Source organism: Phoenix dactylifera, chromosome 14, assembly GCF_009389715.1.
Source record: "Phoenix dactylifera cultivar Barhee BC4 chromosome 14, palm_55x_up_171113_PBpolish2nd_filt_p, whole genome shotgun sequence".
Taxonomy (NCBI): Eukaryota; Viridiplantae; Streptophyta; class Magnoliopsida; order Arecales; family Arecaceae; genus Phoenix; species Phoenix dactylifera.
This window is the reverse complement of record NC_052405.1, coordinates 24,034,598-24,106,686: the sequence shown is the minus strand read 5'-3', so window position 1 is coordinate 24,106,686 and position 72,089 is coordinate 24,034,598. Positions and strand designations below refer to the sequence as shown.

Sequence of the window (72,089 nt, the reverse complement as noted above, 5' to 3'; positions counted from 1 at the left end):
TCTTGCCATCTAATAACAAATTGTTGCAAATTCAAACTCAGTATGTGATAATATAGCATTTCAAATAACATGCAACTCTTTCACCAAAAAAAAAAATATCATGCATGTCTATGATGACCTTTCATTTGTGTTGTCTAATGTTTAGAAATACATATGTACAAATGTAAGCTCATATATAGTGTACAAAATAATATCTGCATATCTATGAAATTATCTATGCACTATTCATGTATGTATCATTCATAAAGCTACTTTTATATGTATAAATATTAAATTCAATCTACAGGAAACAATAAAGGACAGTAAACCAGCAGGGTTTTTTTTCTTTCTAGATGAAATCAAACCCAATATAAACAGCACGAAGAAAAAACAGCAACTTTTTGACTCAGGAAGCAAAGACTAAAAGCACTTACTAGCATACTCAGGCGCAAGATATCCAAAGGTTCCTGCCAATCGTGTCATCATAGACTTTTGCTTGTCTATACAATGCTTGACCAATCCAAAATCTGAAACCTTAGCCCTCATATCATTATCTAAGAGTATGTTTGAAGGCTTTAGATCCCTGTGAATGAAACTCTCCTGGGCCAAGCTATGTAGGTATTCTACTCCTCTAGCCATGTCCAGAGCTATTGTGAGCCTCTGCTTCCAAGTAAGAGGAGAACACCTGATTTTATTATAGTCAAACAGGTGCTGCTCCAGTGTTCCTCCTGGCATGTACTCATAGACCAAAAGCCTCTCATTGCCATCATCATAATATCCTAAAAGAGCAACCAAGTGCCGGTGCCTGACCTTACTAAGAACATCTATCTCTGCTTTGAACTCATCATTCCCTTTCGTACCTGTCAAATCAACCCGACTCCTCTTCACGGCAATCAAGGTGCCATTAAGCTCCCCTTTGTAGACCACTCCAAATCCACCCCTGCCCAAAATGTTTTCTTCATTAAAATTATTTGTGGCCCTGCGGAGTGATCGGATTGACATGTGCATGCCTTGAGGATCAACCATATAGGTATTAGCACTCCCGGTGCCACTTTGGCTGTTAAGTACACCCATTTCTGTGCCCATGACTCCTGTCTTAATCGACTCTGGCTCATTTGGAGGGCTTCCTGTAGGAACCCGGCCAAATCTCTGGGCATGCTTTTTTCTGTAAAGAGAATAAAAGAAAGCCAGGAAACAAGCAATAAGAATCAGAACAGCTACAAGTATTCCTGCAATCAGAGCTCCCGACGACTTTGACCCTGTAGGCTGGTCTCCAGCAGATGGAGACTCAGATGGCCCATCTGAAGGAGAAGAAGAAGAGGAGGAACCTCCTCCAGAACCTGAACTACTCCCAAGCAAATGGTTGCCTTTTAGCTTCAGTGTAACATGATTTGGGAAATCTGGTACAATTCCTGAAAGGTTGTTATTGGTAACATCAAGAAGCTGCAAATTAGGCAGCCCCTTCAAACTATCCGGGATCGGGCCACTGAGATTGTTGTTGCTCAGGATCAGCTTTGTCAGTGAGGTGAAATTAGCAATGTCAGGAGAGATGATGCCTTCAAAATGCTGGTTTGCAAAATTAAGGACTATGATGTTGTTTTGGTTATCACAGTTCACACCAAACCAATTACCACCACAGGGGTCATTCCCCATCCAGGAGTTCGCAAGATTCAATGGGTACTCAAAACCTTCAGCGACCGCAAGCAGCATTGTCACCTTCGCATTACAAGACCCGGGGGCCGAGTTACAGAAATTGTTGCCCTTGTCAATGTCGGCATCCACTCGAGCAGCAAACTTCGGGTACGGGCCCTGCAACTGATTATTCGACAATGAAACATTCTTGAGGGTTGGGCAGGAGGTGAGGGATGGCGGCACGAGTCCAGTCAGGGAATTGTCACGGACATTGAAAGAGGCCAATGAGCTGAGCTTGGAAAGATCTGGGATAGGTCCAGTGAAGCTGTTAGATTGCAGCCAAACCAAAGAAAGTTGGGTCATCGACCCTATCACATCAATCGACCCGGAAAACTTCGTAGGAGACTGCTGATTGTTGAGCCAAAGATTTTGAATGCTGGATCCACGAAACAAATCCGGTAGTCCGCCGGTCATATTGTTGTAAGAAATCCTCAAGCTTTGCAAACTCCCAAGCGTACCAAAGAACTCCGGGATCTCGCCATTAATACTGGTATTAGAAGCGGAGAACCTCACAAGGTTGATAGAGTCGGCTAGATCTGCCGGAATAACCCACGGTGCGAGCGGGTTATCGTCTAAAGAAACTGATTGAAGAGCGGAGAGTCCACTGAAGAAGTCATTAGGGATGGAGGAGAAGGCATTGCCGTCGAGGGTGATAATTTCGAGCTCAGAGAGTTTGGCGAGGGAAGGGAGCGGACCTGAGATCTGGTTCTGCTGGAGCTGGAGGTTGGTGAGGGAGGAAAGCTTGGAGATGGAGCTGGAGAGAGTGCCGGCGACGCCCTTCAGAGCAAGGTTGATGGTGGCGATACGGCCAGATCTGCAGTTGACCCCCGCCCACTGGCAGGGATCTGAGTCGGTCGTCCAGGAAGAGGGGAGGTTGGTGAGCTTCTCGGCAATGTCGACCATGGCCACGCGGTCTCCGTCGGAGGCGGCGGAGAGAGTGGGAGAAGGGAAGAGGGAGAAGAAGAAAAGGAGGAGGAGAGGGAGGAGAAGAAGAGGAGAAGAGCATTTTTTCTTCTTCATTGTGGTTTGTGAGTGAGAGAGAGAAAGGGAGAAAGAGAGTGGAGGAGGAAATGGTGAGCCCTTGAGAGGGTTGGCGTAGAAAAAGAGGGAAAAGGCGGCGAGACAAGCGCAGAGATGAGCGCTTCGGCCCCAAGGTTTGCGCTGGCCGAGCCGCGCCTGGAAGGCTTTGCCTATTCTTGGAATTTCGGTTAGGTACGTACATCCCATAATTTATGTTACTTGCTGTTTGGGTTGTCGCTTTTCTTAAGTACCTATAGAAAACAATACATAAAAAGAAGGTCATCATCCATTTTACGAAGAAGATGGATAGCTAGTAGAGTGTTTCATTATTACACTCACTAATAAGTAAACAAAGCTAAAAATAGCTATAATTAGTATTTCCAAGCTAAAATGTGCATGATATTAAATTTAATATAAGTATTAATTATTAAAGTCTAGCCTCTGGATTGATCATCATTTTTGTGCAATTTTAATCCTTGATTTTGATGGATATTTAATGCTAATCCACGATTCTATTTTAAAGGTTGGTAGGTACTGAGTTTGCAGATAATGAGGATAACTCTGTACCAAAACATACCTAACTTGTACGCAAAATGGAAGCTTAATTGTATGTTGGGATTAGATATAAAATATTAACTTTATAATGACTAAACCTTAAACAACAATTAAAGAGAAGATTGAGCATTAAGTTCTCTTAATATATTGATGATAGGTCTTATGCTTAAAATATTGAAAAGGAAACCCTGAATTTTTTTTTCAGACTCTCTATACATGTATGAACAAATAATGGTGAAAACTATGCATTTTTGTTAGCAATATATGACTAAAAGATCTATGGGAGAAATATATACTGAGTCATTAAATGACTTAGACCTCAAAAATACGTAGATAATCCAAAGAGTCCTTAATATATATATATATTACAATATGGTTAATGTTAAAATAATTACATGCTAAAATATTTGTAAAATGTTCATGAGAAAATCTACTAACACTTTAAAATTAGATTCATATTAACAACAATTATAATTAATATGTTTCATTTGTACCGTTAAACCATAAAAGATGAATAAAAGATATTATACTTAATCTATAATTATTTTGGATGCAATCCCCTAAAAAAGAAAGTCACTTATAGGCCACGGTAAGTGACAGCTAGATGGTTTAATTGTTGCACTATTTGATATGTAAACAAAATAAAAGTATAAATAACAAAGCTGTAATTAGTACTTTCAAGCGAAACGTGCAAAATATTAATTTCCATAGTTATTTTATGTCTTTAATGAAGACATCTTGCAGCCTTTGATGGTGTTTAGCTTTTGTGTTTTTAACATAATGGTGACTATGAAATGCAATAGAAGATATAAATCTATCATTGTCACTAGTGGTATCATTAGATCATCTATTACAAAATTATTTAAGCAAATATTCTTTGTTTAATATTAATTTTGAGTCCTTTTTATATACTAAATTTTGAGTTATTTTTCATGAATTTATATTTTAAATTTTTGATTCAAATTGAGATTTCTTGATTCACAAAAATTTCTTGATTCAAAAGAAGAAGTATGTCTTATCTATAGTTGGTGGCTATGAAGGTTCTTTCTAAGGCCACATTAACGACATTTTTTCTTAAATTAATTTTTCTTGTAGTATGTTTCAGCTTCTTTGTATTGGTTTTGTTCGCTCTTTATTCTTCGGATATCATGATTTTTATTATTTATTTTTGTTATATTATTAGTTATTACTATATTTATTATATTATTAGTTATTACTTGTCACTAAATATTTAGATATTTTAAAATGCATTAGATCATCAATGCAATTCATAATTAACCTTCACTATATGTTAGCTTTGAACGGTATGATTTTCACGTTTCTAAACATAAATTCATAAATTAAGAATATGGGATAACTTTAATTGCGGTGATATGAAATTTGTCATTCTACAATGTAAATTGTAAAGAATAACTAAATTATCATTATATTTTTTCAGATTTCCTCTATTTCTCTTTTATCTATAATTTTAGAAAAAATTTGACCCACTGTTAAAACACTAACCTAATAACCGGCAATCAAAATGAGATCTTGTATCTTAGTAGAATGTTACCTTAAAAAAAACTAGTAGACCTTCTTTTTCTTCTCCAACTTCTGTTCTTCAACTCAACGGCTAGAGTCTTCTTTGGCTTTGCATTACTTCACATACTCATGATACTTCCCCGCCGTCAAGTGTGACTTCACTTCCAACCATTCTAATGAAGTCAATGCACTAATGCTGTTGTAGGATCCAACGAGCATTAGGGATCCAATTGTGAATCTATATTGGATATAAAGTGGTTCCAGCTTGTTCTAGATCAGAAGTTGATGTACGTTGTCAACTTGTAAATTTTAAATCATATCACCACTTTGTGCAAACTACATTCCTAGACATAAATAGGAGGTTGTGGTAACCAAAAGGAAGAGATTAGTAGTGTCCTTGTTTTATATTAATAGAAAGTGATCCACAACCTTAAATCAAAAGAAAACAGAAAGGTTAACATAAACAAAAACAGGAGTTTTATATATATATATATATATATATATATATATATATATATATATATATATATATATATATATATATATATATATATATATATATATATATATATATATATAATTAAATTTTATTTTTTTATGTTTTATTTATTATGAGGTTTCGTATAAGTATGTGTTTAGTTCAACATTGGTTATTGGCCATACTGATCTTGAAAACTTATACAAAATTAAAAAATCAAAAAATGCCTTCCAACTAGTTTGTTTGGTTGAAGTCCCAATTTGTGACAAATGGCATCAGAATGAATTCAGTTCACAGCCTAAGTGAATTAGAGGATACTGCGGCATGAGTTCATTGAGGCTGACCACAAATCAATCATAGTGTTTGTGATTTAGAATTCATTAGATTTGGACTTTTAGCCTAGCAAGATGTGAGGATTTAGACGGTGTAGTATGTGAGGATCTGTGCAAATACGTATTTAATCTCAAATCGGCTATTCATCGAAAAGATTTTAGATACTTATATAATATAAAAATAAAAAAAAAATAATTTTTTTTTTGTAATGAGGTTCTGGATTGTGATATTTATCTATTTATTTTCTTAGTTCATTAAGTGCAAAGAATGCCTTGGATTGCCTCACACTTTGTGCGTGCTGACAATGTAGCATTAGCATGAAATTTCTTGATTCGACTTATTCACCGGGGATTACACTGTTCACCTGTTCATGCGTCGTACCCATACAATGATGCCAAGTGGGCATGGGGAATTGATGACGAGTGGGCAGTGTCCCATGCTCCCGTTATGCAGTAATTTCATTCACAAAAAATATCCCAAAACCAAAACTACTAAATAAATAAATAACTCATCTACCTTTCACATGCCACTTTGAGCATCATTATGTGGCATATTTCATATATAATACAAACTCAATGTAAGAAATAATATGACGGCACACCTGGATGATTTTTTTAAGTGATATTTTTGAATAACTATAACATTTTTGCTCATGTATGTTATTTTTGAATATGCTAGGCATATGCAATGTATGCCAGAAAAACATGACTGATTATCACTACCAGAAAACACGCGTATAGTGACGGAGATTTCCGTCACTATACCGTGTTTCCGGTTACTAATATGGAATTTGTGACCGGAGCTCCCGTCACTGACTTGGTTACAAAAACACGCGTCACTAAATTCTCAATGACGGCGGCGATTCCCGTCACTAACCTCTGTGACAGAACCGCCGTCACTAAGCCGTTACAAATTCAAGAATTAAATATTTAAGAAATTATGTATTTTCCGTTACTATCTAGTTGCGGAGTTAGTGACGAAGGTAACTTGGTCACTGATTTTGTCACAGAATGCAGTCACAAGTTTGGTCACTAATCTGTCACAACCTTTAGTGACAGATTTAGTCGTCACAGACATGGTCACACATTTTGTCACTACATTTGTCATTAATCCCGTCACTACATTTTGTCACTACATTTGCAATTTTGGTTATCATATTGCTGACAGATACCCCGTCACGATGATGGTCACTAAGTTCTGGCGCCCATCCTACCCGCGCATTCTGTGACCGGTCTGTCATTAATCAGTCGCTAAGTTAACACCACGGTGACCAAATTTCTGTCGGTCACTAATCCGTCACAAATAGTGACTGATAACGGTCCGTCACGAATTTTCCGTCACTGTACGCACGTTTTCTGGTAGTGTATGATCAAATAAGTGAAGATGTGATCTTTTGTTTAAGATAATCTATCCATTTTAGTTAGGGTATTCGTCAACTCTCCCAAACATTTATATTTTTATTAAAATAAAAATAATTTTTTAAGAAAAAAATAAAAGAAAAGAAAGATATATATGGAGTTGTTCATGCAATGAGAGATGATAGTATTTATAACCAACTATCAATATCCATGGATGAAAGCTCAGAGCAACTAAGTGGCAATGCTTAATCATTTAACTTATTTAACTTAATTCAACTGGCTGTAGGTTGTATTAAGTTAGTTGTTTAATAAAATAGTCAAGTTTGGATTTAAATTCTTGGCTAATTTAATAAATAAATCAGATTCAGATTGACAAATTTTTGATCTATTTTATATCGGATCCAACTCATATCCGATTCAATCCGATCAGATCTGATCTGATTGCCACCTTTATTCACCTATAGATGTATTTGTTCATCGGGCATTTAGTTTCATGTTCACTAGCCAAGAGCTACCAAAATTTTTGACCAATGTTTAATGTCCCAACTTCTCCCGTCTCTCTCATCACATGGGAGTTGGTGCCTCATGCTTTTCATTACTAAGGCTGACCTAGGTCTTCCCCCTTGCATTAATGAAGCCGTGTTTCCAAGACGCATGAAAGAAAGACCAGCACCGTTGCCTTCCATGAAAAAGAACCATGTGAAGGGCAACTTTTCCTTTCATTGCTCAAGCTGTTGTCATAATATTCCTCTCTATCCTTGTCATGGGCGCTCAGGCTCTATCAACCTAAACCCAATGATTGAACCCATATATAGTTTGTCAAAGTTGGGCCATTATATGACCTGCATTATGTTACACCAAAAAATATCAACATAATTTCAACTTATTCAAGTGCATAACTAATCTGAATTTCTATTGTAGGGCTCCTAATGCAAATCCACCCATAATTATATTTTAAATCTAGCTGGATCATAATCATCTCAATGAACTCCATCCAATGTGACTAAACCCACCAACCTGCTTTTCAGATTAATGTGGTCGGGCTTATCGCGGGTTCCAGAACCTGATTCACTTGCCCAGGTGTTCCTCCTTAATCCAAGATTACCAACTTAGGAGCTCACCAATTAGAACTTAGAAGGAAAAATAGCAGCATTAGTTTAAGTAAACAGCCCAAAAACCTGCATTAGTTCATCCAAGTCTGTTAATTAACCAATGCTTAATGTTTATTAATCCTTATTTTTAAACCCTAATTCAAGTTAGACGTAATCAAGAATTGCCGAACCGGGCCGTATCGCTCGGTTCGGGCCAAACCGAGCCGACCCGGTCTTTAACCGGATCGGTTTGCTTATGGAAAACGGTTCGTAGGGGCCGAAACTACAGTAACGCCGGCTGGAACTGAACGGAACTGGCTGGTACTAGACAGAATCGGACAAAACCAGACGGTTCCATTCGGTTCAAATCGGTACCAAACTGGACTGGGTGCCGACCGGTATGGCATTCGATATCGATTCGACAATCTTTGGTCAAACCACGAGCTTTCGCAATGTTTCTCTCATGGGGCTTTCATACCTTAAAATAATTCTCAGTCATCCATTTGCAGACAATTACAAGTAGTGGTTAAGAATGCAAGCAAAAAATGCATGCCTCTTCGACGTCTACAGTTTACAGGGGTTTTTAAAAAAGCTGGTCGGCTGTGGCTGATCCCACTTGCTCACATGCACAAGACGTAGATACTTTTCCTTGAAAACGACCGAAGACTTTTTTGTCTCGGTTAACATTGCTCTTGGGCGAGGGTAGCAGGTACTCTATAATGTTTTCGAGGTTTAATTAATCTTTATAGACAATTGGGATCCAAGAAGACTCACTTCTCTTCCTTATACAAAAAAGGTAAGTGGAAGGCTTGCAAGCATCCAAATCGACAGCTATTCATGGTTTGGACAGTCACTTATAAAATGATCTGTCCAGCTGTCAAACAATCCAAGCTAAACAAGCCGAAGCTTGCCCCAAGTTATCTATAGCCATTTTTGTAAGAATGTAATTGGCGATGTTTGCATGCGTGTGTGTACGTGTATGATGGTGTTTGAGAGGGTGGAGAGGGTTTTCAAAGCCAATTAATTGAAGGATAATGAAGCCGGCTGGGAGGCCTAATATGAGTTTCAGAGCGGCACATTGGATTCAAACTACTCTAAGAAGAAATTAAATTATGCCAGAAGTAATTAAAGAGAAATTGGAAGTGATGAAAGTACATAAAATTTTAATCTCTATAAAAAGATAACTAAGAAGAATTAAAAGCTAACTAAGATAGCTAGCAGCTTATCTTGCTATTAGACTTGTTCATGGACCGTGCTAGGCTGAGCTTTGCCCACAAGCCAACAATTTATGGCCCCATCTTCGGAATCCAATTGCTGATCCTAGGTTGCTTTGGAATCCATCGAAGCTTGTGAATCCACCATGCAATAAGACTTAAGATATACCATGAGTTAACCTATACTCGAGAAACAAGATTTTATTGACATGAATTTTGAGTATATGTGGGTGTATTTATAGGTTCTAAGGCTTGCACGCTAAACGAAAATTATGTCTTAGAATTTGACTCAAACTCGAATAACTTATGAAGCAAGACTTCAAAAAGAAATCTTGATTTAAGGAAATCAACAAGAACTCTGTCAATTATTTTAAGAAGGGAAAAAAGAAAAACTACCTAAGAATATTAGAAAAAAATTTCTTAAGTTAATAGAACATGGAATCCTATTTTTATAATTATTTTGAACTTTGTCAGCAATGCATCAGTATGACAAGTATTCAATAAATAGCCATAACTTTCTCAATGAAGCTCCAATTAAGGTAATTTAAGATGCAATGAAAAGATAACTTAATGTAGGAAAAAAAGGGGTCAATTTGTTCCAACTCAAATGCATCTATCTTTGAATTAATATGCATAGGACTGCTTCTACCTTCTTGATTCGATCTACTATTTCCAATTTTACAAAGTTTATGGTCACTAGAGATTTGTGAGTTAAATGGAAACTCATATACCTCCTTCAAATTTCAGACAGAGGTTTGGTGGCTATCTTCAAGTATTGTGACAATAGAGCATGGATTTGGCCATCAATCTTGTTCTAGTATAATTTTTGACACATCCATGGCATCTTCATCCAACTTGGTGATATTTGACCCATTCCTTTGTTTTAAAGAGATCTTAATTTGGTTACTAAGTTTGATTTAAGGGAGACCGACGTCATATTGTCATAGGGTAATGCATTTCTGACCTACATTTGATAGTGTCTACTGTCTAGTAATTAAGGAGACTTTCCTCTAAAGTGCTCAATGTATATAAAACCATCTCCATTTGGAGGTGCAAATTTTGAATTTCATTGCAATTCTCTTAGGATCTTAAACTTAAAAATAGCAAAGATGGTTATGATTGGGACTATAATTACTAGATAATCCTGAATGAGGACCTAGAAAAATCGTGCAAGGGGAATGAAAACCTTAAGCAATCGCAATGCCCATGGTGTATTTTCCATTTTGAATTTAATTTTTGAAGTCATGGCTAGTTGTTATTTATTTTTATTAATTGGTTGTTAGGTCTACACTTACTCAACCTAAAAAACATGGGATGACTTTGAAAGTTAGTTTTATTATCTCTTAGGATCATGAACTTGTATATAATGAAGCCACATAATGAAATGAATTAGCTTCTTTTTAGTCGCCAAAGGCTCTCTACCTTGAGTCTTAAGCAACAATTCTTTTTTCCCTCTCCCCTTCAATGGTAGAATTCATATGAGTTTTGAGAGCCTATCCATTATATACTTGTATTACATTTTATCTTCTTCATCTTCTAGCACCGAGATGGTACTTGAGCTGCTTTTCTCCTTTGAAGAAGTTGGTATCATTGCTTTGATTTATAATTATAACTATGTGGGTTCAATATATGAAGCTTTAGTTTGTAAAACACAACTTGGTAACTATAGAAATCGATGAGTTGAGAGTAACGGTACTCCATTTTATTTTTTGTAAGTAATATGTAATTTTTATTAAAAAACCTTTTTGTCTCTCTATTGGTGCTAGAATTTCCGCTAAGCAAAAGGATACATGCATCCCTTGCTAGATTATGCAAGTGCACAGATGTTCCACTATTGTCAAAAATCAAAAAGAGGATAAAAAGATTGATAGTATGGTCCTGATGCCTTGAGCTTCAAAAACTTTCACAACTGAGACATTGCTTACTCGGAGGAGGAAGAAGTAGATAGTAGCTAGGGGGCTACAAATCTACGCTAACAACTACGAGCTAAAGATAACTAGAATAAAGTAAGATAAATAAAGGTAAATGCAAGAAAAAGATAAGATAAACAAAATAATAGGTAAACAATCTACTCCTAGTGTTGATAACTGCTCAGTCTACACTTCTCTGATGGTTTAGTGGTTGGAGCCTACAATTCTCAACTATCCACATTCTGATAACTATTATACCCCATACCATATCACAATATCTCTGATAGGCCAATGGGGGTAATCCTTATGGGCCACCGTATCAGATTAATCTCAAGCTTGATATAATTAATCTTTACTTGGTTTGTCTTCGTTAGCTATTTGGCCTATCCTGGTCGACACCTTTTTTATTTGGCCTATGAGGTGTTATGTAGCTCTTCTATTGAACCTTTCTTATTTGTCTGTTTCTCCAATGGAATTTGAGTATGTCAGAATTCTAAGCTATCATCTCTTTGTCAATTCTAGGCACTTAGTTTGACATCCCTTCATCATTTCTTTGCCTTAGTACTACTACATGGCCGAGAACATGTTTATTCTTTGGATGCCATTATTAGTTAGGATGTAGTATAAATAATGTCCTCCATATCCTATCAGCAGTCGATAGAAGGATGATGAGATGTAACATCACGTCTGTACTTGTGTGAAATGTTGGTGTCAATAGGTATTTCAAATAAATTTATCTTTTGGGATTCTCACACTTTCTGTAGGTTTTTCTACTTCTATTTATGACACCAATCGATATGCTTTCTCTTTTCCCAATAATTGACCACATGTCTTCAAGAGGCAACTCATTCCCTTGATTGGGTTATTTTCTAAGATATTGCAATCCATTAGAATCCTTCCATATTACAATAGTATGGCATAAAGGTCCTTATAAAATGCTATAAAGCATCTCCTATCTTCTTTGTCCTCGATAGTTTCCATCCTCTGAGGTCTCCTCTATCTTTGGCAAGTTGTTCGTCAAAGACAAGCGTTGCTTGAGTATTTTGAGATTTTATGATTTGTGAATCCTTAGATATTGATTTGAGATTTCTCTAGTCTCTATATGCTTGGTCCTATTTTCAAGTCCAGTGTACCAAAATCTCTTTCTTCTATTTTTCCTCATTACCCTAAGAAGACTTTTCTCTATGAGAGGCCAAGTGTTAAAATGTCTATCTAGAAGAACCCCAACAATCACCATCCTTGGCCAGCCCAATGTGACATTTGGAACCATTAGTTCAATTGTGTTTCCTAACAAAAGTCGTCTATTTCGAAAAACAATGGTATCTCAGACATCTTGGCCTTTTTCAAGTTTCCTTCCATAGTTAACTAATCCTTGATTCATCCTGCCATGTATTTGTGATCGACTTCAACCAATGCTCTTCATCTAAAACCTCGGATGACCATCCCTAGTTTGCTAGATCTAGAGATTCTTCTCAATCTTAGACCCATAAGTGAAGTATTTAATGCCAATACTCCAGTTGAGAAAGCTAGTTGTAATACTTGTGTGCAAATCTTTTGCCAATGTAATGTGCAAATTTCTCATTAAGAATACGTTGTCTTTTTCTGGGTTCAGGTATGCAATTATTTCCTGTGCACTCAATCGGTCAAGATTGTGAAGGCATATCTTAGGTTGGCCACAACCCTTGCCAACAATTAGCATATAGCTTTAACTCTTCTTATACAACCCTAACTTTATCAGCATCTCAAGAAGATCAATTCATGAAGCAAAAATGTTAAAGTCTTTTGTGGATCTTCTAGCTCTAACTTTACATTTATTTATTAGAGATGACTACCTTTGACCGATGTCCCCAAGGTTACTCCCTTCAGTTTGTGACATGCTCGCTTGGAGGGCCTCTTTCTTACATTTACATATTACTTCAAGAAGTTGTGCAAAGGCCCAGATCATATAGATATATCTCTCCAATTTTCTTTTCTCTATTTCTCAAAACTTGCTTGGCTTGTATTTTCTCGAGCTAATACTGTTAGATGTATGCCCTAGAAGCTAATTTTGGCTGACACATTATTAATTCTAGGGACATAATTTTGTACTTGACTATTTATTATTGAATAAATAAAAGGCATCTTTTTCATTCATATTGTTATTGTGTCTATGAATCGTCCAAGAAATTAATAAGATGATGATGCATATTCTCAAGACTTGAGAATTTGAGCCATGTATCATTAGTGATTAATTTCTAAACGCTCATGATCGATGGATCATCACGAGGATGGTGATCGATCCGATGAGATCAGTGCACACATTGCTTTTCTTATGGATAGACGAGACTCGAATCCACAGTGTGGCGACACTGAAGTAATAGTGCAGGTGCTTGTTAGAGAACAAGGGTACTGAGCGTGACCAACACAAGAAGTCACTTGGATGTCTATCCACTCGTCAGTGACTTGCTTGATGTTGCAGTAGTGTGACTAGTCCTTTGACCTACAATGCTTCGGCTACTCACAGTGAGGTTATTGTAGTTTGACTACACAAATACATGGTCTCTAGCCATATGGGTCCATGCAGTGTAGATTGGTTGCAGTAGGTTCACTGTAGGAGTAGGGTATGCATCTACAAGGAATCTATCGACCTTGATAGAAAAGGAGAGATCTTATGTGATTTATAAGACCGAGTTCGTAAGACCTCGGCCGAGGCAGATTGCACAGTGGAGAAAGAGTTCTCCGCTCTCGAACTTAAGTTGAATAAATCTTGACATATGACAGACGAAGAGGTTTGATGAGTTATCCATGACCTCCGTCCTGTAGGGATCCACGATAGAAGGACTGTATCACATGATAACTGCACCTAGAGGTTCATCATTCTATTCTGTTGGGTAGCCACTACATGCTGCTAGATGTCACTAGTGGATGGTGGGACTCATAGGGATTATCTTGATGATCGATAAACCCTAATGAGTAGAGTTGGAATCGTTCTGACCCATTGAAAGGAGTTTTCAATGATATTGTGATAGAGATCACAATATATCTCACTACCAGTCAGAGTAGAACCTATGGGGTCACACACACTAGAGGCATTGACCGATCCGATGGTTAAATCGTGATTAGGAATCACAAGTAATCAATTCGATTGATAATAAGTTGAAGAAGGAACAAAGGAAATTGATTAATTGGACTTAAAACAAGAGTCCTACTTGGAGTAGGATTCGTAGAGTCCTAATTGTATTAGGATTAGAAATCCTACTTGGACTGGGATTCCTACTTGAACTGAGAATCCTATTTGGAGTAGGACTAGGATTCCTACTTGGAATAGGATTTCTATAATCCTAATTAGATTAGGAGTTTTGAATTAAATTTGAATTCCTACTTGGAGTAGGATTCCTAGAGTCCTAATCGGATTAGGACTTCGAATTCAAATTAGAGTCCTAATTGGATTAGGACTATAATTAAACAAGTCCTAATTGGATTAGAATTTCTTAAGTCCCAATTAATTATTAATCCAATGAATCAAGATGACTCCTAATTAGATTAGGATTGAAGAGTTCAATTGAGTCATGGTTCATTCAAGTTCTAATTGGATTAGGACTAGCATAGATTGAACCCAATTGATTCATGATTTGGACTAAACCAAATAGGAGCCCTAGATGCCTCTAAAAGGTTTTGAAAGGAGGTGCCCTAATGATATGTGGAAGCCCTCCTCCCCTCCAACTCGTGGCCACCCTTCTCCCCTCTTGGTTTCAGCCGCCATCAGCAAAAAGGTGAGAAGAAGAAAGCTTGGCGGCGGCCTCCTCCCTCCTCCTTTGCTTCATCCAACGCAGGGGAAAGAAAAGGGCTGCAAGGTGCTTTGATTCTTCTTCAAGATCCCTCCTTCTTCTTCCTCCTCCCAAGCACAATCAAGAGTTGATTGAAAGAGAGGTGATCAGCCATCAAAAACATATCTCTGCAATGGAGCTAGCACCCCGGGGAGATTGGAACGTTTGGATCGGTTTCTGCTTCGTGTGGATATCTATAGAGGCCGGGCACTTGAACGGCTTCAAGCAAACCTTCATCCAAAACCACGATCATCAGTTTGCGGTGATCATCAACCCGCATAAGGTGAAGATCTGATCTTCTAATGTTATTTAAAAGTTTTTAATCCTTATCTATCTACGAACGGTTTTTAAACAACGTTCATGCGATGAATGGTTGATCCCGCGCATGCCTCTTCCGCTGCATCTGAATTTTTTTTAAATTTTCTGTAGCATGGGCGGGTTCCCAACAATTGGTATCAAAGCCATAGGTCTCGAGTTCAAAACCCAGGCATCACGTTGGGGGGGGGGGATTGTTGGCGGAGGCCTGAGGGGCCGAGTCAACGTTGGCGGAGGCCTGGAGGGCCGAGTCAGTCCTGCCGCCTGCCAACGTGGATGCGCTGGAGGAGTAGGGTGGGTTATACCACTAGGGGGTCCCTGAACCCAATGGCGAGGCCCTGTCAGAGTCCGAAGTTGGGCGAGGCTTGGTCGGAGTCGACTCGTGGCGCTATGGGCCCCTGTGCTAGTTTAAGAAAATAAAGTTGCGCCTTCACTAACACCTGCTGGTTTCGGTGTAATGGTAGCGCTTGATCCTGACAATTGGATGATGCGATTATAACTGCCTGTGATGTGCCGTTTGCATGTGATGTGAATGAGAGCAGGGTAGATAGGTTTACATGTGATGTAACAAATCCAATAAGACCTAAATTAAAACCTCCTCAATCAAGTCGAGAGTGAACCAACATGAGCAAGTCATATTAGATTAATTGATCTAATTGGTGTCTAGGAAAGCATGAAAGGTGGTTACTTAATTAGGACCTTACTCTCTGAGTAAGGGGAGCCTCCCACCTGCTTACTTGGCCAATTGTTCGATTACCTCTTATGAAGAGCTCAAGTTGCAAACACTAAGACCTGATTAACCGATATTAAGTCCAAAGGTCTTCCACCGTAGTAGAGCTGCTAAGGTCTTTCTGATGTTGATTTGTCTCGGTTGGATACAGTGGTCAAGTTGCATCGGAGGGCTGGACCTCTCTATAGACATGAGATGTTGTTGGGTAAAGGTGGGGTTGGACACCAATAACTGTTAGGTGAGGACCCAATGACGACTTTATTTCTATGGTTATACGGTGGGTCTGACTTAACTAAGAAATGGGACCAATAACTGTTAGGTGAGGTCTTCATGGCTTAGAGACCAAGTTGCACTGCAACATGCTTGAGAAGCATTGTACAAGAGTTGTACACTCATCCATCTATGTGTTACCAATAACTGTTAGGTGAGGTGCCATGTAGATTGGTGAGACCGCAGTACCTACTAGAAATTCTAGTCGTGTAGGATTTCCATTTTCCTACTAGGAGAGTGTGAGGAATTCGAAAAAATAGTGGGAGGTACATTTGTTCTAAAAGTCCTTAGAACAGATTAAGGATCAAGTACAAAAGTCTAACTAGAATCTTTACTCTCTGCAGATCATAATGTCAGCCTCAAACCCTTTGACCCGTATTCTTGAGACCAACCGATTGACTAGTACCAATTACAGAGACTGGCTTAGAAATCTCAAAATTGTTCTGAGTTGCAAGAAAATTGGCTATGTGCTCGACAATGACATCCCCACATTACCGGCACGTCCGACTACTGATCAGCGTGCGACGCATGAAAAGTGGACAGACGATGACATTAGGGTCAAGTGCTATATCATGGCATCCATGTCCAATGAACTCCAATGCCAGCATGAGAATATGAAGACTGCTAAGGACATACTAGCACACCTGCAAGAGTTGTATGGTGAGCAGAGTCGCACAGCTCGTTTTGAAGTGTCCAAGAGGCTCTTTAAAGCAAAGATGCGCGAGGGGCAATCTGTCCATGATCACGGTCTGACTATGATCAAGGACCTAGAGGAGCTTGAGAAGCTCGGTATGAACATGCACAAGGAATTGCAAGTAGATCTGATTCTTCAATCCCTACCTGATTCATTTGGACAGTTTATAGTAAACTACCACATGAATAAGATTGAATGCACTAAGACTGAACTGATAAATATGTTGGTAACTGCTGAGGGAGCCTTGAAAGTTTCAAGGGACAATGTCCTTGCTGCTGAGTTGACTTCTGGTTCCAAGAGAAGGTCTACTTGGAAGAAAAAGAAGCCTGCTAAGAAGCAGAAGAAAGACAAGAAGCCAAAAAAGAAAGTTCAAAAGAAAAAGGCTAATGACAAAGGAAAATATTTCGACTGCAATGTCGACGGCCACTGGAAGAGAAACTGTCCTTCATACCTCGAGAGCCTGAAGAACAAGAAAGGTGACACACCTTCAGAAGGTATAGACTTGCTCATAATTGAAACCAATTTAACGATTTCTTCTACTTCTAGTTGGGTTATAGATTCTGGTTCTAGTGCTCATTTGTGCACTACCATGCAGGGTCTAAAGAAAAGTAGAAGGCTGGCGGAAGGTGCGGTAACCCTTCGGGTTGGCAACGGGGCAAAAGTTGCTGCTGTGGCTGTGGGCACCTACCATCTGCGACTACCGTCTGATTTTAGTTTATTACTTAGAGACTGCTATTATGTACCTACTGCTAGCAGAAATTTGATTTCTGTTTCATGTCTAGCACAAGAAGGTCATGTTTTTGCATTTGACAAAGACTGCTGTTCTATTTATTTCAGAAATAAAATAGTAGCATGTGGTTTTATGATTGACAGTCTCTATCATTTGCATATGGATGTATCTATAAATGTGTCTGAGCAAGAAGTGAGTGCCAAAGGATCCAAGAGATCCAGGGATGAGATAAAACAAAAATATTTGTGGCACCTCAGGCTTGGCCATATTGGAGAGGATAGAATGAAAAAAAGGGATAAAGATGGGCTTCTCGGCTCATTGATTTCCGAGTCATATCCAGTTTGCGAGTCCTGTCTTCAAGAAAAAATGGCTAGATTGCCCTTTGTAGGACATGGGGAGAGGACCACTGAAATACTTATCCTAGTACATACAGATGTATGTGGCCTATTCGATGTGCTAGCCAGGGGACGTTATTCGTACTTCATTACCTTTACCGATGATTATTCACGGTATGGGTATGTGTATCTTATGAGACACAAATCTGAATCTTTTGAAAAGTTCAAAGAGTTCAGAAATGAAGTAGAAAAACAAACTGGAAAACCTCTTAAGGCTCTTCGATCAGATCGAGGAGGAGAATACCTTAGTGGGGAATTCCGGAACTATCTCAAGGAAAACGGCATAGTCTCACAGTGGACACCTCCAGATACACCTCAACTCAACGGGGTGTCAGAGAGGAGAAATCGGACTCTATTGGATATGGTCCGGTCCATGATGAGCTTCACTGATCTACTAATATTTCTTTGGGGAGATGCCTTACTTACCGCAGTATATCTACTAAATAGAGTCCCTCTAAATTCGTTCCTACCACACTGTATGAGATATGGCATGGTAAGAAACTAAGTCTTGGTCATCTCAAGATTTGGGGATGTCCGGCCCACGTCAAAGGACTACAGACAGACAAACTAGAGGCTAGGACCATAAGTGCTCGTTTTATAGGATATCCTAAAGAGTCATTAGGATACAATTTTTACTTCTCAGAGAATCACAATGTGTTTGTGAGCCGTCACGCCATCTTCTTGGAAAACCAGTTTATCCTTGATAGAGGCAGTGGGAGGAAAATTGAGCTTGAAGAGAAAGTCTCTGAAAAGCAACGAGTCATGGATCCTATCGAACCCATTCATACAGAGCCAGTACACGATGTCCCTCAACCACCTCGCAGATCTAGTAGGGTCTTCCATCCTTCCGATAGATACTTAGGTATACTAGAAGAGGATACCGAGAAAATGTTCCTAGTGGGAGATAGGGATCACATACAGGATCCCAAAACCTACAATGAGGCGATATCTGATATCGATTCCGAAAAATGGCTGGAAGCTATGAAATCAGAGTTAGACTCCATGCATTCCAACTAAGTCTGGACCTTAGTAGATCCACCAGAAGGTATTGTACCTATTGGATGCAAATGAATCTACAAAAGGAAGATAGGTTCGGATGGAGAGGTAGAGACCTATAAAGCAAGGCTAGTGGCGAAAGGGTACAGTCAACGCGAAGGCATTGACTATCAAGAGACCTTTTCAGCTGTAGCCATGCTAAAATCCATCCGAACATTGCTTGCCATTGCAGCATTTCATGATTATGAAATCTGGCAGATGGATGTGAAAACTGCTTTCCTGAATGGATATCTTGATGAAGATATCTATATGGAACAGCCTTTGGGTTTCACTTCCAGTGATGGAGATCACAAGGTCTGCAAGCTGCAAAAGTCCATCTATGGACTAAAGCAAGCATCTCAGAGTTGGAACACTCGTTTCGATGACACAATCAAAAAGTTTGATTTCATCAAAAATGAAGAGGAACCGTGTGTTTACAAAAAGGTTAGTGGGAGTGCTGTCGTTTTTCTCGTACTGTACGTGGACGACATCCTCTTGATAGGAAATGATATTCCTATGCTAACCTCGGTCAAGGTCTGGTTGTCAAAAGAGTTCTCCATGAAAGACCTTGGGGAAGCATCCTATATTTTAGGAATAAAGGTCTATAGAGATAGATCTAAAAGGATGCTTGGCCTATCACAGAAGATGTACATAGAGGAAGTGCTGAAAATGTTCAGCATGGAAAACTCTAAAAGGGGTCTCTTACCCCTAAGGCATGGAATTCATCTCTCCAAGAAGATGTGCCCCAACACATCTGAAGAGATTCAACGCATGAGCAAGATCCCCGATGCATCAGCAATAGGGAGCCTCATGTATGCCATGCTATGTACACGACCTGATATAGCCCTTGCTGTGAGTGTCACAAGCAGATATAAGTCGAATCCAGGTGAAGAACACTGGACAGCTGTGAAGAATATTCTTAAGTACTTGAGAAGAACTAAAGATTTATTCTTGGTTTTTGGAGGATCATCAGAGTTAAAGGTAGAAAGGTACACAGATTCAGACTTCATGACTGATGTCGATGATAGGAAGTCAACATCTGGATATATGTTCTTGTGCAATGGTGGTACGGTGAATTGGAAGAGTTCTAAACAACTGATCATTGCTGACTGTACTATGGAAGCTGAATACATCGCCGCCTCTGAAGCTGCTAAGGAAGGCTTCTGGTTCAAGAAATTCATTGCAGAATTGGATGTAATGACATCAGATGCCATAACACTCTACTGCGATAATAATGGTGCCATAGCTCTTGCTAAGAAACCAAGGTCTCATCAGAAGTCCAAGCATATAGAGCGGCGCTTCCACCTCATACGCGACTATGTTGAGAAGAAGTATGTCGAGGTGCAGAGAGTAGACTCCGCGGACAACATGGCAGATCCATTCACTAAGCAGTTAAGTCAACAAAAGACTGAAGCCCATCTTGAGAAGATGGGACTCAGATATATGACTAATTGGCTTTAGTGCAAGTGGGAGATTGTTAGATGTATGCCGTAGAAGCCAATTTTGGGTGACACATTATTAATTCTAGGGACATAATTTTGTACTTGACTATTTATTATTGAATAAATGAAAGGCATCTTTTTCATTCATATTGTTATTGTGTCTATGAATCGTCCAAGAAATTAATAAGATGATGATGCATATTCTCAAGAGTTGAGAATTTGAGCCATGTATCATTAGTGATTAATTTCTAAACGCTCATGATCGATGGATCATCACGAGGACGGTGATCGATCCGATGAGATCAGTGCACACATTGCTTTTCTTATGGATGGACGAGACTCGAGTCCACAGTGTGGCGACACTGAAGTAATAGTGCAGGTGCTTGTTAGAGAACAAGGGTACTGAGCGTGACCAACACAAGAAGTCACTTGGATGTCTATCCACTCGTCAATGACTTGCTTGATGTTGCAGTAGTATGACTAGTCCTTTGACCTGCGATGCTTCGGCTACTCACAGTGAGGTTATTGTAGTTTGACTGCACAAATACATGGTCTCTAGCCATATGGGTCCATGCAGTGTAGATTGGTTGCAGTAGGTTCACTGTAGGAGTAGGGTATGCATCTACTAGGAATCTATCGACCTTGATAGAAAAGGAGAGATCCTATGTGATTTATAAAACCGAGTTCGTAAGACCTCAGCCGAGGCAGATTGCACAGTGGAAAAAGAGTTCTCCGCTCTCGAACTTAAGTTGAATAAATCTTGACATATGACAGACGAAGAGGTTTGACGAGTTATCTATGACCTCCGTCCTGTAGGGATCCACGACAGAAGGACTGTATCACATGATAACTGCACCTAGAGGTTCATCATTCTATTCTGCTGGGTAGCCACTACATGCTGCTAGGTGTCACTAGTGGATGGTGGGACTCATAGGGATTATCTTGATGATCGATAAATCCTAATGAGTAGAGTTGGAATCGTTCTGACCCATTGAAAGGAGTTTTCAATGATATTGTGATAGAGATCACAATATATCTCACTACCAGTCAGAGTAGAACCTATGGGGTCACACACACTAGAGGCATTGACCGATCCGATGGTTGAATCGTGATTAGGAATCACAAGTAATCAATTCGATTGATAATAAGTTGAAGAAGGAACAAAGGAAATTGATTAATTGGACTTAAAACAAGAGTCCTACTTGGAGTAGGATTCGTAGAGTCCTAATTGTATTAGGACTAGGAATCCTACTTGGACTGGGATTCCTACTTGAACTGAGAATCCTATTTGGAGTAGGACTAGGATTCCTACTTGGAATAGGATTTCTATAATCCTAATTAGATTAGGAGTTTTGAATTAAATTTGAATTCCTACTTGGAGTAGAATTCCTAGAGTCCTAATCGGATTAGGACTTCGAATTCAAATTAGAGTCCTAATTGGATTAGGACTATAATTAAACAAGTCCTAATTGGATTAGGATTTCTTAAGTCCCAATTAATTAATAATCCAATGAATCAAGATGACTCCTAATTAGATTAGGATTAAAGAGTTCAATTGAGTCATGGTTCATTCAAGTTCTAATTGGGTTAGGACTAGCATAGATTGAACCCAATTGATTCATGATTTGGACTAAACCAAATAGGAGCCCTAGATGCCTTTAAAAGGTTTTGAAAAGAGGTGCCCTAATGATATGTGGAAGCCCTCCTCCCCTCCAACTCGTGGCCACCCTTCTCCCCTCTTGGTTTCAGCCGCCATCAGCAAAAAGGTGAGAAGAAGAAAGCTTGGCGGCAGCCTCCTCCCTCCTCCTTTGTTTCATCCAACGCAGGGGAAAGAAAAGGGCTGCAAGGTGCTTTGATTCTTCTTCAAGATCCCTCCTTCTTCTTCCTCCTCCCAAGCACAATCAAGAGTTGATTGAAAGGGAGGTGATCAGCCATCAAAAACATATCTCTGCAAGGGAGCTAGCACCCCGGGGAGATTGGAACGTTTGGATCGGTTTCTGCTTCGTGTGGATATCTATAGAGGCCGGGCACTTGAACGGCTTCAAGCGAACCTTCATCCAAAACCACGATCATCAGTTTGCGGTGATCATCTACCCGCACAAGGTAAAGATCTGATCTTCTAATGTTATTTAAAAGTTTTTAATCCTTATCTATCTACGAACGGTTTTTAAACAACGTTAATGCGATGAACGGTTGATCCCGCGCATGCCTCTTCCGCTGCATCTGAATTGTTTTTAAATTTTCTGCGGCATGGGCGGGTTCCCAACAAATACGTCCCCTAAAGAGACCAAGACAACTGGAGCTCTTTGGAGATATTCTTGTTCTTTAGAGACCTTTACATAGGATTAGTCATAGAGAGGTTGGAAGATAATAAATGCTTGGTTGAGCACTATTCTCCTGACTTCTTTGCCCCTTAGCACGGTCTTGCCCTATGAATTCTTGTTCACCTCTTTATTCTGATGCCGCCTGAAGCTGGATCACGAAGTGATAGAAAATCCACAACAACGTATTTTATGCTCCTTGTAGGAAATTTGTTCACCTGTAAATTAAAGCAAGAAATGATCTATTGTTACCCGAAACTTTTTAGTTGTTGTATGGTTAAAAAATTTATCACAGAAGATTAGCATTATTGTTCCACATCCTGTATCCATGTATTATGATAATCAAGCAGCTATCATATCTCTAACAACCTAGTATTTCATGAGCGAACCAAACATATTAAAATGGATTGCCATTATGTGAGAGAAAATATTCTCTCAAAAGTGATATGTTTGATATATATAAGAAGTGTAGATCATATAAGGAGCAAGTTATGTATCTGCAATATTGACACAATAACCTGAGAGGGAGTTTTAGCAATGAGGGATGGTCTTCATCTTTTATTTTTGGGTTTAACTCCAAGATGGTTAGATTGTAATTTTCTATTACCATATGCCCTTTTTTATTTGTAATGGAATTGGCTATCCAGGGTTCTAACACCACCCAACTTTGAGAAAAAAAAAAAGAATAAAAGAAATTCCTAGTTTCTCTCCTTCTTCCTCTTTGTTTCCTTTTATTGCTCTATTATCATGAAGTGCAACATTCCTAACGTTATAATATCTTCGGATCACCAATCACACTCGAAATATTCATTCCACAACTTATGCAAGCATCCAAACAGTACAAAATTTATGCTCTTCTATGGCCTACCCAATTTAATTAAATCTGAAGGATAACTTAGCTAAGCATCAACTTAATGGCACATTATACACTGTAAAATATTTTACATTATTGGGCAAATCAGGTTGGGCCAGGCCATTCTTCAGTGAGATTCATGACCGGTCCAAAAACTTTTCAGGCCCAGAAAAACGTACCCAGCTTGCCCCGTTGGGCTAATCCATGGTCTAATCTGCGTCTCAACACACACAGGTACGCCCTCTTCCCCTCCAAAAGCATTTACCGCCAAAAATCCCCAATCGCTTTCCCTCCATCTCCTCTTTCCCGCCACCTCCCCCCCATATATATATAACATATACCCTCAAACTCTCTCTCTCTCTCTCTCTCTCTCTCACCCCATCCCGAGGTGAAGCCATGCCGGGGAGGCGAGCGCAACCCTCATCCGCCATGAGAGGCATCTCCAACCGAAGCCGATTCGAGAGCTTCCTCCACCACACACTTTCCGGCCGCGCCCGCCCCGATCCCAGTCGCCGCCGCCACCTCCTTGCCTCCATCCCCCGGCAACCGTTCCCCCTCCCCGCCTCCGCCGCCGCCACCGACGACGCCCTTCTCGCCTCCGTCAAGGATCTCCGGACCAGAAGGGTCTTCTCCCCCGCCTCCATCCCCATCGAGACCCCCCCTGATTCGATGGCCAGGAACAAGCCTGACGACGATCGGAAGGATGGGATTGACCAGTCGGAGAAGGCGGTGACTGAAGATGAGAGGAATGGAGAAGCTGACGAGACCTCGACGGGATCCGGTGGGCCTGATGATAATTTAGTCCAGAGTACACCACCTGATGGAATCATCTCCTTGGGTGTTGATACGGCTCCTGGAGAACGAGAAACGGAGGCTTCTCCTAACGATCAACAGACCGATAACTTGGGGTCAGATATAGGTTCTGGAGATCGATCAATTGGGATTTCTCCCAACGATCAAAGGGCCGATGTGAAGTTGGATTCGGGTAACCCTCCAAAGAGGAGAGAAGTAAGTGTCAATTTGATCTCTAGGGCCAGGATTCTTTCCTTGTAGCTTGTTTGATTGCTTTGGGTTTCATGCAATTAAGCTTCAAGTGCTAAATTAGGGTTATAGTTTCATGGTTATCGTCATTTTTATTCTCTAATCTTTCAAAACTGGGGACTAGGACGAGGTTGGGGGGGAGCGGGTTTGTTTCCATAAAGTTTCCTTACTCGCCGTCTCTGGTAATTGGAGCAAAATTGCTTCTTTTCCTTGTCCTGACCTGTTATGTAATATTTGTGCTACTTATAGAAGTAACGCGTTAATCTATTTCAGGGACTTGCTCCTTGCTCACGTTCGAAGCTGTTTAGGAATCCAAGTTCTTTTAGCTACAGAAGATTGCTGCCATTTCTTATGGATCTAGAGAAAGAGAATTCAAGTAATTAACTTTTTGTGTTGGTTTGTTTTCTTTTTTGTATAGAGTTCTGTTATTTCTTTTCATCTTCGTATATGCCTTGGATAATTGACTTTTCTCAAACACTTTGATATATGCAGGTGGTTTAAAAATCCTTCCTTGCCAGAATGCTGCGGAAAAACTAGTGGAAGAAGAGCCAAAACCACTACATGTGGATACTTTGTCCAAACAACAGATTCAGTTGGGAAGCTCTGAGGGTTCCTTGACTGAAAAATTGAGCGACACTTGGAATTTTGTTGAAAATCCAGTCAGTGAAAGTCCTTCTTTGAAACCTACTGGAGATGATGTTTATGATACAACAAGAATGGTATCACCACTGCCAGATTCATTCAATGGAAGAGCAATGCAGGTTGATGAGGTTAAGTCAGAAACATATTTTGCCGATCCTATTCTTGAATCAGAGATGTTACATAAGTCATATCTGTCTTCTCCCATCATTCATGAAGATCTATCAGTTGATGAGTTGACTGGTAATGTGCAAGCCCTTCCATACCTGCCAGCAAAAGTTGATGTGGACTGCAGAATGATGCTGCCTATGTTGAATATGGATCAGAAGCCTCTTCAAAGAGAATCTCAGCTGGAGGTCGTCCATTCTGTGGCAAGGCATGCCCTTGCTCCAAAAAGAGGGATTTTAAAGAGATATGGGAGAGGATGCAAAGGTATCTGCATGTGTTTGGAATGTGCCACTTTTCGTGTCCATGCAGATAGGGCATATGAGTTCTCCAGGAAGCAGATGGACGAGGCAGATGAAATCATAGTAGGACTAATAAAGGAGCTGGCAAATCTCAGAAATCTGGTGGATATATATGCTGTACCAACAGTTGGTGGGGGAAGCTCCACAATTCTTCAACTCAATCAGGTAATGACACATCTTGCGCACAACCGCATATGTGTCCTGTATCTTATTTTCCTTTAGCATATTTCTGTTCTTCTGTTTGAGTGTGAAACTTTCTACCTATAGCTGCCTTTTCAGTCATTAGGAGGATAAAACCTTAAACTGATACTCGTTGCATTTGTAATTGCTTTAAATTCTCCATACTTTATGCAAGGAGAATTGTTATAATTATAATTTGCTTAAGAAGATCATCAGTTAATGATCTTTAAACTTTGGATGTAATCAGTATACTCTCAGCATACAACAAAATAAGAGCTGGAAGATACCTTAAGAATTGATTTTGTTGTTCATGACCAGGATTGGATAGATAGTATTCTACTGGTAAAAATAAGAATGTTGGTAATTCTTAAGGTTTCCATTTGAGAGGATACACCTGACAATTTCATATCTCAATGATGTTCATTTTTGGATTATTCTTAAGCAAATATTCTTGGATAATTATAACATCAGGGAAAAATTGAAAGAGCTATTGGTTGGGGGAATATTGAGGCTTTTAGAAAAACAAATTGTGTAAATAAGTTTTGATGACTGAGTCTAGACTAATTGGATATTTCTTGTTAGTGTTAAAGACTACAACTAGCACCTGCATGGAGAATCTACTATCTGAATTCTGAAGTCTTCTTGAATAGTTGAGCTGGTTGTTTGAAGGTGGCTTGAAAAGTAGTTTGAAGTTTGTTTTCTGTTTGTTATCTCATACATGTAGACTGAATGGTGCGGGACAGGAGATTTAGGGAAGAAGATATGAATAGAAAGGGGAGGAGAGAGAAGATCTGGAATCCACCAGATGCCAAGACAATTTTTTCATTCCAAAAATACTCTGACTAAACAATAGACATGGGGTTCCATATATAGCCCCCTACGCAACTACCCATGATCCCACAAGTGATTATGTAACTACCTATGATCCAACAAACATCATGGTTCACTACAACAGCTAAACACAGTCATAACAAGCTAGCAACTAACATAAGAACGAAAATACATAATAAATAAATGAAAATACATAAGAAAATAACACTAGGGCCAAAGTGCTATGCACGCCGGTGACGCCTATAAACATGCTGGAAACGGTGGTCTGTGTCCCCACCAACTCTCTTTAGCTGAGAAGAGTTCGCCTCTGGCGAAATGGAACTCTGGTAATGCTCCAACAGGTCTGAAGCAAGTTGTTGAAGCTCATCTCTGGTAATCTAGGTATCATCTGATGGAGGTCGACCATGCCATCTGACAAGATATCGCTGATAACCACCGCTCTGCGTACTAACAATCTGATCGTCCAAAATCTGTTCCACTGTGTCTGTGATCTGCAGAGAAAAAGGTACAGGAGGCAAGGCAGGAGCAGGAGCAGGAGATATGTTTTCAAAATTAGATGTAAGGTCAGTGTCAGGCTCATTGAATGGGTTTTTAGGAATAGCTGTCGGACCTCTGTAGGCAACTAAGTCTTCTACATTAAAAACTGGATTAATTCCAAAATTACTTGGAATATCCACCACACATGCATTAGATCCAACCCGTTTCAGAATTTTGTATGGACCCATACTTCGGGCGTGCAATTTCCTAACGGCTCCTGGTGGAAATCGTTCAGGTCTGATTTTGATCATTACATCATCACCCACTCGAAATTCTTGATAACGTCAACGCAAGTCAATGGCCATTTTATATCTCGCATTATTGATTTCAATTTTCTTATTAATCTCTTTATGTAAGTTTTGCATGTGTTGCACGAAGGACTCAACAGTCTCAGAGATTCTATTGTTAGGTGCTACTGGGATAAGATCAACAGGTTTTCGCGGAACATAGCCTAAAACAATTTTGAAAGGACTCAAGCCAGAGATTCTGTTCACAGAGCTATTGTTGGCGAATTCAGTTGTGGATAGAAAAAGATCCCAATTACCCGGGTGGTCACCTACTAAACATCTTAGAAGGTTTCTTAGGCTACGGTTGACCACCTCAGTCTGATCATCTGTCTGAGGGTGATATGCTGTAGAATATTTAAGTTTCGTGCCCATAAAATTCTAGAGGATCTTCCAAAAATAACTAACAAATTTGACATCTCTATCAGTCACTATCGATTTTGGAAGCCCGTGGAGCCTAACGACCTCGTCAAAGATTATCCTCGCAACTTTGGAGGCGTCAGAAGTCTTGGAAGTGGGCAGAAAATTTGCCATCTTAGAGAACCGATCCACTACCATGAGAATGGAATCATGCTTTCTTCTAATCTTTGGCAATCCTAGCACGAAATTCATACTAATGTCCTGCCAAGGACGATCTGGGATAGGAAGGGGGGTATATAAGCCAGTGTTTTGTTTGCGCTATTTGGATAAGTGACAAGTACGACACTAACTAACAATTTTCGCAACATTCCGTTTTAAACTAGGCTAATAAAATCTTTGTTCAACCATATCAATGATCTTATTTCTATCAAAATGGCCAGCTATTCCTCCCGCATGAAGTTCCCAAACAAGAAAGTCTCTAAGGGATGTTTGAGGAATACACAGCTTGTTTCCTCGGAACAGGAAAGCATCAACCACAAGGTAGTCACTATTGTCTCTGGTGTGACCTTCTAACACGCTAGCATAGATCTCAGCGAAGTCTGGGTAAGTTGCATAATTGTCAATCATACGATCAAATCCAGTAACCTTTATGTTTACTGAAAAAAGTAATGCTACACGTCGGCTTAAGGCATCAGCTGCCTTGTTGTCAGTTTCTGCTTTATGACATAACACGAAAGTGTATTCTTGAAGAAATTCAGCCCACTTTCCGTGTCGTGAACTCAATTGTTTCTGGAAATTCAAGTACCTCAAAGCTTCATGATCGGAATATAATACGAACTCTTGAGGTAACAAATAGTGACGCCAGTGACGCAGCGCTTGCACAACTGCGCAAAATTCTTTGTCATAGGTAGAATATTTCCATTTGGCATCATTCAGCTTCTCACTGAAGTAAGCGATATGATGTTTTTCTTGGCTTAAGACTCCACCTATATATATGCCAGATGCATCACAAGAGACTTCAAAAACTTTAGTAAAATTTGGGAGGCGCATGATCGGGGCTTTTGTCATTCTAGTCTTGATCTCTTGGAATGCCTTTGAGGCTGCAGCGGTCCAATGAAATTCACCTTTCTGAATACAATCCGTAATCGGTGCAGTGATCGTACTAAAATTCTTGATGAACCTCCTATAAAAGGTGGCTAAGCCGTGGAAGCTTTGCACCTCAAAAAACGTAGTGGGTTCGGGCCATTTAAGAATAGCTTGGACCTTTTGTGGGTCTGCTGAAACACCCTCAGAAGACACAACAAATCCTAAGAAGATTACACAATCAGTCATAAATGAACACTTTTTAAGGTTCACATATAGGCTTTCTTTCCTTAGTGAATTGCAGACCAAACGTAGGTGCTCAAGGTGTTGTTCCTTGTTTTTGCTATAAATTAAGATATCGTCAAAATAAACTACAAGCAATTTTCCCATGAAAGGTCTTAGCACTTGGGTCATAATTCGCATAAATGTGCTAGGTGCATTTGTCAACCCAAAGGGCATGACTAGCCACTTGTATAATCCATCCTTGGTTTTGAAAGCTGTTTTCCATTCATCTCCAAGGCGGATACGGATTTGGTGGTAACCACTCTTAAGGTCAATTTTGGAGAAGATAGTAGCACCTGCCATCATGTCATCCAATCGTGGTATTGGAAATCGATACTTAACCGTTATCTTATTAATTGCTCTGCTATCCACACACATTCTCCAAGTGCCATTTTTTTTAGGCGTTAGAAGTGCAAGCACCGCACACAGGCTAAGACTCTCTCGGATGAACCCTTTTTGGAGTAGTTCATCAACTTGCCGTTTCAATTCAGCGTGTTTAATCAGATTGAGTCTATAATGAGGCAAGTTTGGGAGAGTCACCCTTGGGACCAAATCTATGGCGTGCTGAATGTCACGCATAGGAGAGAGCTTATCAGGAAGGTCCTCAGAAAAGATATTCTTAAATTCTTTCAGAACACGATGAACTTTCTTTCTCAAACTCCTTAGGACTAATAATTTGAAGGCGTTTTTCAACTTTCACATCCTTCTTTCCAGCAATAGAGGGCCTAGGAGGCAAAGGGTTCAGACGAATTTTCTTTCCTTGGTAAATAAAAGAACAGGAATTGGATTTACCATAAATGGTCACATCCAAATCATAAAGCCACGGTATACCAAGGATGATGTGCCCAACATCCATGGGAATAACATCACACCAGATCTTATCATTATATTCAGAAAAGTTGATTTGGACTAGGCAATGCTCAGTGACTGGTATAGCGGTTTTGTCCACCCAAGACACATTATAAGGATTTGGATGAGGCAATATCTTTAACTGTAACTTCTTGACGGTTCTTGTGGATACAACATTGACGCTACTCCCACTGTCGATGATAACTTTACAGCCATGTTCGCCATATTTGATATAGGTGTAAAATATGGATCGGCGTCTCCAGTCATCATCTTCTTACTTAGGTTGTGTAAGGACACACCTAACTACACCTAAAGGAGTAGAACCCTCAAGTAAGCCGGGTCCTCACCTTCATCTGAATCTTCAGGGTCTACCTCAGGCTCATTGACCAGCTCATCTTCTTCATCATTTCGTTCTTCTTCGATGACCAGTGTTTTCTTAGTAGGACATTGACCAGCTCTATGCCCAAAATCAAAACATCTGTAACACTGATCTCGAGAAACTCTGGGGGGCTCACTTAAAATTCTCTTATTTTTTTGATCATTAATTTTCTGAGACTCCGTCACTTGATTTCTAATATTGGGCGTACCCCAAGTGTCAGGTTGACTTTCATGGGTGAACTTGTGGTTGGACTCCTTTAAATCAAAACGCCTGAAGGTTGGTTTATTATTGTAACGCTCGATGTCTTGGACAAGTTGATAGGCATGTTCTAAAGAATTGATCTCGCGTAGAAAAAGCTCTTTTTGTAGGTCATCTCGCAATCCGGACCTAAACCTAGAAAGGGTCAACTCCACACTCTCGTGTGCATCGCATCGCATGAAGAACTCATCAAAGCGAGCGATGTACTCAGACACAGGTTTGTTTCCTTGAGTCAGTCGTTGCCACTGATCTAACAGGCAACTCTTATAGGATGTAGGGAGAAATTTTTCTTTTAACTTCTCCTTCATTTCATCCCATTGTACTACAGGGGATCGTCTAGCTCTAGCGAGCATATTTTCTATTGTATTCCAATGCAACTTTGCGGGACCAGTGAGCTTCATTTTTGCAAAACGAACTCTGCGATCTTCAGATAGGTTATACTATTCAAAGTAATGGTCCATATTAGCGATCCAGTCAATGAAGACTTTTGGGTCGAGACGACCATCATAACTTGGTGCATCGATCTTAATACTGCGCATTACATGCTCATCCGGTGTTTCATGCACTCTTAGATAGTCCCTCTGGTATTGTTGCCCAAGGCCTCGGGGGCGGGGCGGTTCAAACTCACCAAGTTCAGACTCTCCATCGTTGTGAGTAACTTGGAGATTGGTGATTGAATTTTCAGCCAAAATCAAGCGGTGTTAGCCTAGTTTCAAGGTCAGTAATCCTTGCCCCTAATTTAGTTTCTAATGCTGCAATGGCATCTAACACTTGTTGGTTTGGGTTGGTAGATATCTCATGTGAGTAGGATGTACCGCTGTGAGTTGTCATACTTTAGAATATGAAAATCCTAGATATAAAAATAACATTCAGATTAAAATCAACAATCTTGAATAAAAGACTTATGACAGAGTCTCGGTTACTTTCGAATTAGCACAGGTGATAACTAAATATCAGGACCTTAGATACTGCTAACCTTGGCCTGGGTCATGCAAAATCTTCGCAGGTTAATCTAATGAAAGTGGGGTCCTTCAAATTGATTAGGGCTTCACCAGATTTAAGTAAAATTTCCTAGTTCCTTTTGAAGATTTGAAAAAAATAACTTGCAAGGCTTATTATGTGTTTCCAAGGGGCACAGGCTCTTATAAAATTAGGTCCTATCTCAAACCGACAACATGAAGTAAAAGCAATAACAATCTAAAAATAAACTAGTTTATAGGGAAAGGCTGAAAAATTATTTAAAGGAAAGATACGATCTTTTCTTATAGATCTAAGTCAGTGGAAGAGTTTGGATGTCAGAGTGTAGGACGCAGAACCGGAATCCAACGATTTGTGGAGGATGTTGCTGGAAGACGGCTGAACTCCTGATTTTTTTTATTTGTGGAAGCCCAATATGTTGCAGGTGCTGGATTGAAGTGTAGAGGCCCGAAGGACGGGCCCGCAAGACAGCAGGCCAAGGAGATGATTGGGCCCGCCTGACAATAGGCCAAAGCTGGAAGAGGGAAGTTGGATTCAGCCCGCTCGGCTGAGATGGAACAAATAGAAGGGACCGAAGCTTCTGAACTGGCTTCGAGTTCCTTCTTGCCAACGGAAAAAAGGGCACTCGTCTGAGGGGGACACTGGGGGGAAGAGAGATTTGAGGGAGAGATCTGAGAGTTGGGAAGTGATGGAAGCGGCGAGACGGCGTGGGCGGAGGCGGCGACGGAAGTCGGAGGTAGCGGCACGGAGGAAGAGGGGTCTCGGTGAGATGGGAGGGAGAAGAAGAAAGGGGATTAGGGTTTGAGGGATGAGATATGGGAGGGAGAGTGGTCTCGGTGAGCTGGGAGGGAGAAGAGGCAAGGTGAACTCGAGGGTTGGTGGAGGGTGGAGGCAGCGGAGAAGATGAAGGAGGTGGCGGCGTGATCGAGGCAGTGGCGTGTGCGGTCGCAGAGGAGAGCGGCGATGGCAGACGAGGGTGGCCTGGCGGCGACGAGGAGAGGCGGAACGGCGGCAGCGAAAGGCGGCGCAGTGACCTGCCGACGGCGGCTTTGCGGGCGGCCGGTCGTGAGGAAGAAGAAGAGGTATTCTTTTTTTTTGACTAGCTTGTGCAACTCACATGCGATGGAGCACGTGTGCCTCACGTGGGTTGGGGCATGTGCAACTCTTCTTTTTTTGTTTCTTTTCTTCTTTTTTTTTCTTTTTTTTCTTTTTTTTTTGGGGCGGATCCGGGCTAATGAACTGGTGACGGGTGAGGGACTTACCCATTAACCGGTGCTTCCTCAACCTCCCGACGGTTTCGGGAGGTGGTTTCAAACTCTGTGGCTACTGCTGCAGAGTGGATCCGGTGGCCTGCGGTGGTGGAAGGCAGCCGGTCACGAGCTCCTGACTGGTTGATAAGATTAGAGGAGAAGCAGCCTCCCCTTGTTGGTTCTGGTGAGAACTGATTGAGAGGGAGGGGAACAAGGATGAAAGAAGGTAGGCGATGCTCCTTCCCTTTTTGGCAACGCGAACTGCGCGTGGCCCTTCAACACGCTCTGGTGTCCGTGGCGCTCGGGGTACAACGTAGATCTCGTGCGCCCACCTGAATCCTAGAATCCGACGCTGCTCCGCCATACACCAGGGTGGAGCTTCTGTGGGAGTTTTCGGGAACAAAAGGAAACAACAGAAGGGTTTTGAGTTTTTTTTTTTTTGTAGTCTGTCCCACTGCAGCCCAGAAAGGAAAAGGTTTTGGCAACAGTGGCAAAACCGGGGCTCTGATACCAAACTGGCGCGGGACAGGAGATTTAGGGAAGAAGATATGAATAGAAAGGGGAGGGGAGAGATGATCTGGAATCCAGCAGATGCCAAGACAATGTTTTCATTCCAAAAATACTCTGACTAAACAATAGATATGGGGTTCCATATATAGCCCCCTATGCAACTATTCATGATCCCACAAGTGATCATGTAACTACCTATGATCCAACAAACATCATGGTTCACTACAATAGCTAAACACAGTCATAACAAGCCAGCAACTAACATAAGGACGAAAATACATAATAAATAAACGAAAATACATAAGAAAATAACACTAGGGCCAAAGTGCTATGCACGCCGGCGACACCTATAAACATGCTGGAAACGGTGGTCTGTGTCTCCACCGCTGAAGTATCTTGACTCTTTCTCATCATCTATAGTAATATTTATGTAAATTGGATCTTTTTTTTTTCTTTTACATAGATTAGATAGCCATCTTCCTGGAAAATGAGTTTAAGATTCTTCCATGATTAGTCTCAGGAGGGGTTCATTCTGATCCTTGCTTGCTGGCCCAAGACTTTTGGTTTGAGTTCACATGGTTTGAATTTCATTTACTTTCTTTAGAATCATGTCATTTGGAAGTGCAAGCCTCCTGAAAAATTAAAGTGTAATTGGTTTTGTTTGAACATGACTTGCTAAGGTTAAACACTGAAGTCTTTTGCCAAGTGAAGGAAGAGGATCCTCAGAATAGTAGGAGATAGACCACATAACAAAGAATAAGGGCTTGACATAGTCTGGAAAGATTACATGCTCTGGAGTTGCAAGTAGAAAGCTCTTGCTCCATTAGCCCTTTTTTTATTCTAAGTTTGAGATTTCCTTATGATAAAATCACTAAATTTTCCTTGTAATAGTTTCCATCCAAAAAAAGGTGATAGAGATACAATGTCATAAGTCAGATGCCCGTGAGACGTTCCACTAATTTTAATATTTCTTCCACGAAGAAATCATGAACCTAATTATTATATCAGCAGAGTTGAAGTCCAAGCTCTTGGAAATGGTTCTTAAAGATTATGATAATAGAGAAAGCCATTTTAATCATCAATGCCAATGAAGTTTGAGTAGAAGAAGTTTCCATCATGTAATACGGATGTTTCACTGTCATGGCAAATGGTTGGACCCATTTTTTGGATCATTGATTGATGAAGATTTAAAGTTGGTATTGATATGCGCTCATCATATGCACCAAACCTGTCATTGCCAACCATGCTGTTCATGGCCTCATTAATTGAGATGCTTGGGTTCACTGCTGCTGATGCGCCTTGGAGGGATTAGAATGCACATTCCTTTCCAAGAACAGGGCTGGCCCCTCCCAATTTATATGTGAGACGGTTACTCTCACAAGACAGAAGAACAAAACAAGAGTGGGTATCATGATAAATGCAGTGTCTTCTTAAAAGAAAGGAGTACCTGTGGGTATAATTCTGTTGTTCTCTGCATAAATCAGCTTCTAATGAATATATGTTTGAGTTTTTTAAGTTTGTCAGAATGCCATATTAGATAAGAAGTTACAACAGTAGATAGGAGTAAGTTGGAACTACAGACTTCTAGTGTAGACAGAACAATAGAATTGGTTGTCGCTGACTTATTGCTTTCGATGCTTATTCCTTGCTTGATAATTTGTCACTAGTCTTATCACTCCCCTCAAATATATGGGTGGTTGAGGGATGAAATTTGTGAATACGGGCAGTGAGATGCTCTAGTGATGATTCCAGCTGATAAATTCTAAGGAGCAAAGTGCAATGATAGCTTTAACAGCAACAAATTCACTTACAAAATGATAATCCACCTCTATGTTTTTTGTAGATGCATGAAATAATGCATTCCCAACCATGCAGGTGGCACTAATGTCGTAACAATACCAGCAACTGTTGTTGCACATCAATATGCAAGTCTTGTAAGAGGTAGGATAGCCAAAGGTAGTAATTGCTAGAGTCAGTGCTAGACCGTGCGACCATCCATCATGACTCAGCAATCTATCATTAAGCTCAGTGAAAATGAGCACTTCAGATGAGTGTTTATTTCATTCATGGTTGATAGTAATCTAGTCTCAAAAAGAGGAAAGAAAACTAAGCTAGATTACTATTAAAAAGAGGAAAGAAAACTAAGTCTGAGTCAGAAAATTTTGACCAATGACAGCTGGTGAATCAGCGATGTTTGTGATATTTCTGCAATGGGTTTAGAGCCTTTTTCAATGATATAAAGCTCATTATAAAGATGCAATTTTCTAGCTGAAGATCATCGAAGAAATAGTTCATGCAATATTTTCTAAACTTTTTCTGATGTGGATAGACCTAGAACTTGCTACTGACACATCAATAAGAGCAACATTATTGCATGATTTTACAAAATGATCATTTTTCCTCCATGTAATGCATTAGATATCCAAGGAGATTTTGTAAGTCTTGCTTAAGTTCTTTTTATTTTGATCTAGGATTCTTGAAAGTTGTTGAATTAAGCCATCAACATAGCCAATTACATCAGTACAAGTGACTAGACTTTATGATTTGATTTCTTCTTGGACCATTCAATTTGATATATGCAAAGCTGTTTAGGTTTGTGATAGGCAAAGATAAAAAAGAAGTATATGCCATGATTCAATAAATTGGATGCTGATTGAAGAAGAAATGCTAGCATGTAAGATATTGATGTTAAAAAAGTAGGAGTAAAGAACCATATAATTTGATATATGAAACCTACTTAGGTTTGTAATAGGCAAAGATGAAAAAGATGTTGCCACTGAGGTGGTAGCTCAGTGGTACCATGGCTTTACTTCCACCCTCGTGGTTCCGAGTTCGAAACGCGCGGGCGTCGATTAAATTGTAGAGACCGGATGCTCCCTGCTCGGACATGTGGACTGGGAGGGCTTATTGGTCTGCTGATAGCCTCGGTGGTGCCGGGTGTGACGTATTCATACGGAGGATTCATGCCGGAGCCAGAGGGGTAATCGAGCCGAGCCTACGGGTGGGGAGGGTATGAGTAAAACCGGCCGGGGTGCCCAACACATGGTCATTTCTGCCCGCATCAAACATTCTCCTGGCGAGGTGGGGGCCCAGTAGGGGCTGCTACGCGGGGGTGGGCTTGTCCCTTCCTCCCCCCTTCCCCTTTTTTTAGCGAAAAAAAGAAAGATGAAAAAGATGTTGATGCCATGATTCAATAAATTGGATTCCAATAGTGCATAAGATATTGGAGTTAGAAAATAGGAGAACAAAGAAGAAAAATTTTGTTAACACTTTGGCAATGGAAAGCTGCTCTAATACCATAGAACAAGTAATATGTTTGGTTAAGGCTATGTGATTCTCCACATAAATGGTAAACAAATGGTATATGTGGTGAACTTCTGTGATTCTCCTTGTAAATGGTTCATAATGAATACATGTATCTGTGTTTGTTTTAGTTGTTTACAGAAGTCCATGCAGATAAGATAAATAACAATTCTGACCCAAGTGTAGATTACGACTACAGATTTCTGGTATATATAGAATGATAGTGTTGGTTGTTGTTGTTGGAGGTGCGTATACTTGCTTGATGATCTGTCATTTTTATCTCTTGGATCAATGTTATCATGCTAAGCATCTGCAGGTAAAGGTGTTAAGCAGGGGAGGAAAGGGATCTTGGAAAGAATGAGGTCTCTGTTCTTCCTGATTAGCTTCTAAAAGATATTAAAGTTATGGTGGGAATAATGCTGAAGCATGGTTGTATGATGGAAAATAAAGTAACTAACATTTTTGGAAATGAAAATAGATGACAGGAGGAAAGCTTCTGTATTTAATTGCTTAATGTTGGCATGCCCTCCATTCTTTAGACCTCCAGTGGTTGATTTTTCTTCAAGAAACAACCCTAGAGTCTCCTCATCCTCGAGCAGCTGGCTTAAGTGTTCGCTGAGAAGGATGAAGGGTTGAATAATAAGCAAAAGGTGAAAAGATGGTGGAGCATGTCTGAGTATGCAGGACTAGTGGAAATAGCTTGGTATCAGGTTGGGTTAATTAGCTAGGAAAAATTGGCTTAGGAGCACTAGCTGCAGAATTAACTACTGCTAAAATGAACTGAGTTCTATCTATAGACTGGCAGACATTTGATAGACTCCTGTAAAAACCTATGTACTAGCCAACTGAACTATCCAGGTTTTGTTTGATGCAATTCTTAGTTCTTACAAATTCCTTTTTTGTAGGGGTTCATATTTCAGATGGGCCTGAGATTTTGGTTGTGTTTTAGTTTATAAATGGGTTAAAGCTGAATGCTGGAGGTGATTGAACCTTTATTTGATGCTAAATGGCACTAGAATGTAATCCTTGGAGCTTTGCAGTTTAGTTAAAGAATGCTTAGAGATGGTCAGAAATGAGAAGCACTTGGAATCATCACGTTAGGAAGCCAACTTGCTGGTGAATAAGCTAGTTCACATGATTGATGAATAGAGCTAAGTTCAGATGCTTTAGAGCTCCCATACTAAAATTTTCAATTTGCTGCGATCTCTCATTTTCCAGAAATTCGGCTACCTTTTTCTATTTTATCTTTCTTGTTTTCTTGTTATACCTCATATTTGTTGCAATGTTTAGTTTGCTAACTGTTAAAGTAAAAAAATGTGCACAAGATTGACAATAGGAACTGATGGTTGAATATATTTCTTGATGGTATATTATTAGCTGATGGACATATTTGAACGTTCCACGGGTATGACTCATTTCCTCTACTTTTTTCTTGGCCACAATCATGTCATAAGCTGCAGTCACTCAATTTCCTTGTATTATCTGTACTTTTAGTTCACCTGACGTCTTTGTTATCCCATTTCTCCATTACCAGTACGTTCTGACCCGAAGATACGATATGACACACCCTGATAGGATGCTATAAAATGATCAATTTTTGCTCTTGCGACCATTTATCTTCAATAGGATACAGATGATATGCATGTGTTTTACTTTCTGGGCTTGTATTTTCAGTTATCAAGACTGCTTTATTATTTTCGCTTGACCAAAATCATATCTTCATCAATTGTCTATCTTTTGAACAACCATGGCTTTATGCTTGTACCAGGACCTGCTAAAAGGAGCTTGCCAAAGAGCTTTCAGAGCAGAGGAAGTAGCAAATAACCATCGCAGAAAAATGTTTAATGACCTCAACATACACTGCAAAATCCCTGTAATTTCTCTGTGCTTTGAAATGAATAATATTAATGAAATTGTTTCCCCCTTATAAAGGCATGCGGTATGAGTTATATCAAATTGATTTTTCTGAAATTGCTTACAGGGGCCAGGGGCGACTTTTACAGAATGTGTTGAAGAAAGGATCACTCCATTATGTGACAGCAGCAATAGTAGGTAACAGGGGAAAATGTTATCTTTATGCCGTGTTTTCCTTCTCTAAGTTTCTGCAATGACTGAAGGATACCTTTGTGTGTATTGCCATGGAAAACTCGATGCAAAACCAGAGTTACAAAACTGTACCAGCATTGAGATCAGCTACCATAAAATGGGCTTTTGGGGTTTCCTCTTATACGATGCTATAAATTTGAACATGATCTACATTGCATTTGCATGGCATCACTTTGCACAAAAAATTGCTATAAAGAATGCCCCTACATAAGTATCAAAGATCTACCCAGCAAATAATAAATATGGGACTCACTCTGTCTAATTTCCAGCGTTCTCATCAGGTTAAGGGTTTAACTCCATTCAAATCTAATCACAAGCACTACGATCAGCCTGTGGTTCAGTCCTAATGGATTCATGCTGCAGTATCTCCTTGTCCACATAGGTTATGGACTGAGTCCGCTTTGATATTATTTGTAGCAATTTAGGATCTCACCCAAAATCTATCCAGCGAATAACCGATGTGGGACTAAACACACGCCCGCACGGATCTCACAATGCAAATATATAGATTGCTAATAAATTAAATTAAAATATGCATTGTTAAGGTTTATAGGGAACGAACCATGACTTTCAAATGGTAAGTAGCAAGTAGGGTCGCAAATGGGCCAAATGCATTGAACTTATGGGCTGTCGAGACTTGGACTAGCAACATGCCCTGGTTGCTCAAGTTCTCTCAGCTTGGGTGGAACTCAGCCATAGTTATTCAAGCTTCTCTCACACGAAAAGTTTGTAAGGACTGGAGATATATCCAACTACTTCCTGCAAGTTAAGCGATCCTCCCTTGCCCCGTGGAGAAATTTTCGATGTGAATAAAAAATGTAAGTTCATGGCATTACTCTATCAAAAATAAATAATTAAAAAAAGAAACAATACAGGGTGGAGCCTTTGTTTTTTTTTTGAGATGAGGAAGGGAAGTCCTGCTCGTCTGGGCAAAGGAGGTGGCCCCGAACATCTACTTCAGTTCTGGAAAATTCGATCTTGTTCATAACTCGGGGCAGAAGTGGTTGACTTGGTGGGCACATGGTTAAGTACATAGCTTCAATGAGATACGAGAATGTTAGCTTATGCCATCATTGACCTAACCATGTTCGATAGAGTTTTATTTCTTCTTTCTGCAATATCATTTTGCTGCAGACTATTAGAAATAGTCAGCTATCTAGCTATGCCTTTTTCATCATCGAGCTTCTAAAAATGCTCAGATAGATACTTGTGCTTTCGGTCTGCTCTTAATACTTCAATTCCTTAGTTTAACTGAAGCTCAATCAAACTCATGTATCATATAATGCAGTCCAATGCTTCTAACTTATGGGAGACCAGACAAACATGATCATGGCGCATGTAGTCATCTATGAATGTGATGGAAATATGAAGCTTCACGTCTCGTTCTAACATTCATCAAGCTATATATATCAGATGGATCAATTGCAATAGAGTATTAGCCTTGGTTCCTCTGTCAAATGGTGTCTAGTTTTTTTTCCTTGCTATGCAATATATACAAGTGGATAGATCAACTATAGCAAGTGGGCCCTATAGGCCTTCTTTAGCTAATCTGCTCATTTTATCTTACCCAACATGGCTTAGTTTAGCATTGCCAAACATTTATACCAACATTCAAATTGCAAGAAGATGTAATTAAAGAAAAACAATAACCAAATGAATCAGAATCAATGTGCAAGACCACAAAGCCATCGGTTAAAGAACCAGAACCATAGAAGTTAGTTATCAAATACAAATCAACCCTATCGTCATGGAAATTGATGCTGAGGCCTAAAAGGACAGGCACAGGGACCAATTTACGCAGGACATCAAGCATATACTAGACTTCATGAAGGAACAAGGTGCAACCACCATGCAAGTTCAGTTTGCAGGTGCCAATGTCCATCACTTCCACTTTGGTATTGTTCTCATGCATATCCATCTTGTCCCAGATCTAACCTAGCAGTACTCCACAAATGCTCCTCGGTCTCGAGCTATATGGTCTGTTGCTCCTAAATCTACCATCCACATATGAGCTAAAATGGAGTACGGTAATACCTTCTTCCGCTCAATACATTAACAAGCGAAGTGACCCAGCTTACCGCAATGGTAGCAGCTTATCTTGATCTTCTCCCCTTTACCATTGCACTTCACCCTTTTGTGTTGAGTGGTTTTGGCCTTCTTAAGCGCCTATCTAGTCCCTCTATGTTTTTTTGGGAGGTCTCTTAGCCCCCTTGTGCTTAAAGCCTAGAGCCTTGGACGAGCTGGACTCCACAACATAAGCTCTACGAGAGGACCTAGCTGCTCCAGGCGCTCATCCTCTAGCTCTAAATGGCACACTGTGTCATCAAATGTTTTGATATTTTTATTGTGCACTATTTTAACTTTCATATGCTTCTAGCTATTAAGAAGGGACTGCATCGCAGCTTGAACTTATTGCTCATCAATTACAGTGTGACCAGCCACCTTCAGCTCTCTAAAAAGCCAATGTCGTGGGTGGCCAAGAGAGCCCACTTGGAGACCAAGGATCTCAGTGGAAAATAAAGAGGTTGCTTAAAACCGGCCGGCCAGTAGGTGAAAGAGAAGGAAAAAAAAAAAGTTCTAACCTGAGTGGGCTCAACATAGGAAATACTTTAATCTTGGAAACCGAGGCCTGGCCATCCCATCCTGACCAATGTTCTAGCAAAGTTTGTTCATCAACAGCTGAATGTTTCGACCTAACTTAGCAAAAATACTCAAGAATCCCTTCCTTATATCCTTCAAGGCAATCCATATCCCGCGAGTAGCAGGTATTCCTCAAACTCACATGAGATTATCTTGCACACTGCTCAGCAACATGATGCGAGCTATAGTGTTTTTATTTTTTAATTTTAGTAAGTTTCAAGATCTCTTCTATATTGAGCAATAGTCTAGTTGATGGTCTGTAGAACCTCTTGCTCTTCAAGAAATTATTAAACTTTTTAGTACCATATATCAAAATTATCGCTGTTCAGCAAGTCATGTTAAACCATACCAAATTGGCCAGTCTGGGATGTACTAAACTAGACCAATTAGGGACCGACATAATACCACCTATTAAATAAGTTCACCCCACTTACATTTAACCCCTGGCTCGGATCAATTAAAACCTGCCCCCCCTCCCCGACTCGGTTTATAGCCCCCCTCACCCCTTTCATCTTCATGACTTTTTGAGACCCCCTCTATCGCTATTTCGATAGTTTAAGACCCCCTCCCCCTGGCACTCACGACCGCTTGGAGCATTCCTTTGCTCGCCCTCATCTCTAGCATCACTCATCTCTCCCTCTCCCTGGCCCTCTCTCTCTCTTCCTCTCTCCTTTTCTCCCTCTCCCCCCCCTCTCTCTCCAGCCATCTCCATTTTGGAACATTGAAGAGTGGAACAAGAGAGAACTCTTTTTATTTTTCATTTTGAACTCTTTTTTTATTTTTAAATTTTGAACTGAAATTAGAAAAGTATATGTTGACTTTAGTTCAAAATTTGGAAGTAAAAAAGGATCTAAAACGGATTGGAACGACACTCTACCGGTATTGTTCTTTACCGTGCCATTGAGCAACTAGTACCCATATGTCAAATTTTGCTGTTCAGTTTTTCACTCTCGTTCAGCTTAGTTAGAATAGTTTTAGTAACCATGGACAAAGATAATTATATAGAGGCATAAAAATGCAGGATTAACACTAGCCCGACATAACGAACACTTTTTGCTATAGAACAAAATTAAAAAGATAATAATCTAGTACAAAGCATAGAATCAAAAATTTGCTATGCTGCTAATCATCTTCTATGTCGCAAATGTTTAATTATCCTAAATCTTGTTATTTGTGCAAAAATTAAGTTTTGGGTATGTATTTCCTTGAGTCTTACCAATCCAAGAATTCCTACTCAAATCAAAATTTTTATTGAAGTATACAACAAATTAGCCAATCAAACATGTATGAATTATTTTAATCATGATTGCCAACCATATTCCATGAACATTTACAATCAAATATGAATTTGTTTCATGCTCCATCCATCTCATGAAAATTAGACTTTATAATAATCAGACATGCATATAGTTATTCTTAGTATTATCATGCTACATTAATCCATTTTTTATATTTAGAATTAATATGCACAATTAAGTATGCCATATAAATAAAAAAAAATTCATATGCAGCACTCCAACCAGGTTCATTTGCATGGAACCCGCAGAAAATAGGACAGAATTTAGGAGAACACAGAATCAAAAATCATAATTTTTTAAAATATTTATTCTAATTTCTTTATTTTTTGTTTCTTATTATAAAAGGAAAAAGGATTAAAATTGGGAAAAAGGTGGTAGGGGTTGCATGTTCCCATGCATGCACCCCCTTTTCCTCCTTTGGCTTGTGTTCTCTTGAGGGACCTGATACCCTGATTCACAAGAGAAAGAAAGGTGGTGGTGGGATGGTGGCTTTCGTCGCTTCTGTGATGGCGGTCCTTGCCACCACCAATTCCTCCAATGCGTCCTCCATCTGGCGAATGAAGAAGAACAGGAGGAGGAAGAGGGAGATGCACGGCCTGGCGAGCATAAGCACTGCTCCCCTTCTTCTCCATCAATGATAAAGACCCATCCATCATCCTCGAGCTCCTCTATTGCCATATCTGCACTCTCTAAGGTGAGATCTCAGCTAACTAGGTTCAATGCGGCCCATTCTCGCTGGATTTCTACAAGGGAAGCACCCATTACTAGCCTTTGGCTGCTCGTGGTGCCTCCCACTAGCTACCAGTACCCCACCACCAGTCCCTATGGTGCAGTTGACACATTTGCGAAGTGCCAGTGACCTACTAGACCCGTTGATGATCATATATCTGAGGGTCGTAGTGGAGGGTGGAAGGGGTTTTGATCTGTTATCAAGCATGAAGTGGGTGCCTAGGCGCTACCACTAGCTCCTACTAGGCAAAAAAAAAAAGATCAAGTATACACAACAATATAACCACGAATGTAGGAATTTAAGGATAGATACATAACAAGGAAATAGCCCTGGCACTCTGATACCTGTTGACTTGGAGATGGAGAATAAACCTTTATGTGATTGTCGTTAGATTGGTGATCACACAAGATGATTGGAAATACAAACTTTCTTGAAAATAAGTAAAGGGGAAGAAGAGAAGAGACTAGTAGTATGAATACTGGTTGTGGTGATAGAAAGAAGTGAGTAACTCGTGATCTAATTTTGTGTATCTATAGCCTATTAATAGTCACTCATGAAGAAGTGTATCCTTTCACCATCATGTCCTATTAAGAGGTCTATCCCTTCACCATCATGTCTCTATATCAATAGTCACTTATGAAGAGGTGCTCATTGGTTCAAATATCTTTATTTCAATTTCTAATCCAACGATCCATGTGGAAAGTCTCGCATATAGGTTTCGCATCTCATATACATAATTTTACAATGTTTGGATACAATCATCTAAATTACATACTAATTATAGTATGATCTTGCATCGTTTAACTAAATGATATATAATTAATACGTGTCTTCAATACGAATATCAATCGTAATATGGCTCAAAAAAAATATTAATAAATTTGGATGATCATATCTTGCAGAAGCATGAAGACAACATATCAAGGATCTCAGGTTGGATCACTTGCTCGATCCCACCATCAGGAGTGCAATCATGTAGTGGAAAGCACCCACTTGCTACATCGCAAGTGTCTTATAGCTCCCTAGAGAAATGATGGAGAACCTCTTAGATTTTTACATATAGCTACTCACTTAGCATGGCTCTTGGATCTTTGTCCGATTCCTCACATGCCATCAAAGGTATAATCTCTATTAGTAGAGGTGAGAACTCTAATTTCCTCAGGCAAATGAGTTGAAGTCAAACTCTGTTTACACCACTTCCTAACATTCAAGGATCATCATACATGTGGTGGCTCTAAAGGAGAATCAAATACGACTACTTAGAATATTGAGTCAAGGCATGCACAATTGCCTAGATAATTGGTAGGATGAATAGTTTGGGCTAGATGAATACATTTTGAAGGTTTTCCCAAATACAAAAGATTATATTGTAGGTTGGATATAGAGAGATGGCTAATGAGAGTCATATCAGAACTAACCAAAGCCGAAAGAATTTATTATCGACCTGACAATTGGTGCAGAGAAACTATGCCACTTAATACACACAATGAAAGGACTACTGGCCTCGATTATTGGAACTACTACGAGTGGAGGCCAAATGTGGTAGTAACTATTAAAGTAGGTAATAATTATTTGTTAATATAAATAAGTAAAAATTATACTTTTTGACAGTCCAAATTAATATATTTGATCTTATCTTAGTTCTAAATCTACCAGTAGTTTTTAACCTAGTAGTAGTTGTAACTTAAAATCTACTACCGTAGCCCAATGCTACACCTCTATTTCTATCCAAATGCATTTTCTTTAAATAGTAGTGTACTAGTGGCAAAAATCTTTGAAGGTTAAGGTACCTAGACCTATGCTACTCTCTATTCTTCCTTCGATCACCATCTTTCTGATTGATCCGACGCGAGTGGTATGCCCCCTCACACATCATACTCTTACCACCTGACTTGTGCTAACAAGTTCTCTAGTGTGCTCGTTCCCTTACATGGTGCAAGAGAGTCTCCACAGTGGTAAACAAGTGTCGTGGCATGCTCGGTAGGACTAGCATAGCTACCACAATACTACCAAGAAGATAATGGATGCTAGTTGGATAATGTTGACCCATCTGGTAGATCTTATTCAGGAAGTGATTATGCAACTTCAGTCTTGTTTAAAGGAATGTAAGCGCAACATGTTGGAGATATTCTCATGCTGAGCAACTATCATGGTGAAGTCGTTGGCAAAGCCTAATAGGGTATCTCTAAATATAATAATAGAACAAGTAGAGAAGATTTATTCTATTAATAAAAATCAAAGTTTCCAACCACAGCATGTTGTGACACAGATTGTGGTCATCTCGGCTGATTAGAAAACTGAGGCAGGTAAATCGATCTATAAATTCGTGGACTTGAATGCCAAAATCTTTACACCTGATGACTTAATCTCAACAAGTCAAGAAATCATGGCCAAAAATTGTATGATGTTCTCAGAAATCTTTAGTCGAAAATATAAAATCATGTACAAGAGGTCATGTTAGACTGGGGTGTACACTTTGGTCAAGGGCATCAACCATCTATTTGTAGAATGGTGGCAACGTGGTGGCTTTATGGTCGAAAGGGCTGAGAAGCAACCATATCAAAGGAAGAAGCTACATCTCACTCGGTTCTTGTGCGTACTGAAGTTTTATGTCTGGGTTATTACTGTCCTAGTTATGCATGGAGATCCAACAAGATATAGAGCCTAATCATTTGATGGTCAAAGCTCCTTATGTGGACTATGGGTAGCATAGACTTCAATGCCTCACATAAAGCCATTGAAAGGTTAAAGGAGTAATGAATTCAATCTAAAAGCAGAAAGTGGTATTATATATATATGTATGTATGTATGTATGTATGTATGTATGCATGCATGTATGTATGTATGTATGTATGTATGAATGTATGTATATATGTATGTATGTATGTATGTATGTATATACTTGTAAAAAGATATTCACTTAGTACAGTCAGGAGGCGGATACAAATAATAATGCTCTATTTTGATATAAAGGTCTTTCAAAATTTTTTAAGTCTATCCTGCTCCTCCTGGGGAACCTAGGACATTAGGTCGAAGGCAACCATCTTGCCAAAGAGATCTGAAAGCAAAGATTTGTCGGCTTTTAGTTATTCTTAGCTTACATCCAAGGCCAAAAATTTCTCCTTGTTCTGCTCCAACTCTCCCTTTTCTTTTTCTAGAAGTTATATCTCTCAACCAATGTCGATTAACTGTACCTCAAAGGATGCGAGTTTGTCCTTCTAGGTGCGTAGTTTATCTTGGACTAACACATATGCGTCTAGGGCAAACTTAACTTCTTCCTTCAAGGAAGATACCTTTACTTCTAGCTCATTTGTGTGGGTGGTTATGGCATCTACTTTTTTGGTCATGTCGGCCAATAGGTGGTGAATATCAGAAAAGTCAACCAATGTATGATAAAGATCATTAGCTTGAGCTACCTAGGCCTAATGCTCAAGGATTGAGATTGCATTTAAAAATTTGGCCATATTCTTTGGAGAAATTGGTTCATCAATTGGGGTGGTGAGAATGCACTGCAGCGACTTCTTGACTATCTTCACTACTGCAATGGTGCTAGATGATGAGTGACTGATTTGAGTATTAGCTGATCGGGCTAATAACCTGGCTCTGGCACTTGCTAAGGATTGGAGGATAGAGAGACTGCCAAAGTCCTATGAGAAAGATTCAGTCAAGGAGCTGGACAATGGTACTTTCAAAGATTCAGATGGAGTTGGAGTAACAAGAGGCCCAAATCAATTAGGCTGAAGAGTATCGACAATTTTGGTCATGGGGAGCGAGGGTTGTCCTGGCATTTGTAGCTCTAGGAGATAGGTAGAAGGTGGAGTTTGAGAAGGAGTCAACTCGGTCGAAGGAGTTAATTCTCTTTGAAGGTTCAACCAAGGGTAGATCTACCGAATCAGTAGAAACATCCAATGACCACTCTCCAGAGTCCTTGGTGATGTCCAGTACCATAGTTGGCTTAGAAGATTCAAACTCACTTACCACTATTAGGCATCTTATTCTACCGCTGCATCGAAGAGAGGTAAGTTTGGGCTTGTGAACCACCGCCTTTATCCTCTTTGGAGCTACAGAGACGAATGTTGGTTAGAAATGATTATGCAGAAATAAATCTATGTAGTTCAGTTGAACAGATGATACTTTAGCCTTTGATCAAGATTGGAGCCTCGCTTACAGGTGCTGGAAACTTATCATCAGTCAGCTATGAACCAGAGGGTGTAGCAGGTGTTGAGTCAAGAGAAGTGTTGATGTTGTTATGGCCTAGGATGGTAGAGATATGCACATTCCAACTATTGGCTATGTGAGCATCCCACCAATTTAGAAATTCTTCGGTCATGCTAGGTTGGAGATTAAAAGGAATGAAGTGGTAATCCATGCATAACTGCTCATAGAGAAAGTCTGCTAGTGAAATCTAATGTAGCTTGAAAAAAAAGAAGATATGCATTAAGAAAGTAAAGGGGCGGATAAGGGATATCTTAGATCAAACCGTATTGGCGAGAAAAAAGGTTGGGAGAACTAAGAAATCTCTCCATGAAAGTCATACGGCCCTGGTCTCTGTTGGGGACATATGGGGCTCTAAGAATACCAACCAAGTAGGTTTCGAGGAGTAAAGGAAAGGAGACAGAAGGTGAATGACTCTACGAGAAGGACCATCATAGAAGAAACTGAAATATTTTGATAAGAAAAGGATAGAGCTCTCTAAATAAATACATTCATGACTAATGGAAATGATATTAGTCTCATCAGGCATGGATAGATAGATCTCGGAAAAGTAGACGTACAACTAGATCTGGAGAGTCTAAAGTGGTCTTCCATATCCCCATGCCTGAAAGTGATTCCTCTAAGCCTTGGTAGAGATAGGCTAAAACAAGAAGAGTAAGGGTTGTGGGATGGTTTTTAGCAAGGGCAATGGCCAACCTACATTATACCTTGACCATTATGCCCATACCAAGAAGAAGGCAACGTACTTCCGATGTGAGATTGGCCTATTGCGATGGCAATGAACTTAAACATAGTAATTATAACTGACATGTTTGTTCAAAGAAAGGATGAAATCATCATTAATAATGTTAATGGGAGTGTTGACATTAAATGGTCCGCCAACTAATTTGAGCTAAAAAAGAAAACTTAAAACTTAGATCTGAAAGACTCAGGCTAGTCATGTCGTGGTTGAGAAGAAAGGTGTTGGTTGAAGAAGATGAAAAACATAGAGCAGCAAGAAGTAGTGGTCGATCGGCTCTAGAAAGAGAATGGGACAAGGCCAAGATGTTGGGAAGACCATTCTTTTTCCAAACAGATAATTTTTGATGAGAAACACGGTTAAGTCATCAGTTCCAAAGGTTACACCAAAGAGGCCATGATTGCTGGTAATTGGAGTTTTTCCAGATCGAGGTTTTAAATTCCATCTTTTCAGAAAGAAAAGTCTCCTTTGGGTGGTGCAGAAAAATGGAAGAAATAGATTGAGGGAGCGAAGATCTGAAGTAGACAATGATTGAAAGGTTGTTGGATCAATACCTGAGAATCTACTGTTTGTAGAACCCTAAAGCACTATAATTTCTTTTGTTTTACATGAGCAACGGCATGAAGAGAGGCAGTATCTTGTCTCATTTTGTTGTGGAGGTCAAGAAGATTAAGAGCTACTAGAAACAATGATAGGAGACAAACCCCTCGAGCTCTTTAAAAAGGTTCTAGCATTGCATATCATTGTATTCTAAGAGGATTCTAATTGACATTATTTTTTTAGGAAGTGGTTTACTTTGAAGGGTGAGCTATCTTTTTCAGCTACATAGACATTCTTTAAAGGGCAGGGGCACGTATCGATAGGAGTTATGATGAAAGAATGGAAATTCTAAAAGGCATATGTGTTTCAAACTTTTGAATACTGTACCCATGTCAACAGATGTGGTCACTAGTACATTCTATTACCTACCTGATCGATGACTAATAGGATGTGGGGGCATTGTTGTTTACACTAGATCCTAACATCGAAGGGTCATCGTATATGTGATATCTCTTAAGAAGAATCAGATAAAGGTGCATAGAATTTTGAGTCATGGCACATGCAATTGCCTAGATAGCTGGTAGGATGAATATGTCGGGGTGAACAAATCAGTCTCGAAAGTGTTCCCAAATATAGAAGACCGTATTATAGGCCCAAGAATATGAGATGGCCAACAAGAGTTATGCCGGGACAAACTAGGGCCAAAAAGATATTGTGAGGATTCGTGCGGGCGTGTGTTTAGTCCCACATCGGTTATTCGCTGGGTAGATCTTGGGTACTTATACAGGATCAAGGAATCCAAACAATAACTTCCGGCTAGCCATTTTGGGTGAGGTTCTGGGTTGTTATAAATGGTATCAGAGCGGACCCGGCCCATAACTTATGTGGACTAGGGGACACTGCAGCACAGATCCATTAGGGTTGACCACGGACCGATCGTGGTGTTTGTGATTAGATTTGAATGGATTTGAACCCTTAGCCTGACGAGGACGTCAGGGCTTGAACGAGGGGAGTATGTGAGGATTCGTGCGGGCGTGTGTTTAGTCCCACATCGGTTATTCGCTGGGTAGATCTTGGGTACTTATACAGGATCAAGAAATCCAAACAATAACTTCCGGCTAGCCATTTTGGGTGAGGTTCTGGGTTGTTATAAATGCTATCAGGTCTGCAAGAAGAAGAGGAGGAGGAGGAGCTCGGGATGCCCTAGGGGAAGGAGTAGATGGGGCTTTATAGCCCCATCGTAACGGTTCTCCGCCGCGAAAATCGCGGCGGTGGGGCGAAATCCACGGCCGCTCGTGCGGCCGTGGGGTGGCCGCGGAATGACCGCGTGGCTACCGCGTAACGCCCGCGGCGCCCCGCCCTCACTGCACCCGAAGAAGCCGGAGGGAATCGCATCTCCGATCCCCTGCTCTGGCCCCTTCCAAAAGAGGAAGACGGGGCTGAAGTCGGCCGGGGCTGCCGACTTCAGCCCGTATCTCACATTCTCTCCCCCTTAAAAAAAATTCGTCCTCGAAATTTAAGAGATCTATGCCTTTCAAATTTAGAAATACTCAGCCTATTGAGTAATATAAATCCAAGATCTCATTCTCCTCGATCAAAATCAGTGTGATAGATAGCTTTGGATCAACTATCATAAATTTCAAGATTAACACTAGATAAGTGACTGAGTAAAATCTCATATTGAAATTATCATCTTGATGCATGTTCGCTCGAGGTTGGATCAGGATCGATTCACAACAGGATTGATTAAAATTAGTTGTGTTTGGGATAGAACTTGAAATGAAATAGATCTCATACACTTATCATGGTAGTGTGCTGATCCCTCAAAGGATAATGACCAACTTTAGAGTCAAATCATTATATTGCTAAGAATATGATTCACAAAATGAACATGTACTAATGATCATTAGATAGCAACGATTTATCTCAAAAATGATTTGCATCAAATCACAAAAGCAGGTCTAAGAAGACAGTATTGATACCATGATTCAATATGCCACAAAGCTTTTAACTTAAACTTATAAATCATAAGATGAGAGCAATTAATGCATGGTTTATTCAGATACTTAACAAATTAGACCATATTGGGTCAACAATCAACTAACCCGAGTCATGATACGTTCAAATTATCATTATTATTATTATTCTCTTAGCATACCCAAAAATAGCAAAGTCTTTCCAAGAAATAACATAATCATATCAAGATTGACCTGATAAGCAAAATCTTACATTATTAAACGACATAGTTTTTCATCATAACATGTTACCAAAACACAATCAATGTTTTTGACCAGTTTAAATTGATTCAGTCCATCATACTTTCGCTGCGCAACTCTGATCAATATTCTCCAAAATTTCTTAATGATCCCAGATCATCAACATATTTTTTTTTTAATCCAAGTAAAATTCTATCCTTGCTTCCCAAGTATACTAGGTCATGATTAACTCTTGAGATAGTTGTCGTATTTGTACCATCATATAATTATCAAATTAGTAGGCAAGTCTCTACCTACTATCTGAACTGGACAAGTCTTGCAGACCTGATTACCAATCCTCCCACTTCCGGTAGGGGTGTTAACATGCAAATCATACTCTAACGGCACACAAGGTAAGTCATATTTTCGCACAAATATCGATGACACAAGGAATGCGTAGCAACAGAATCAAACAGTATATAAGCATAAACATAAGCAACCGGTAGTGTACCTGACACCATAGTATTGGGTGCCTGAGCATCCTGCTGAGTCAGTGCGTAAATACGACCATGTGTGCGCGGTCTCCCCCCTGTCCGCTGCTCAGAAGAAGAAGGCTGAGCCGACTGAACCGGAACAGGATAAGCTTGTACTTGTTGGGTCCCTGTAGCTTGGGGCCTCTGATCTGATTGTGATACTTGTTGATTATAAGGGCACTCCTTTATCCTATGATCCTGTTGTCCACATTTGAAACAAGCGCCGGACAACCGTCTACAGAGTTCTGTCTTATGGGTGCCTCCACATGCTTCACATTTAGGCTTCTCTTGTTGGATAGTCTCGCCATAAGATCCCTGCTTTTCTGATTGCCCAGACCTATTACGAGATTTTGCTGTCCTGCTAGAATTCTGTCCACTATGAGTATCATCATCTCTGCTCCTCTTCTTTTGTATTCTATCTTTTGAATCTTGTGTTTCCTTCCAGACAATTTTCATATTCTTGGCCCTATCTACCAAGTCATCATAGTTTGTTGAGTGCACTGCGGCCAAACCCCGACGTAAGTGAGGCTTCAATCCTTCTTCAAATCTCCTTATCCGGGACTCTACATCTATGACGAGGGTGGGAGCAAACCGAGCTAACTTGTCAAACTCTGCCTCATACTCATCCACGGTCATAGTTCCTTGAGACAGATTTAGAAATTCCCTCTCTAGCTCCCTAAGGCGACTTGAAGGGAAATACTTGGAGTAGAAGGCTGTGCGGAATCTCTGCCAGGTAAGTGCCTCCTGCTCGGGTGCCAATGTGCGCTCCACAGACATCCACCAATGATGAGCTCGGTCCTGAAGCATATAGGTGGTAAATCTGACCTTCTCTTCATCGGTGCACTCCATTGCCCTGAAGGCTTTCTCCATTTCATCTATCCAGGCTTCGGCCTCTTGAGGACTAGTGGTGCCCTTAAAAGCCGAAGGAGCCATTCTTTTGAATTCTGCTATACTCCTTCTTTGCTCAGGAGGAGCAATATCCTGTTGGACTGGTTGCTGAGGTTGTTGCCTCTGTTGGCGTACTAACCCGACGACCTCCTCGATCAATTCGAGCACCCGAGTTTGATTTCCGGCGGCAGCTTCTGGAGTTGATTGACCCTGGGGCCCTGAGCTATGCGATGCCTCGCCCGCTTGGTTAGTGGGGGCTCTTCTCCGAGAGCCCCTAACCATCCGATTCAAGCTACGGACACGGCGAGGCGGCATTCTGATTCAGTAAAAATGTAAATGTTATAAAATCATCCAAACAGAATAATACGAAATAGTTAATAAAATAAATGGACATTATCCCCTTATCTGGTTCCTACCCATCTCTCAACCTTTCTGACGGATCCTACGAATCCTAAAACTTAGGCTCAATATAATTGTTTCAGTTACAATCCCTAATGATCTTAAACCTGAGCTCTGATACCAAATGTCACGCCCCCGCTTCTGCGGAGCACGTGAGGCACCCAGTGCCCACGTGGGGGCCACATGAGGGGGGACCGCGGGGCTCCCCTGCCAGATATTGTCCGGTTCCGGGGCTTCACGCAAGCGTCCTTCACCCCTCTCCGGTTTTATTTTCCACCCAAAACGCGTCTGCAGGATTTGGAGTCACCCGCCTCATATGCCCAGGCTCTGGAACGAGTCTTTCCGATGTGGGACTATTGGGCCTCACACCCTTCCCACCATCGGACAAGAGCCGTCCTCGGCTCTGATACCATTTATAACAACCCAGAACCTCACCCAAAATGGCTAGCCGGAAGTTATTGTTTGGATTCCTTGATCCTATATAAGTACCCAAGATCTACCCAGCGAATAACCGATGTGGGACTAAACACACGCCCGCACGAATCCTCACAGATATGATTATTGTTCTGAAAGTTAGTGTGGAGCAATTGCACCAATAATCATGCATAGTAAAAGGATAACTGGCTTTAGTTATTGGAACTACTAGAAGTGGAGGCTAGATATAGTAGTAATTATCATAGTGGATAGTTATTATTTGTTAGTATAAAAAAGTGAAAAATGTGCTTTGTAAAGACCCTTCGATAATCCAAATTAGTACATTTTATTTTATCTTAGTTCTTAATCTAGCAGTAGTTTTTATTCTAGGATTAGTTGCAACTTAGAATCTCCACGACTTAGCTCATTGCTATAACCTCTAACCTTACTCAGATCCATCTCCTTTGAATGGCGATGTGATGGTGGTGAAAGCTCTTGAAAGTAAAGTCACATGTACCTACATTACTCTATATCCTTCCTTCAATCAACATCTTTTTAGCTGATCCGATGCTGGTGGCACGCCTGTGCACACATCATACCCCTGCTATTTGACTCATGCCAACGAATTCTTTTGGCATGCCCAACCCCTTAGGTGGTATGAGAGAGACTCTACGGCGGCAAGCAAACCCCATCATCCCTAGTGACAAGTATTCTATGCTCCATCAAGTTAGCAACTATCCCTTTATGGAATAGCATCCGGATTAGACAGGGTCAGCCGATCGTGGGCGTCCCAGTTTATGTCCAGCTCCCAAAGTCCAACATGTATGTTCGACAATGAACCAAGCATGAGATGCCTCTGATTTAGTGGTCAATCGGTTCACCAGTACAAATTGAGACCTCGTTACTGGCCATTTCTCCATTGCAATATGGGGGCCTTATTCTCTCCATGTTCAGAAGCTTTTTTACAGTTACGTTGCTGGCCACGTTTCAATTGCAATATGGAACGCCCATGCTTTGCTTATTGAAAAGATAACTTTTTTTTTTTTTTACAGTTGTGCTGCTGGTATCTGCTAAGCTATCTTATTTGTCCAGTATTTTTTTTAATCTTTCATCTTCTAATTTTTTCCTTTTTTCTTCTCACAAGAGCCTCATAATAATCTTTTATATTGTTCATCATTTCAATTCTGTTGTCCATGAGATGAGTCATATGATCAACGATATTTTTTATGTTTTCAATACAACTTCGCTTTAACAAGTGTTGCCAGTAAATCATATTTTTTCGATAAATGGTACGTAGTAGCGTTAAAATTACTGCCTTGTATAAGGCTGCTCTTGTATGGTGCGTACTTGGTGTGGGATGATTGCATGGTGCAATCCGTTTGGCCAAATCGTCCCAGTTGCAGGTGATGAGTGAGAAACATCAAAATGTTATCTTAGATTTTAGGGCAAATGAAACTTTTATGCTAGGCGACGGAAGGAGTGGTGCGGGCTTTGTGATTACAAGCTCGAACTCTAAGTTGTGACAGCAGGTGGAAGCCCAATCTTTGACATCTTGATTCTTGGAGCGAAGTTGAGGTCTACTTGGGCTAGCCTCAGCCATGCTTGGTGCATATTGAAAATTGCCACCATTTTGTTGGAAGGTGACCTGGAGGTTTGGATCTATCTCCTGTTTCAGGATATCTAGAGCTTGGTGAAAAAATGCATCTCTTTGAGGCCAGCCACATATTCACATTAGAGTGGTGTGAGTCGCTCGTTATAGCAGGAAAAAAAAAAACTGGTTACACTTTTTGTTGCCCAAGGTGACAACCCAAGAGGGGGGGATGAATTGGGTTTTCTAAAAATTATGTTCCCTAATTTTTACTTTGAATAGACTGCAGCAGAATAATAGGATGTTATTTACTTAAGCTCTAGGCAATTACAAGTAAAGCAGTGGAAGATTAAGCTAGAGCAATTATACTATGGCTTTAGGGTGCAATTGATCTAAAATTAACTTATAGTTGTATGATCAATCTTAATCTATGTGTATGGTAAGAATGGAGTGGAAGCTAAGCAAATCACTTATAACTCTATAGAAAACAAAGCTAGAGATATTACACAATCAAGCATAAATGGAAGGCATGAAATACAAGAGATAAGGCATCACAAACACAAAGATGTATAGTGGTTCGGTGCACCCCAGCACCTACATCCACTCCCCAAGACCTCTTGGGAATTTCACTATAATCCTACCGATTACAGCCGGTTGTTTTACAAGCTCACAACCCAACTTGTTGTTTTACGAGCGCACAACGAACTCGGTCGGTTTTCTCAGGCTCACCGACTAGAATCACTCCGATTGTTTTTCCGGGATCACAATCGAACCCTACTCGTTGGTTTTACCCTCGGCTCACCAACAAACCTAACACAGTTGGTTTTCCCTTTGGCTCACCAACAAACCTTACACAGTTGGTTTTCCCTTTGGCTCACCAACAAACCTTAACCCCTTGATTCAATCCCTTGATTGAATCAAGTTACAAGATATTAAAACAAGGTATAAAACAAAACAAAGCTTCTTAAACAAGCAAATATGACAATATAAACAAATAGAGTAAAGAGAAGCCCTCAAACGAGTTTTGAAGATGAAGGAGCTCGGCTTCTTCTTTACTTGACCCTCTTCTGATTTGGCATGAAGTAGAGGATCACCGAGGCAGCACACGGATGGAGAGGAAGCTTTGGGATTCACTTGAATGCTCTTCTTCTCTCTATTTTACTTTGAATGGCCCTTTTGTGCTTATGGGAGATTTCCCTTATAATCTCTTTGGAATCTCTTTCCTAAATGATCTCTCCCACTTCCATAAGTTCTCCCCTAGCTCTCTTCTTGTTTTTATAGCTTTAGATGGCGTGGAAACAAGAATATAGCCGTTAGAGACAAGAGAAAGAGCCGTTGGACACAGTCTGCATTTCCTGACAATGTTACCGTTGGGATCGGAGTCGACTCGCGCGATCAGGAGTCGGCTCGCCTGTTGCAGGAGTCGGCTCGTGTTTTACCGGAGACGACTCGGCCACTGTTCCAAATTTGAATTAATGTGCTTGCCTCGACTGGGAGTCGACTCGTCTTAACCTGGAGTCGACTCGCCAACTTCTGGAGCTGACTTGGCAATTTCGGAGTCGGCTCATCCACTGAAGTCCGTGGATCCAATTTTGAATTTTGTCCTCTCGAGTCGACTCGACTGTCCTGGGAGTCGACTCGAATCTCAGAGCCCGAACTCCCGATCCTCTGTCTTTTGGCTCGTCCAGTCTTGGAGTCGACTCGAACTTCCTTGGAGTCGACTCGGCTCTCAGTTTCTGAAAATTAGTCTTCTGTGTCTTTGGTGAAGTGCTGCCTTGGAGTCGACTCGAGCTGTCTGGGAGTCGACTCGAATCTCAGAGTCAGCAAATTAGTCTTCTGTCTTCTTTGGGGTCGCGGTGTCTCGGAGTCGACTCGTGCAATGCGGGAGTCGACTCGAATCTCAGAGTCCAGAAACTGCCCTCTGATTTTTTTCTTTATGTACCGCTGAGAGTCGACTCTTGCTTTCTTTGGAGTCGACCTGCCAACTATCGGAGTCGACTCGCGTTCCACTGGAGTCGACTCGAATCTCAGACCCGAAAACTGCTCTCTGACTTTTCTGCCTGTGACTCCTAGGAGTCGACTCAAACTTCTCCGGAGTCGACTCGGTAAACATTGGAGTCGACTCGAAATCCTCAGGAGTCGACTCGAAGACTATTCTTTTGAATTTTTTTTCTTTGATTTTACTCTTCCAAATTGAATCCTTTGAACTTTAAGCTTGGGCCAATAAATTGTAGCTTTCTTCCAACTTGAGAGCTTTGGAGGCCTTCTTGTGTTCTTCCAACTTGCTATGTTCCTTGCAAAATAAATATCTTTCTCCTTGCAACATAAACATTAGTATCTATACTTCAAGGTTTTGTGATCATCAAAATCAATCTATGAATCAATCTTTGGGTCATCAATCTCCCCCTTTTTGATGATGACAAAACTTGGAGTATATGCAATATAAAAGATATTGATTTCTAGAAGTAGAAAACATAGCTAAGTTGCATGAAGTAGAAAACATATATATTTAAAAAACATACTTCATGATAATGCTTTAGATTTAATCAGCTTAACACAATCAACATATTTAAATTTTAAGCTGATTTGTATTCAATTCAAAGTAATAAAGCATTCTGAGTATATAGCATATACTTAGATATTTCTCCCCCTTTTTGACAACATCAAAAAGATAGGGAAACATTAAGCACAAAGATAAGAACACTCAAATATTTCTTTCCCTTATTGTACTCTGATTTGAATGTTAAATTATTGCAAGGATATGAATCATATAACTTAAGGCAATAATATTGGGATCAGATTAATGAGCATAGATCAGAGCCAATTAAGATAATTTCAGAGCAGAACACATCGAATGTGATACCACAGATAGTTTTCTAAGCAAGTGTAGGTGGAATCTTCCTTAGGTTAATTCAAGAAGTACCACAAATGATATTCAAGGAAAAATATGAGTGGAAATCTAACCTCTCTTCACTAAGTATGAAAGCTTGTTCATTTAAGATCGTGTGCCCAATCTATTAAGTATTTTATCAACATGAGAGCAATTTAATTAATTTTCAGAGTAAAAGATCAAAACTTATATATTTGGAAAAACATATCATCATGTTGGATCATTAATTCTTAATGACTTCAAAGTTCTTTTATGATAAGAAGAGCATTGGGGCACAAATACCAAAATATGAGTTTATGCAATTTTTGATACATCTTTGAGCTCTTTTAAAGACTTTCTTTTATTCCTTTAGAAAATAAGCACAATTTGATACATAAAATAATGAATTGGCACAAAATTAAAGTTCTAAAAAGCAAGCCAATTAGAGCTCATTAGTGAAGTTTAAAAAAAATAGATTTTCTAAGAGATACTCAAGAAAATTTAACACATTATTCTCCTCCTTTTTCATTAAATTAGAGGCTCTTAAGATTTGCAATTTGGTTCAAGAGTGATGCATGAGATATACTAACCAAATAACACGCCTCAAGGTGTATCATAAAGATTTTCAGATTTAAATTTCAGATGATACATATTGGAGAGTATTAGAATCACTTTTCATTTAGTATTCTTTCTCTCTCCTTTAGTTATAGATTTATGCGATTAAGTTTCATAAGACCTCTCCTTCTGAAATTTTCTTTCTCCCCCTCAATTGATCATTCCATTTAAGAGTTTAGAATCCTAAGATAATGTTCAATAAAATTGTCAATCTCAGAAATATATTTTCTATAAGTTTCAGCTTATTTTCATAAGACTCAAGGTTTGAGATAAGACAACTTTTATAGAACTCATCTCAAGGTAATTTAAAGCATGTCTTGCAATATAAGGAAGTTCATAAAAATCAATCCATAAGATTTAAGGTATACATCAAATTGAAGTAACTTTAGGATAAGATACTGAATATCTAAAGCTCCCCCTCAAAAGATGCATACTTCTTTAATCATTCTTTTCTTTTGTTGAATTTCAGATTTTAATGACAAACGTGAATAGAACTGAAATTCTATGATATCGAGAATGGAGAGTGATCAAGAATTATTCAGAATTTATAGCAATCACCCTTTTTAATCTATCAAGAACAAGTTATGCTTCCTCTTAATCTTTGAGAAAATGTACTGAAATATTAATCAGAAAATGATTCATTTGACGCTCAGTTTCTTTCAACAGCATTTACATTTTCTTTCTTTTAGAGTCATTTGAGTGAGGTGAAATATTTCTGGCTTTTAGATCATTCACTCTATATATATTCTGATGGAAATCTTTAAGAATGTAGGCGAAAAAAAAAAAAAAAACATATAGATGATCATTGAGGTATATATATTTTTAGAACTCAATTTCTTAATCATAGTTTTGCAGCGATGTATACATGAAGCTCAATAAATTTTTAAATATTAAAATAAAGTCATATATTTTAAAAATATTTACTTGCAATCAAGATCATCGTAAGACACATCATTTGAATCAAAATTAGTATACTTTGAAGATAAGAAATGATATGTTTCGGATGCGTATCGGAGCAATCAAAATAAATTCTGTTTTTCTTACATTAACATTTTATTTAGTAATCATATGGAGTTTAAGCTTTTATACAAAATCAAATTCTGAATTTCATAAAGATTTTCAATAGAGCCCTTTTAAGTCATAATTTGAGATATGTATCTTTCACATTGTGGCTCATCTTAAATTATTACGATTGAAAAATACATATTTCAATAACATTAAAGCACTTTCAGAATCTTTGTGTTTAATTTTGAGTTTTGATACAAAATAAAGGATATTTTAACAAGTATTAGGACATTATGTATCAAAGTTAGGCGAGTAGAAAGATAGATCAAAATCAATTTATTTTTCCTAAATAGAGATATTCTTCTCTTCTCCTTTCTACAATGATTGTGAATAAATCTATTTTATTTAGCTTTCAGATTTTAACAATGATTGTGAATGACAAATCTGAAATTTTTTTTAATAGGATCAAACAAAAGATGTTATGTAGCAATTCAAACATTCAATCAAATTGTCCAAGTATGAAGCATTACAAAATATTGAGAACCCATAAATCAAGACATCATACCATATGCAAAACATCTCATGTGTTAAATCATGCATTAAAATATTAAGAACAAGCATGTCAAGGATCCAAGTCAATACTTTTCAAATAAACTCCCCCTATTTAAATATAATCTTGCAATGATTTCATCCTTAAAGTGTGTTTTCAAGTGATTAAGAAATTTGACTTAATTCTACTTTCATTTTCTTTGTTTTTCATTTATAACTTTCTTATGCTCTATACTCTATTTGCTCCCTATTCGGTGGAGTTGGGAAGGGGCACGAGGTACTACCACTAGCCTCCCTCTTGTGCCGTCCCTAATATGCCCTACACCGAATAGTTGGGTCAAATAGTGCCGGGTACTACCACTAGCCTCCCCATTGGCACCATCCCTATGATGAGCAATATAGAAAGGTTAAAATGTTCACTTCAAACTCTCCCTGTTTAAGTGTAATTAATTATGGATTTTATCACTTCCAAATATGCCGAATATATTATGCTTGTTTTGCTTTTCCTTAAGATTGGAGTACTTGCTTTTGCTTAGATTTTTCATCTCTTGAGTAATATCCATTTTCTTTTCTTTATCTCTCTCTCTCTTCATTATTCTCAAGTAATTTACATGAAAGAGCAGAATAATAAAATAATCTTATGTATCATATAGATGTATATCATGCAAACAATATTTTCATTGTGCTCAAGGATTCATAACTTCTCACAAGTTATTTTAAATCAAAATTTTATGCATAAACTTGTGTATTTCATGATTATGACATAGGCAAAGATATATTTTAGTTTGGGCAAACCATGAAATAATTTCTAAAAGTATAAGTCAGTCAATACACATATAGACATGATATCAAAAATTAATAATTAAAAAATTTAATCATGCCATAATAAGATTTAAGTTACTGACTTTGCTCAACTAATTTGTAAGAAAGGTATCTAAATTACCTATTCATTATATGTTCTTCAAGCCAAACTAGATTTCTTATGTGTGAACTTTTGGCTGAAGAAGATCCTCTCTCTTGTTTGCATGTGAATCTTTAGTGTATCTTACATGAAGATATCCTTCAAGCATGTAAATTTCTCATTTTTCTTTCTTGAAGGAAGGTCATTAGTTTCTTTAAGATACAAAGCATTCATCCAACATATATATTTTTAACTAGATGACTCAATATAAGATATGACAATAGTTGCATGTTGAGTCACTTTACTCAAGAGATTGCCTAAATATAAGCAAGCACATATCACTTGAACTAAAGAGATAGATTCATTAACCAAGATAGTTCAAGGACAAGCATGTGAGGCAATAGACAGATTTATCAAGGTCAAATCAATTTAGTTTAGATTCTATTTGCTTAAGATAATTATCAATAAGATGTGTTAACTAAGTTTTAATCAACTTATCTTAAACGTTTGTTTCTATCAAAATTCAGATTATGACGTATTTGTTATCAATAAAATATGATTAATTAAAGTTAGATTGAAGTCTTGCACAAGGTCACATAATGAGCATACAATCTGGTCTACTAGCTGTATGATAAAATAATTATTCTATCATGCTTCAATACAGCTTTAAACAATAGATCTACTTTGCTCATCCTTTACAAATTCTACAAGATGGGGTCATAGACATACCTTCTTCATGCCAATCTTCTATCAGAGTTTTCTTGTGGACTAATGTTGGTCAATGAAGATCCCCTTTCTTGTTTGTCTTAATTTGGAGTTTGAGAGAAGATGTTAATTCATTCATCATATATATTTCAAACTCACTTAACATGAGCTAAGTAAAATCTTCATATAACTTTTCATTAGTAGAACCAAAAATTATGTATACTTTGAGCAAATAAGGCCTCACAGGTTCTTCTTTTTGATGCATAGATTTATCACGATTACTTTCTATCAAAAAGGTTACTTAAGCTATCATGCTTTTGATGCTTGTTCCAAATCACATATTGCTTTATCATATATGTAATGTGTAATCTTTAAATATGGTGGTTATTTTATTTAGATCTCCTTTTTAGTGAAATAACCACATAGGAGTGAATTCTACACATTCATTTGACAGAATATAAAGCTCATGAGGCAAGCAAATGATAGTGGTGATCTTTACTTTTAATCATGCAAGAATCAAGATCTATTACATCTTTTCTTGATTTAGTCTTTTAGTAGTCATCAATTTTTCTTCATTAAGTGCATTTCTGAAAAGCTCAATTTGGTTTTAATTATTAACATGTTTTCAGATTGTTATATGTAAAAGATTAACCATATACATATATAATTTGATTTTAGTATCTTGATAATAAATCAATAGTCTCATAAAGAATAAAATGAATTGATATTTCTGCAACTAAAATCTTTTCATTGAATATTCTATATGCATTGCTTGATGAATGATATCCAAGGATAGACATATCTCTATTAGATTTGGCATTACTTTCAAGAAACCATATCAAGTATAACATATACTACTGATAAATATGAAAGATATGCAATAGTTCATTTTCTATTTTTCAGAAGATCAAAAAGAGTTTTCATCAAAAAAAATAGATTTAATAGAAATCATATGTATGACAAGCAGTGATGATAGCTTTTAAAAAATGACTAACATACACAATTGTCTTTTTCATTTCTTCAAGAAATCTATTAATCCTATTTTACTTATGGTGTCCTTGGTGCTGAAACAATTGTATTCAATATTATTTTCTATGCACAACTTGATAAAAAATTGGTTTTCAAGACTATCCCATGATACTTTTGCAAACCTTTTTCATTTGAACCCTTTTTGTGAGTTTGTGCCAATGCAGAAAATATTTCAATTTACGTGCCAAGAACAAAGCCAGTGTAAGCTTTTGAAAACTTAGTATTGGAAACAACATCATTAGATTTAGAAATTGATTTTGTTTGTTTCCTTAGTTAACATGCATAGCAAACTTTGACCTTTTAGAAGATAATCTAAGTACGGCAATGACAAGGTCTTTTGAAATTAAGTACATACTAGCATGAGTTGATTTTATATGCCAAAGATGGTTTCTTTAATCTTGGTATTCATAGTGCATATATTCAAAAGCATACCAAGTACACATTATCATTTAAACAATAATGCCATGGATAAAAACTCTCAATCAAGCATATAGAGAATTCATAGAGTTATTCTTAATAAATTGTTTAATCATTTAGCAACTTATCCAATAGTGAGTAAAGTATACTATAAAATGAAATGATTTGATTATATTTTCAAAAGTATTTTCTATATCACAAAATTGATCAATACTAGCAATTCATATCAAATACTAAAGCAAAAATAATGATGAGATGCAAGGATTACTGATTTCATTATTATTATTATTTTATTTAAAATTACTTTTCATAAGTATATTTTAAGTTTTATTTTTGATGTGTGTCTAGAGCACCCATTTGTATGAAAGTTCTATTTGTTCCATAGGTATCTTGGCACATCTATGTCTACATCCTCATATTTTCATTTTGGGTACCCAAGCTTGCTTGGGTCCTTGAGAGTTAGGACATATGGTTCCTTTTGGAACCCATATCTGTTTAATATTAATAACTTTACCATTTGATTTAATTGTGTTAGAACGATAGGTAAAGTTGTTATGCCCATTCTTTTCGTTTTTGAAATAAGTTATCTTATTTAATGGTTTGTTTGGTGAATTAATAACCTTTTTCTCTAGAGATTTATTGTTAAGTAAAGAAGTCAAGCCAAATTTTGATTTATCATAAGTAACATATTGGCTTTCAAACATCATTTTTAATCTTTCTGAGCTTACGGTGAATTTGTTAATGCAAGATTTTAATTGATTAATTTCTTCGCTTAAGTTTTGATTTTCTTTAATTAAGCTATGATTTTTCTGAATCAATTCTTCTGAAAATGACCTTAAGCATTCATTTTCAGAATTTAGTTTCTCTTGTATTTCATCATTAGAATTTCTTTCTTTTGAAATTTTCAGATTTAGTTTCTTAAGATTTTTATTCTTTACAGCTAATTTTCTACATTCACCATACAAATCATGAAAAGCATTTAATAATTCATCATAAGAAAATTCTTCTTGAAAATTATTTGATGTAAGAGTAGATTCAGTTTTTACCTTGTCTTCTTGTGCCATAAAGCACAAGTTAGTTACCTCTTGTAGTTTCTTGGAGCTAATATCATCATTGTTGCTCCTAACCTTTATTTTTTGGCTTGACTCTTTCTTGGTCAAGGCTTTCTTCCTTTTTATCTCTTTCTTCCTTTTTTCTTGCTTCCTCTTTTTCCTTGTCTTTAGGAAGCTGATTTGCCTCGGAGTCGACTCGGACCTTACTAGAGTCGACTCGGCTAGCTTGGGAGTCGACTCGGAACTACTTGGAGTCGACTCGTTCACAGAGTCTTCAAGACTGTGTCTCTGCCTTTCAGACTGTTCTTCTCTATGAGTCGACTCGGACAAACTGGGAGTCGACTCGGCTACTGTGGAGGATTCTGCAATCTCATTGTTAGTACGCAATTGAAGCACATGTGAGCTAATCTGAGATTTATCATAAATAGTTTCTAAAGTATCCCAGATCTCCTTAGCAGATAAGCATGCAGAAATTTCATTAAACTTCGTTTCATGAATAGCACAATATAATATATTCATAGCATTAGCATTCAATTGTGCTAAGTCCTTTTCATTAATAGTTTTAGAGAGTGTATGAAGGTCATTTATTATGATTTTCCATAAATAATAGTTTTGTGATTGAATAAAGATACGCATGCGTGCTTTCCAATATGTGTAGTCTATGCCATTAAACAGTGGAGGCCTATTAATTAACTGTCCCTCTCCTAGAAAACTATCTATTTGAGTTGTCATGATCTTTGGCTCTTGATCGTGAGATCAATAATTAATCTTGAGCACCTGCTCTGATACCACTTGTTGCCCAAGGTGACAACCCAAGAGGGGGGTGAATTGGGTTTTCTAAAAATTATGTTCCCTAATTTTTACTTTGAATAGACTGCAGCAGAATAATAGGATGTTATTTACTTAAGCTCTAGGCAGTTACAAGTAAAGCAGTGGAAGATTAAGCTAGAGCAATTATACTATGGCTTTAGGGTGCAATTGATCTAAAATTAACTTATAGTTGTATGATCAATCTTAATCTATGTGTATGGTAAGAATGGAGTGGAAGCTAAGCAAATCACTTATAACTCTATAGAAAACAAAGCTAGAGATATTACACAATCAAGCATGAATGGAAGGCATGAAATACAAGAGATAAGGCATCACAAACACAAAGATGTATAGTGGTTCGGTGCACCCCAGCACCTACATCCACTCCCCAAGACCTCTTGGGAATTTCACTATAATCCTACCGATTACAGCCGGTTGTTTTACAAGCTCACAACCCAACTTGTTGTTTTACGAGCGCACAACGAACTCGGTCGGTTTTTCCAGGCTCACCGACTAGAACCACTCCGATTGTTTTCCCGGGGTCACAATCGAACCCTACTCGTTGGTTTTACCCTCGGCTCACCAACAAACCTTACACAGTTGGTTTTCCCTTTGGCTCACCAACAAACCTTACACAGTTGGTTTTCCCTTTGGCTCACCAACAAACCTTAACCCCTTGATTCAATCCCTTGATTGAATCAAGTTACAAGATATTAAAACAAGGTATAAAACAAAACAAAGCTTCTTAAACAAGCAAATATGACAATATAAACAAATAGAGTAAAGAGAAGCCCTCAAACGAGTTTTGAAGATGAAGGAGCTCGGCTTCTTCTTTACTTGACCCTCTTCTGATTTGGCACGAAGTAGAGGATCACCGAGGCAGCACACGGATGGAGAGGAAGCTTTGGGATTCACTTGAATGCTCTTCTTCTCTCTATTTTACTTTGAATGGCCCTTTTGTGCTTATGGGAGATTTCCCTTGTAATCTCTTTGGAATCTCTTTCCTAAATGATCTCTCCCACTTCCATAAGTTCTCCCCTAGCTCTCTTCTTGTTTTTATAGCTTTAGATGGCGTGGAAACAAGAATATAGCCGTTAGAGACAAGAGAAAGAGCCGTTGGACACAGTCTGCATTTCCTGACAATGTTACCGTTGGGATCGGAGTCGACTCGCGCGATCAGGAGTCGGCTCGCCTGTTGCAGGAGTCGGCTCGTGTTTTACCGAAGACGACTCGGCCACTGTTCCAAATTTGAATTAATGTGCTTGCCTCGACTGGGAGTCGACTCGTCTTAACCTGGAGTCGACTCGCCAACTTCTGGAGCTGACTTGGCAATTTCGGAGTCGGCTCATCCACTGAAGTCCGTGGATCCAATTTTGAATTTTGTCCTCTCGAGTCGACTCGACTGTCCTGGGAGTCGACTCGAATCTCAGAGCCCGAACTCCCGATCCTCTGTCTTTTGGCTCGTCCAGTCTTGGAGTCGACTCGAACTTCCTTGGAGTCGACTCGGCTCTCAGTTTCTGAAAATTAGTCTTCTGTGTCTTTGGTGAAGTGCTGCCTTGGAGTCGACTCGAGCTGTCTGGGAGTCGACTCGAATCTCAGAGTCAGCAAATTAGTCTTCTGTCTTCTTTGGGGTCGCGGTGTCTCGGAGTCGACTCGTGCAATGCGGGAGTCGACTCGAATCTCAGAGTCCAGAAACTGCCCTCTGATTTTTTTCTTTATGTACCGCTGAGAGTCGACTCTTGCTTTCTTTGGAGTCGACCTGCCAACCATCGGAGTCGACTCGCGTTCCACTGGAGTCGACTCGAATCTCAGACCCGAAAACTGCTCTCTGACTTTTCTGCCTGTGACTCCTAGGAGTCGACTCAAACTTCTCCGGAGTCGACTCGGTAAACATTGGAGTCGACTCGAAATCCTCAGGAGTCGACTCGAAGACTATTCTTTTGAATTTTTTTTCTTTGATTTTACTCTTCCAAATTGAATCCTTTGAACTTTAAGCTTGGGCCAATAAATTGTAGCTTTCTTCCAACTTGAGAGCTTTGGAGGCCTTCTTGTGTTCTTCCAACTTGCTATGTTCCTTGCAAAATAAATATCTTTCTCCTTGCAACATAAACATTAGTATCTATACTTCAAGGTTTTGTGATCATCAAAATCAATCTATGAATCAATCTTTGGGTCATCACTTTTTTTAAAAAAAAAGGGAATAAGTACTTGAATACTCTTAGCATGGTGCGCAGAAACGCAGAAATCCACATTGCATGATTTATAAAGTGAATGAATAAAATAAACCTTAAAGAGTTTTTCCCGAGGAAAACCATCAGCAGCTTCCATAATTTTTAAAGGTAGAAAAGACATTTATCAGAACCAACACCTGAAAGGTTTAGAGCAGAAACAAGTAATGAAAACTGCTCTTTAGCATAATATGATCTGGAAAACAAATAATGCCTTCAACCAAGAAGCAAGGGATGATATACCTCCCATCCAGTTTCGCCCAGTTGATGACTGTGGAGGAATTGCCTTCAAGCCAAATCTTTGTGGCATAGAAAACAGATTGGACTAACTAATGGTATACTCAAGCCACATGAGTTTCACATAGGAATGGACTTCTTTGGCGAGGCATTTAAATAGCATTTATAACAAAATTTACACCCCTACGCTTTCAAAATAATATAGGTAAAATTGTGGACATGATCAGCCTAATTTGGGGTTGAAATGGCAGAGGTGGCATCAGCTGCAACTTGAACAATATTAGAGTCCTATGCCTTTGGACTTCCTCTAGGGTCTCGGTAATCAGCTTTAAGAACAAAAAATGACAACATGGTCTTCTTAATAAACTTTGAGAGATTCTCATCATGAGGAGCCGAAGTTTTAACAGTAAAGGAACATGAGCAACAAACAGTTCTTTGAACTTCTCCACAACTCAGAGCTGCCTCATAGTATATCAATCTATCAAGTGCAAATTTCCCTGGGCACTAAATCAGTTCCTCATTTGCTTTTCCCTAACTAAGATCAGCATCCTAAAAAATCTTTTTAGTTTTGTGAACCATATATTATACTCCACATGTACTAAATTCTAATTTATTTATAGGTTTTCTAAGTTAGGCATGTTCAATAATATCAGATATTGCTAGCATATACAGACCTTACTGAGGTTCAATCATGTGTCAAAGTTTTTATTCAATTATCCTGGTGTTATAAGCATTACTTCCATGTTCTTGGCAGAATTATTTAAGCTCCCAAAATATTTTGACACCTGGTAGCCATTGGTTAGGCATCTATATGTATCTCTCTCTTTGTATATTCTACATGCATATGGTTCTCTATTTGAACTTCAATTTGCCCAGGCACACTGAAAATAAAGCTCTATGCACATTGGGATTATAGAATCTCTTGCTGAAATAAGAACACCTAATTATAAAAGAGACTCAGGACAATATATAAACATATTCAAGTTCCTCCATGACCTCCCAGAATTGTCAGTCTAATCAGGCAAAATTGACTGAATGGAAACACATGACAACCATATTATTTATGCCTGTAGTTGAATCAATAGAAAGAGATGAAGACATACTATAACTTGTAAGAACTACTCCATCCACTCAACCAACATAAACAAAAGAATGTAAAAATAATAAGAATGCTGATATCAATTAGAGCATGTAAATGAAATTTGACAAAGTCTAGGTGAAGCCTTTATTTGATTTTTTATTACTCTCTGCTTGATTCTAGAAAAAACACATCAATTTCTTTCAAAAACATTTCTTGCTCTGTTTGAATTTCAGTATGATCATCCATAGGTGGGGACAGCATAAGGTGAATGAGCAGGCTGCACACTTTACCAATATCTTCAGGGATCGGAACTACCACATCACAATTCTCCTCCCTCAGTTGCCTTTTGGAACTGTCTTTGTACACTTGTTTTCTGCATACCTGCAATATCATAACAAAATAAATTTGGAACTATGATAGCAAGTTCATTTGCTTCCCATTTCATTAACCACTTCTTCCATCTTGTCGTATAACTAAGAATAAAGAGTAGAAGAATGGAGTAATTAGAATTTATTGAAATGTAGATCAAGACATGAGATTCCCTATAAGGCATTATACTGAAAAATGAATCCAATTGTTGTAACTGAATAAAATAGCTGGAAAGATGTCAATTTTATATTTGTGTGCCTTTTTGATCTTATTAGGGAAAAGATAGAAACCAAAAGTCAAGAAAATGTTAGATTTCAAACCTGGAACAAACGATGTAGAGCAGAAACTTGTTCTTTGTTCATATATTTCCTGGTCATTAGCTCCGTGAAGAGCTTAACCATCTCTGCAGTCACATTGCTGGCAGAAAGGTTGTCAACTATCCCGGAGATGCTTGAAGTATCAAACACAGATTTCATCCACCCAGGTACTTGGTCCAGTTTGAGCAATGCAACGGCTACATGAACTGCAGGCTTGTGCTGATTTGTGAAGGATGTTGATGCTAAACCAGGAGCGGCCAAAGACATTGCCAACTCCTCCATGACTAACCTACACCATTTGGAATCTTTGATTGCCCTCTTCTCCTGCAACCCAAACTTTTCCCACCCTAAAATCATGGAAAAACAGACACCACAATTTGTGGCTACTGATGTATCTCCATAGAAAAGTAAACCTTCTGTCACAGCCATCATGGATTCTAGGTACCTCAAAGAGCACCTTAGCTCATCATTTTTGCTATTCCTTTGATCTGAAATTCTGGTGAGCAACTCAACAAGACATTGTGAAGCAACCAACTTGACAAGAGAAGATCCAAAGTGTGTCAGCCTGCATAAGTCATGGCATCTGAGACAGAGTACCGACAATGTTTGGGCTTCATTGGATGACTGAAGGAAATCTTGCCAATCCATGGTTTCCTGTAAAGTAGCATGCAAGCTGAGAAGAAATATCGTTAGATGGGCTGGCAGCAGTCAACTTGAGGGGTAAATATAGAGCGACAGACCTTTTTAAGGAGAAAAAGTATAATAAAAGAACAAATAGCAAGGATTCTCCAATAGTTGTTTCTTCATCATAATCAACTAAGGCTGGTCCTTTGGCACAGGCTGTCCGTATTAGGCTCTCAGCCGCAGTAACCAAAGAATTGTTCAGCAATATGACTTTGGAAGCTTCTTTGAGCACTTGCTTGGTGGATTGGTGAAGAATGAGGCAAAAAATGCTTATCACTAGGTACTCTTCTTGGCCACATGACTGGGAAGCTAATTTAGTATTTAAATGTTCCAGCAACTGCACAGAACATAATGATACAATCAGCTAGGTGCTGTTACAAGTATGAACTCAGATGGACTCATTGCATTATTCTCTATTTCTTTTGCAGCCTCTGACAACTGCAGGATGTTGTGCAGACCAGAGGGAGTCCTCCGATAAAAGGTCTATATTCCAAATAGTTCTGTTTTCTGGCAACCATGATGTGTTTTAGTAATAAACTGAATATTAAACACTTCATGATTGATGATGGTAAAAGCTCCTAGCAATCCTATGGGTCTTGAGAGGACCAGAAGAAATTGCTTCGGTTAGAAGAACAGAATTACCTTTATTGTAAGTGCAAGCCACTCTTCATCATGCGTGAGTGTCCTGTAATCTGCTGAATAAAGAATATTGAAAATTAAAAGCAAGCAGTTTACAAAGATCTGTGGAGACTGTATTGAGTAGCAGAGACATTGTAGTGCATCTGCAATGCCATGCAAGCAGAATTGGCTGGCAGTGTCAGGAAATATGTTCAGAATTCCTGCCATGACATTCACCAAATTCATTATATCATCTTCTCTACCTTCTTTTATTGCCTTTCCAAGTAATGATACCAGCAGTAATCCAACATCATTATCTTCAGAAACAATGAGTTCTGCAATCATTTGCAGGTCCAGTGTCTGGGCATTGCTAGCATGCACATATATTTGGGTCTTGTTTGTGCTATAGAATTTACAGAAATTCAAGATCTGGTAAGACAAGGGTGTCATGATTTCTTTTTGTTGAAAAAGCCACTTTAATGCTGCTGGATGGATACCCATAGAGAGCAAATCCCACTCATTTTTGGCTATCAAATGAAATATAGCTTTCTCAGCTTCTGGACTGTATGTTGTCCTGTAGCCAATTGGAGCACCTCTGACAAGGCCATAGAGAAGCACCAGTTCAGTCAGCATCATGGAATCAGCAATTGCACATGAGAAGTTGTTGCTGTTAACTAGAATATATTGCTCCAATGAAGCCAACACTTGGTTCCCATCAATAAATCTGGAAAGATGAACTATCAGCTATGCAAAACTAATGAAGATGCTTAACACAGTGAAGCAAACTTATATTGATGATACACTACCTATCGCCATACAATGTGCTGACATATAACATTAGAAGAACTGCACGTTGACAGGAAGCCAAGTTTAAATCATGCGAGCTCCTTTGCCCAAGTAAATATATCAGCTCTAGAGGGTCTGACGGGAGATACACATAGGCATCTCTAATGGGTTGTCCAGAGTTGGTGCCCAGAAGTCTATCAACTACTGAACTAAACATCAAATATACTCTTAGTTTCATCTGCTCTGATGGAAACAAACCCAAGAATCCAAATAACAAACTAAACCAATTTGAACAAGCCAGTGTTTCCGCAAACTTCCTGGATTGAGATTCAGATCCTTTAAGCAAAATAAGATGAAAAGTTTCAAGAACTCCTAGTACTAGTTCCTCATCTTCCCCTTCATCAATGACCCTTCCAAGCCAAGGCATCAGATATGTTTCACATGATTCTATTATGCTGTTCTCCAGTTCCTTGCTGCCTGAGTTTGTAGCCAAACTTTCTTCACAACTGTATGCATGTACTTCTTTCAGAAGGTAGAGGGAATATAACAAAAGTTCGTT

The 72,089-nt window shown here is 39.1% G+C and overlaps 4 protein-coding genes across 4 annotated transcripts in view; 1 reads left to right on the top strand and 3 right to left on the bottom strand.

Annotated features, from left to right (window-relative positions):
* The window catches only part of LOC103695699 (receptor-like kinase TMK4), a 14,561-nt gene extending 11,712 nt beyond the window's left edge, over positions 1 to 2,849 (bottom strand). Inside the window, exon 1 of the mRNA XM_008777091.4 lies at positions 414 to 2,849. Within this exon, the coding sequence (XP_008775313.3) occupies positions 414 to 2,691 (2,278 nt within the window). The 5' untranslated portion in view covers positions 2,692 to 2,849. The remainder of the gene's footprint in view (positions 1 to 413) is intronic.
* Positions 2,850 to 24,102: 21,253 nt separating this feature from the next.
* Positions 24,103 to 39,229, top strand: LOC103695698. The gene is made up of 5 exons (XM_008777090.4): positions 24,103 to 24,750; positions 25,057 to 25,159; positions 25,276 to 26,054; positions 38,742 to 38,846; positions 38,955 to 39,229. Exons 1-5 carry the CDS (start codon positions 24,139 to 24,141, stop codon positions 39,027 to 39,029), a joined length of 1,674 nt encoding a protein of 557 aa, XP_008775312.2. The 5' UTR covers positions 24,103 to 24,138; the 3' UTR covers positions 39,030 to 39,229.
* A 12,605-nt stretch (positions 39,230 to 51,834) lies between these two features.
* Positions 51,835 to 52,746, bottom strand: LOC103699410. The gene has a single exon (XM_008781430.2). The coding sequence runs from the start codon at positions 52,744 to 52,746 to the stop codon at positions 51,835 to 51,837; it is 912 nt and encodes a 303-aa protein (XP_008779652.2).
* Positions 52,747 to 68,712: 15,966 nt separating this feature from the next.
* The window catches only part of LOC113460951 (protein PUTATIVE RECOMBINATION INITIATION DEFECT 1), a 7,129-nt gene continuing 3,752 nt past the window's right edge, over positions 68,713 to 72,089 (bottom strand). Inside the window, exons 5-9 of the mRNA XM_039133904.1 lie at positions 71,551 to 72,089; positions 70,769 to 71,468; positions 70,183 to 70,463; positions 69,446 to 70,115; positions 68,713 to 69,137 (exon numbers count right to left, since the gene is read on the bottom strand). The exon at positions 71,551 to 72,089 is cut by the window's right edge and continues 431 nt beyond it. Coding sequence (XP_038989832.1) covers positions 68,916 to 69,137; positions 69,446 to 70,115; positions 70,183 to 70,463; positions 70,769 to 71,468; positions 71,551 to 72,089 — 2,412 coding nt within the window. The 3' untranslated portion in view covers positions 68,713 to 68,915. The remainder of the gene's footprint in view (positions 69,138 to 69,445; positions 70,116 to 70,182; positions 70,464 to 70,768; positions 71,469 to 71,550) is intronic.

What these genes read in the sequence shown, in the direction of transcription:
- LOC103695698 (XM_008777090.4), top strand. Translation starts at nt 24,139, where the DNA reads ATGCCGGGGAGGCGAGCGCAACCCTCATCCGCCATGAGAGGCATCTCC. An exon ending in CAATTCTTCAACTCAATCAG is followed by an intron (nt 26,055 to 38,741) that starts GTAATGACACAT and finishes TGCTTGTACCAG; the next exon opens with GACCTGCTAAAAGGAGCTTG. An exon ending in ACATACACTGCAAAATCCCT is followed by an intron (nt 38,847 to 38,954) that starts GTAATTTCTCTG and finishes AATTGCTTACAG; the next exon opens with GGGCCAGGGGCGACTTTTAC.
- LOC103699410 (XM_008781430.2), bottom strand. Translation starts at nt 52,746, where the DNA reads ATGTCTGTGGAGCGCACATTGGCACCCGAGCAGGAGGCACTTACCTGG.